A 72089-nucleotide genomic window follows, 5' to 3' on the forward strand; every position below is an offset into this window, starting at 1 on the left:
GTGCCTGGTTTTCGCCAGACAGCTCTTTGCATTCAGGCCAAACAGTTACATTTTTGTCTCCTCAGACAACAAAATCTTTTGCCTTATGATCTCAGTCTTTCACGTGCCTTTTTGTAAACTCCAGGCTTGCTGTGAGTGGCTTCCGTCTGGCCACTCTCCCAAAAAGCCCAGATTGTTTAATTGCTGTAGTGACGGTTGTCCTTCTGGCAGGGTCTTCCATCTCAGCCAAGGAACTCTATAGTTCTGTCAGAGTGGTCATTGGGTTATTGGTCACCTTTCTGACCAAGGTCCTTCTTGCCCAGTTGCTCAATTTGGTTGGACAGCCAGCTCTATGCAGGGATGCAAATACTTTCAAAATGTCTCAATGATGGAGACCACTGTGCTCTTGGAAACTTTCAACACTCTTGAAATTGTTTAATACCCTTCCCCAGATATATATGCTTAGTCACAATTCTATCTTGGAGATCTACAGACAGTTGCTTGGACTGCTCTGACATGCACTGTCCACTGTGGGACCTTATATAGACAGGTGTGTTTCTTTCTTAATCAAGTCCAAACAATTTAATTGGCCACAGGCGGACTCCAATCAAGTTGTAGCGACATCTCAAGGATGATCAAAGGAAATTGAATGCACCCAAGCTCAATTTGGACTGTAATAGCAAAGGGGTGTGAACACTTATGTAAATCAGATTTCTGTATTCATCTAGGAAGGCCTCCCTGATACTGCCTGATCTAAGACCTCTCCATCCCTGGCGACAAAGCTTTAGTAGTGTCTCCATCCCTCACTATGAAGCGCTGGTGTGACCAGCTGACTTCCTCTGCAAAAATGATCCTGGTGTTTGGCTACAGAGAAGCAATGTAAATTGCTCTTCACTACCTCTTCTGGCTGAGGCCTAGAGCTTGGATGAGTGCATTTCCCATCACAAAAGTGTTCTTTTGCAGAAGTCCACCAGCACATTCAGATAATCAAAGTCACAAGATAGTGACAGCAGTGGTTCGAAGCTAGTCATTCTCCTCCAGCAGCTGACCACCAATTTAAGGAGCTCAGGTAGCTTGTTAGTTGATCAGGCCCAGATGTGGTAGACATGGACGAACTCCCGTCTCCAAGGAGACCAGCCAAGGGGGAGGAGTCTACAATACATCAATTACAAAACACAAAAAGATAAAGAGGCACAGCAAACCATAGAAATTCATGCAAATTACAATAAGGCACAGAAAATAAATAAATTAAATAAAAGATCACTGTAAAGTCCTAAATAAGTAATACATGCACACAAAAAGGGCTGGTCTCCAATTGGGTAAAACTAGGTAGGGCAACATGTCACCAGCAGTAAAACAGAAAATAAAAAAATATAAAGACATGATAACATCAATCATAACTACAACAAATACATTCTATATACAAATTACACTGGACCGGAATGGGAAAAGAGGACCCTATTTTATTGAACCATTATTTAACTTGGCAAATCAGTTACAATGACAGCCTAGGAATAGCTTGGGGATTCAATCTATGTCACGCGCTGACCTTAGAGATCCTTTTTTATTTCTCTATTTAGTTAGGTTGGGGTGTGAGTTGGGTGGGCATTCTAGTTTTTCTATTTCTTTGTTGGCCGGGTATGGTTCCCAATCAGAGGCAGCTGTCTATCGTTGTCTCTGATTGGGGATCATACTTAGGCAGCCTTTTTTTTCACCTTTAGTTGTAGTTGTGGGATTCTGACAATGTTAGTGTGTAGTTGCGTTCTGCACTGCATGTAGCTTTTACGGTCGTTTTTGTATTTTTTTTGTATTTTATTTTTGGTGTCATTTAAAATAAAGGATAAATGTACGCCTACCATGCTGCACCTTGGTCCAATCCATCAAACGACGGACGTGACAATCTAGCAACCTTTCATTACTGGCCCAATGCTCTAACCACTAGGCAACCTATCACCCCTATAGGGCAACATTACCCAAACAAAAGGGTCCTAATTTGAAAATGGGGTCACCGGAGAAAGCGGTTGGGACGAACGAAACGGTTTCTGTTAACTTCCTACAAATTTGTCTCTTACTTTTGAACGGTTGGAAGTAAAAACCAGTGGGCACGAACTGATTGAATCCCTTTTCTGTGGAGAACATGTGGAACTCAAGCTGTCACTGTCATCAGGTTTCTACTCAGATGCAGCTAAACTATCAAGCTCAATCTATAAATGATCACTGTCGCTGTCCTCCATGTACGTCTAATATTGAAATTAAAACAATCAAATTTCAACTACAAAAAAAATATTCAATGTGATGACATTCGATCAATGTGGAAAACTGATAGGATTTGCAAACAGTCATCACTGTAAAGGAATTTTAAGAATGTTTGCCTTTTTTTTTACCCAACTTTTAACCTAAATCTAATGACAAGGTTATTTTTTTAAATTTAACGTTCAATTCCCGCTAGGCGACTCAGTCATATGTGAATCAAAATTAGATGTGGATCTTCCCATCACCTCTTGGCTGCATTTCATAATTTTTTAAAATGTATTTTCCTTCAGATTGAAATACTGTCAAAAATACTGTCAGACTGACTTGTTATAACTGTCATTGCCCCAAATAAAAATAAACACTTGCTGGGTTTTTTTACATGGTGGGGTCGCAATACTTTTCTGATATCAAAATAGAGTCGTGGGCCAAACAAATTTGGTAACACCTGACCTGGGGTGTGTTGCAAAGATGGGAACATGTATTGTATCTTCTCTGGTTGTGTAAAAACCTGTTAGTGATTCTACCACCAGGGGGTGCCAAAGTCCCATAACACAAACATAAACATCCCAGCATTGCAAATAAGAAAATTACTTCCAACCAGATTTAATCCCAAATTGGTGTATGATACACGTCAGTATTGACTTTTCTCTCATGTCTGAAATGTAAGGCGTTGGGCCAGTGCTGTGTTTAAACCAAGGACCAAACCTTTGAGCGGTGAACTAATATACCATATTATTGCAATTTACGCAAAACCTTAACAGCAAAAAAATACTTTGGAAGACTGAGTTGTGTATTGTTTGTCACAGTAAGAATATAAGTGTAAAACGACATTCCAGTAGTTCGCATTCGATGCAGTGTTTCATGTGACCAGTGGGTGTGCTTGTTTAATGCCTCGTTTAGTTTGCACGTCGACCTTGGTTTCTCAAATTACTGCCTCGCCTGGTTCACCAACTTCTTCTCAGATAGAGTTCAGTGTGTTAAATCGGAGGGCCTGTTGTCTGGACCTCTGGCAGTCTCTATGGGGGTAATAATAATAATAATAATAATAGTGCCACAGGGTTCAATTCTCGGGCTGACTCTTTTCTCTGTATACATCAATGATGTCGCTCTTGCGGCTGGTGATTCTCTGATCCACCTCTACACAGATGACACCATCCTGTATACATCTGGCCCTTCTTTGGATACTGTGTTAACTAACCTCCAGATGAGCTTCAATGCCATACAACACTCCTTCTGTGGCCTCCAACTGCTCATAAATGCAAGTAAAACTAAATGCATGGTCTTCAACCGATCGCTGCCTGCACATGCCCGCCCGCCTAGCACCACTACTCTGGAGGGTTCAAATCAAATCAAATTTTATTTGTCACATACACATGGTTAGCAGATGTTAGTGTGAGTGTAGCGAAATGCTTGTGCTTCTAGTTCCGACAATGCAGTAATAACCAACAAGTAATCTAGCTAACAATTCCAAAACTACTACCTTATAGACACAAGTGTAAGGGGATAAAGAATATGTACATAAAGATATATGAATGAGTGATGGTACAGAACGGCGTAGGCAAGATACAGTAGATGGTATTGAGTGCAGTATATACATATGAGATGAGTATGTAAACAAAGTGGCATAGTTAAAGTAGTAGATGATATAGAGTACAGTATATACGTATACATATGAGATTAATAATGTAGGGTATGTAAACATTATATTAGGTAGCATTGTTTAAAGTGGCTAGTGATATATTTTACATCATTTCCCATCAATTCCCATTATTAAAGTGGCTGGAGTTGAGTCAGTGTGTTGGCAGCAGCTACTAAATGCTTGTGATGGCTGTTTATTAACAGTCTGATGGCCTTGAGATAGAAGCTGTTTTTCAGTCTCTTGGTCTCAGCTTTGATGCACCTGTACTGACCTCGCCTTCTGGATGATAGTGGGGTGAACAGGCAGTGGCACAGCTGGTTGTTGTCCTTGATTATCTTTTTGGCCTTCCTGTGACATCGGGTGGTGTAGGTGTCCTGGAGGGCAGGTAGTTTGCCCCCGGTGATGCGTTGTGCAGAACCTCACTACCCTCTGGAGAGCCTTACAGTTGTGGGCAGAGCAGTTGCCGTACCAGATGGTCTGCGCATGCTCTGAGGACTCGGCTAGGAAGGACGTGGCTAGGGACTGTTGTTGTTTGTGTCACACTCCTTTGCTTTATATTGGCCAGGTCGCAGTTGTAAATGAGAACTTGTTCTCAACTGGCCAACCTGGTTAAATAAAGGTGAAAAACACAACAACCTTGAACTGTATAAAGAACTTGGTGTAGTACAATGACCAAACCAGGCTCTTCATAGGCAAGGGAATCTACATTTTACTGGTGTCTTGACTTAATATGATATATTATAACATTAATATTATATATTATATAACATTAATATATTATATTACAAAATATAATATCATATAACATTAATATAGGAACAGTCTCTATTTGAGTACATTAATCATCATGTATCAGTCGTGACATTTTTCCACTACATCTCAAACATCATTTATAGTGCTACGTCTTCGGGCAACTTACCTCTCCAAAACTCTGCAAATGTTAGATATTTGAAATAGGACATATAGCCTTTGGTGCTAGGGAGGCTCATGAAAGGAATGGGCCCAGTACACTTACTGCATGAGTTTCAAAGGCAATTGAATGGGCTGTTCTTCTGGCCCAGATCCTCTCAGGCATCCCTCACCCATACTCTGGGGACCCCCCCACACACACACATTGTCACATATGGGCCATTGTTGATCAAACGGGTTCACTTCCTTTCATGAACTAATGAGTGGGACTAGTGCCCCCTGCCAGCCTGCACTTAGCTTAACCCTCCACTTGCATTTTTACCTCACTCCCAGTGGCCATCCACTTAGTGATCAGCCACTTGGGGATATCTATGGTAGCTTTGCAGGGGAGCTGGGTAACAAGGGTAAATGGTGCAACGGGTAAAAGTGGTAACTGGTTTGCTTGGCCTGCTATTGGCTGGTGTGAGACCGAGCTGAAAGGAGCTCTTTCTCTTTCTTTATTTTTTCAGTGACTGAAGCGGACACACTTGCACACACACACACACACACACACACACAAACTCACAAACAACATTTTAGCCAAAGTGATGTGGCCCATCACACCAGAATCACGTGGTTGTATTTCCACCTAAAAAACAGGCAGAGAGCATTGACCAGTGTTCCCATTCCATTTATTAGATACGTTTATAAATATCACATACTCAGATACATATGATGAAAGTAGAAAAAATACAACAAACAACATTTGCTAAACATTTTTTAATTTGAGGTCTCTTTATTTCCTTGTTTTTAACTTGAATGGCTGACACAATCAAAAATATCAATCTTTTTTTCTATAGTATAATAGTTCTCAACCATGTTTAAATATCAAATCATCAAGCAGGTTATTGTATTTTGTCATCATTGAGGTTATGATAAAGCTGAGGAAAAGAAATGCAACGACATGCAGTCAGTTCGTTCTCATTGCATCTGTACACATCCAGTCAGCCAAACAAGTGTATCTGAAATATGTGCTACAGGCTATAAACAATAGTCCTTCCTCAGAAAGTGTTGAGCTATGATATGAATGAACTCTATGTAAACCTGCTGCTGACAGATAGTTGAGCTCAAAAGAGCAGTAGATACTGAACATTGGTTTAAAATAAACTGTAGAATTCATAGAGTAATGAAAAATTGTAAATTTCACGCAGAAACAATATATATGTATGTGAGTCCCTTGTCAAAGAGATCTGTCTAAAATAACATTTTAGATAAATGTTTTCTTTGTAATATGTCCTGGATACTGAGGTTTTGTTCGATATTTTAATCTGCAAACTAAGGCTAAATAAAATTATAATTATGAGACAACATAGCTGTTCATATCCCATTTTCTTTTTGAAGGTTCTCATTCTCATACAAAAAATATCACACACGTAATCAACCTAGTGCAGCACAAATACACAACTAACTTCTTCAAGCATTTAAACTTTACATACCATACAGCTACTGTTGCCAAACCTGGCTCACCTTTTTCTAAGGACAATAACAGTAACAAATCTCGCTCGCTAATTCATATATATTATGCTCTGTAAATTATGTAAAAATAGCCATTTATAAACTAGCTTATGTGAGATTGCATGATTCCACGGTACCAACCATGTCTAAAGTTGATGAATGATTGACTTATTTTACTATTCACAGTGTTTCAAATTGAACAGTACAAGCCAACACCTATTGTGTATAACACACGACTGGTACCATATCAATCATTTAACGTTTATCTTCAAGTCTGTTATTGCTCCAGTAATTCTACCAAGCATACATTAAAGCACCAATGAAATAATGAAACTCACGTCAATAAAACCTCTTTCAGGAATAAGGTAACCATTTACAGCCATTTACTACCAATCTAAGCAGTGAGACTTTGAAACCCCTTTCTAAGACAATTAGATTAGTACAGCTTTCCCTTTTTTCATTAAACAGTGTCTTTCTGAGCATTCTGAGGAACTAGTAGTTTAAATCCACCCAAAGTATTGTATTTTGTTAATCTCATTAATTTCAATTACATCAAAAACTGTTTATTTTTGTTAGAGTTTAATAAAATATGTGAAATTCTAAAAGAAGGATAGTTATGTCCTGTGGATACTGGATAATATAATATAATATTGTATAATATAATATAAATAGTATTTCTGTATCCTTTTATCAAGCGCAAATAACAGTTTTACTAGAATGTGGAAATTATCCTATTAAGCATTTTCCTTTGCATAGAAAGTATTTGAGTAGCTAAGAAAATAATACGTTTTAAAATGTTCTGCATTATATGCCACTTCAATCAGATATGAAAAATAGTCACGTTTTACTTAGTCACTTGTTACTTAGCCTCAAATAATGCATTTAGAAATGTTTAATTAATACAAAAAAAAGGTTTTACTACCAAAAGTCCTGCCCCAAAACGAATAATGCAGAATAATAGAATAGAAAATGACCTGGCACCAATAAATGATTAATGTTGTGAATACATTTACTAAATGGTGAATTAAGTTCAAAGATTAAAATAAATAAATAATGGAGCCGATTGTACTCATATCCGCATCTGACAGGCAATATTCCAAGAATGAATAATACTGACCACACAGACATGAATATTTCTCTTTTCAATAGTAAAATACATATCTACAAACAATTATAATAAATAGGTTTGATATATAGATATGTATAACAATATATATGTATTTCTATACATATATATGTACAACCAAAGGTGCACTTAAATAATGTCATCGAGGAGATGTGGGGTGCCTACCCAGTCCAGTGTTCTGGGCTCAGAAGCAGCCATGATCATGCACATGAACTGCTTACCAGTCCTCTTGTCAATGGGGTAGATGGTTGTGGGGGTGAACCTCCTGTTACGTTCCACAAACTCGCAGAGCTGCTGGTATACCTTTGGATATTCGTGGCGTAGAAAAACTCCTCGAATTCGCAGCTCCCGCTGGATGTTGATGAAGCAGATCTCCCTGGCCTTCCTGCCCTCCTCTCCCTCATTGTCGATGTCAGCCATTCCAGGGGGTGGCGTGAGGATCAACGTCTCCATATCCCTCTCTTTCTTAAGAACCTTACTCTTCTCCGGGCTGTAGGAGGCGAGCGCCACCTTGGCATATTTCCTGACAGTTGGGGCTTGATTCCTTGGTGAAGGTCCGTCAGGCATTTGTTCGCCAACGGCAATGGATACATTCAAGAGGAAACATTCGTTTGGGTCATAGTCCTTGCCTGCCTCCTGGAGCTCCTTGCAATACTCCCCCAGGTTGTCCTTGAAGCCGTCCAGCTCCCGTAGAGACAGGTAAGTCGGGGACATCTGGAGGCTCTCCAGGCCGTACTGTAGGAAGTTACCGGACAGCCCTGGGTTTGGGAATCCCAGGAAGAGCACTCCCCTTCCTCGGGAAAGGAAACCAACTTTGGCAATGCGCGAGAAGGCTTTGTGGACCTCGACAGTCTCCCGGCAGTGCTTGATGATATGGCGGCACACGCTGCCGATTCGGCCATACAGGCAACTCTCTTTGTGAATGTCCCAGTCCTCCCTGCGGCAGTTGCGGGAGCAGTAGTAAGTGTAGCAGCTGTGGCAGGATTTGAAGTAGAGGCAAGCATTGAATAGGGTCTCTGTTCGTCGGCATTTGTTGTTTGAGCACATCATGCTGTCGTCCTCGTCTGGGCTCTGGTCTGGGGAGCACTCGTCTCCACTCCTCAGGGCATCACTGCTGCAGTCCATATCTCGAAGGGCGTCAGGGTTCATTCTAATAGAGGTGGGTTGCTTGTCCAGGGGTGGTTCCTCTGACCCTGCCTTTGAACCTTTTCTGGACAGAGATGCTGCTTCTTCTTCATCGATCAGCTTCTTGAGTTGGTCCAGCAAATCCTCACTTGGCCTCCTAGTGGCAGGGGGTTTGTAGTCAGTAACAAGATCAGCTAGAAGCTCATCAAGTTGCTCCAGGCTTTGCTGTAGAGAGGCGCTGTTGTGTGTCTTTTCTTTGGTAGAGTCCACAGAGCAGGACATAGTGTCTGGCTGAGAAGCTTCTGGAACCACAGCACTTTTAGAGTGCAGCACATCCCAGCTGGCTCTTCGTGCCTCAAATTTGTTAAGGTTGCCTGGTCGAATGTCATTATCAGTGATGGTGATCTCAGGGGCGACGAACCAGAGCTTACTAGAAGTGGTCTTCCCTGACTCCGATGTTGGGCTTTTGTCAATTAGAGAGTTATCAGACAAAGACAAGGCTGCATAACGTCTCGGTGAACTGGAAAGGTTGACAACTACTGGCTGTGGTCTGTCATCTTCGGACGCAGTGCGCTTTGCTTGGGCAATAAGATTCTCATAACTCCGACCCCGCTGAACTGGAATAGGCTGCTCCATCTCCACACGGGAGTTGAGGATATTATCCCAAGACCTCGAGTAAGGTTTGGAATCGGTGCCGATTCGTGGTGGCTCAATGCACGGGTTAGCATACCATGATGTTAGCGCTGGCTCTTGCCTAACAGCTCTGGTCGGGGTGACCTGAGAGCCATACGAGGCAGGGTGATGGGTGGAATAACCAGACACCTCAGAGCCGTACCAGTCATCTGGTTGAGGCTGGACGACTCGCGCATGTCGACGTCCCTCTGTATAATATGCCCTTGCTGGAATGTGATGCTCCTGTGAAGGTGTATACATCTCATTCGCGTAATATATCCGCGGGGGAACAGACTGAATTTGATAAGTCCTTAGATCATCTCCATAGAATGTTCTTGCCGGCGGGGTTTGAATGATATATGGCCCTGGTTCACTTGCTGCATAGGCTTTCGGATATGCAGCTTGAACAGGGTATGGGTAAGATTCTACCTCTGTGTAATAGGATCGGGCTGGTACAGTATGCACCACGCGGGTCCTTGGATCCTGTACATACTGCATTTTGGGAGTGAGGTTTTGGCTTGGCATACTATAGCGATCATCCTGATAGTAAGTCCTTGGTTGGGGAGGGGCTGTGGCCACATACCTCCCAGGGTCGTCTGCATAAAATAATTTGGTTGGCACATTGGGGCTGGAATGAGCCCTTCGTTCCCTGCCATAGTAATCACCTGGGGAAGGCATTCTTTGCAGAGGCATCTCCATGGGCTGAATGTAACTATTTGGCATGCTGCGGGAATACTGGTATGCCTGCCCATACTCACCACCAAAAGAGTCAGTGGGAGTTGAGGTCCTTGAGAAGGTGAAATGGCGAGGTACTGTCAGGCTCCTGCTTCCTCCACTAGGGTACCTCTGCCAAGGTATGTCAACTCTGGGTGTAGCAGGCTTCCGTCCAGTATTTTGCAAGACAGCCACATCTGGTTTGATGTCCACCCGACACCTGACATGAGGGCTGGTGGCTGGCTTGTCCGGCCCTCCCTCTTCTACATTCTCAGCAACATAGAGGGGTGAATATCGGCTAGCATCACTCCTCTGTGGCTGGAGCTTGATGGGATGCACCTCATGCATTAGTGCCCTGGTTGCTGCGTAGGAGCACTCCCTACGTGGTGACACCTCTGGTCTCCAGTTAGGGTCCCTAGGTGCCCTCCGGGCCTCCCTACCCCTCCTCCCCATGGAAGGGGACTCCTCAAAGGACACAGGGGTAAGGTTAGTTTGGACTCTGGGGGCACTTTTTGACCTGGTCCTTTTCCTTTGCACTGGAACAACCACCTCACTAGCCATGTCTGAGACCAATGGCTGAGGGGTCAGTCTGTGGTTGAAAATGTCCGGTGCAGAAAAGCGGTATCCCTGCTGGCGGCCCAAGGCATTCCAGGCCATGTCTGGATTAGCAGCATGCCTGTCAGCCCTCCTGTAAGGGTGCTCCATTGAGAATGTGTGGTGTTTAGGGTACTCCAGTGACTTGTAGTCAAAGGTACGGCAGTGCCTCTTGTTCTCCTGATTGTTGTCCAGTGTGCTTCGGTTTGGGGAATCACATTGTTCGGGGGGTTGGGAGGACTTGGAGTGCGAAGAAACAGGGAACACTTTTATATCTTTATACACAGTCGATACCAGTATGTCAGGCGGGTCTGTGCGTGTCATCTTAAAGGGACTCTCCTAGTTTTCCCCATCAAGTTGATTGAAGGTTGACGTTCCCTGCAGAGGTAAAAAGAAAGAAACGTGTGTAAGCAAAATTCTTGTTCATGTGTGCAATGTAATATGCATCACACGTATTGAATATACAAATTCATAAAGGATGATTGTCAGAGTAGAGGGTGAAGAGCTTGACGTAAAACGTGGGACCATTATATAGTACACTCACATAGACAAAGAACTGGAATTACCACAGATTGAAAATCTCTACTGGTAAATCAAAGATATCCTCGATCAACATGCATTTGCTGTTGACACTGCATCTAGCCCTAAGGTTAAAATAAAACATTACTCAACACTTTTTGCCCATGGTGTACAGGAGAAGCACACAGAGCTATCTTAATCCTGATCCCCATAGATAGACCGATTAGAGCTCTAGCAAGCAGTCAACACTGTCTATCTAACTGGGCCTTGTTTACGCTAACACACACCCACACAAGCTTCACACTAAATAAACCAGCGTAAATAATTCTGTCAAATCCCCAAATAAGATAAAATGAGTTACGGATGAGTTACAGATGAGTTACGGATGAGTTAAGGATGAGTTACGGATGAGTTACGGATGAGTTAAGGATGAGTTAAGGATGAGTTTCGGATGAGTTACGGATGAGTTAAGGATGCGTTACGGATGAGTTAAGGATGAGTTACGGATGAGTTACAGATGAGTTAAGGATGGGTTACGGATGAGTTACGGATGAGTTAAGGATGAGTTAAGGATGCGTTACGGATGAGTTACGGATGAGTTAAGGATGGGTTACGGATGAGTTACGGATGAGTTAAGGATGTTTGTAAATAGAATGGCAGTTAAAACCCCATAGACATAAATAATAAGAGGGTTAGTAAACATTTCTTTATGCATTTTAATCTTAATGTTGTTTGAGTATTGCATAGTAGGTTTGATTCATAACAGGCCTGTAATGACTACGTAATTACTAATATCAAAGCCGTGTGGATGGAACATTAATGGTATCAATGTGTTACATCTGCAACTGTTTTTCCATTATCATAAAGTATTCATATTTTGTGTATAAATGTAGATTGTTTTATAAACTTTTATCTGATCCCCAAATTAATATAAACTGCTGTATATTCCTAAACTGAAAATACTCAATTTCAAAAGATGTAACTTCTCTCACTAAATGTTCCATTTGCACAACTTCATTAAAACACTTTTCTCAACTACTTGTTCTTATCACAGTTGACAGCAGAACAGCAAGAAATGGATTCAAGGCTCAAAATAGTTTCCCTTGAGGCTTTTCACTTCATCTCGTCTTAGCTAAATGTCAAGGGACCAAGCTGCCAACACTGCCAGAGACGGGACAACAATCTCATTTACTAACGACAACAACCATGACATCAAGAGTACACCAAAATTCAAGAACACCATCGATTTACAAACGCCTGAAATAGTACTGAGCTCACTAACATACCTAATCTATCTGACAACAGACAAAGATAATGGATTTATAATTTAATTAAATACTTGGAAGCATAGCATGTTTTAAGGATTTGACCTACAGATAACCTTTGCTCCCAGTCAATGGGGGTTTAGTTATATTAGGGGATGTGTAAATACAGGTGTTCCCACAGCTTGGTGCTAAATCCATTTCCTCAGTCTAGACAGATATGCAGTGAAAAATGTGCTGTACGTTCATATGGGCACCTGCAACGTAGCAACACCGCAACAACACCAGCTCTGTGACTCCTATGGGGCCCCAGGTAAGAGAACCAGAAACGGTTACCGCTGCTAAGGTGCATTATTCTACCTAAAGGGCACACGGTTGTTGGGGTATAATGTACACGTTGATTGAGAGACAGCATCTAGATATACCTGAAACACCTCGCTGGCACATTAAAAAGCATGACACACTATGATATACATGATACACCTATGGTTAAAAGCATACGTAGAATGTATGCACACATGACTGTAAGTCGCTTTGGATAAAAGCGTCTGCTAAATGGCATATATTATTATATTATATTATATTATTATATTATGACACACTATGATACACATGACACACCTATGGTTAAAAGCATAACACACTATGATACACATGATACACCTATGGTTAAAAGCATAACACACTATGATACACATGACACACCTATGGTTAAAAGCATAACACACTATGATACACATGATACACCTATGGTTAAAAGCATAACACACTATGATACACATGATACACCTATGGCTAAAAGCATTAATGCTTGATGTAAGGTGAAGACTTATAGAAAGACTTATAGAAGTTGATGGCTAAATGTTAAATAAGACAATACTTGTCATATACAGTACTTGTCATGTACCTCCTATTAATGCCTTCAGCCAAACCACAAGCTGCAACTGTGTTCCTGTGACACACAAGATGAAAAAGAAAACTGGATTAAATTCGCTGTCCTCTGTCTACAAAAGAGGGAGGTTAAAACCAAGCCCCCCCCCCCTATCCTTTAAGGGTTAACTGTTTTCAGCATTCATTAAAAACACGCTCAAGTGTGAGGAACAAGAGGCTCGTATTGTTTTGTGTGTCTGGTCCGACCTCAGGGATATGTAAATGAAGAGCATCAAGCATCACACCCGTTCCCCACAGGATTATGTTCATCCGTTCCGTGGTGTGTCTCACTTGGCGGCTTCTCATGATCCCTCAAGATCACGTGACCATCATGTGGCCCACAGCACTCAACCTCTGCAAAGAAAAATGTCTAAAAACAACCCTATATACATCACACCGATCCACAATCCCCACGTGATCTTTCATGAATACGGCTGCATGTATACGTGCCAACGCGGGAAGGGAGATGCATTCTCAGCTCTCGTAACAGGATTATCTCGCCCTGTTTTAAATGGCTCAGCACAACTGGAACATAAAAGTGAATGACAGAGACACGCAGTTGGCAAAGAGAGAGAAATGCACTGTAATAGTATTAGTAGTGACGTCAGTGCGTCCACTAAATTAGTTGCCACCACTGCAATTATTATTTTAAAAAATGTTTTCTTTTCTGCTAAGACTCGCTTTTAACATCAGAGTGACAAGTTACAACAAGTTACATATCTTCCTAAGATTCTACCCCCGGACCCCTCCAGGAAGGAGCTAACTAGCGTTAGTGCAATGACTGGAAGCCTATGGTAACTGCTAGCATGCTAGTAGATAACATAGACTTACAGTCATTTTGCTAGTGCAAGTTAACATTGGCTCGCAAAACTACGTCTAACTTCCTTCATACTGGATACAGAGACATAACAATCGTATCCATGAGTTCATCTGACTCTGGGGAACTAAATAAAGGGCTTCATTGCCAAAATCCCGATGTATCCCTTTAAGGTCTAGCCATTCGATTACTACCCTATCATCTACTGGGCCTCTCCATCCACCTTTCTCTTCCACGGCACACTACTCTATCATCTACTGGGCCTCTCCATCCACCTTTCTCTTCCACGGCACACTACTCTATCATCTACTGGGCCTCTCCATCCACCTTTCTCTTCCACGGCACACTACTCTATCATCTACTGGGCCTCTCCATCCACCTTTCTCTTCCACGGCACACTACTCTATCATCTACTGGGCCTCTCCATCCACCTTTCTCTTCCACGGCACACTACTCTATCATCTACTGGGCCTCTCCATCCACCTTTCTCTTCCACGGCACTATGCTTTATTGGGGTCTTCACATCTGACGTGATCGTGTGAATGTGTGTGAATGGTTGCAGGTGCCAGCTGAGCCTACCTGCCCGTACTTCTGCCTGCGCAGATGGACATGAATTATTCAGCTAAGATTCTTCCTGGCTGTGCAGTTCATTCATGAGCAAAATTCCTTACATGGCTCATACAATCGCTACGCTGATCTGGCATGTGCACCGTCCCTATTTGCCAATTATCACAACAAACCTGGTCGTTCCAAAATGCTATTTTGGGAGAGAGAACTAAGTGGTCTGCTGCTGAAAATGTTGTCAATGCCATATGGATACATTAAAATGCACCCGCATTGCCACCATGTCTGTACCAAGCTCATGCAGGCAGGTTCTTTGTACAGTATTGTCCCCATATAGCATGTGACACAAACATTTTTGAAAAACAAGCTAACAAACAAACTAAACAGCGAAGATATGAATAAGAGCCTTGTCTCTCAATCTTAAGGGGCCGCGTAAAACAACGAGCTTTGGTAAGAAATGCAGTGATGTCACTTTGGTGAACAAGCAGTGGTGTGTAAAGCGAACTCAGCAGATGTTCACGTCATTCAGCACATGGAAGGAGAAATAGGCCTATGCATTGTCACAGAGGGCTCTATTTTAACAAACCTAACGCAATGGTCAATCTAAGCGTTGGTGGTAGAGCTATAGGTTCGGGGTGGGGGGTGTCAGAAATATTTGGGCTATTTTCACAACCACAATTATCGGTGGACTTGCTGGCATTGGTGCAAAAGGGCTTAGTTTTGATAAATAAACAAGTTGGCCAATCAGAACGTGTTTCATCTGAAAATATGTGGTTGCTTCAAGTTGTGTATTTACGGTCTTTTATGTATTGCCTTGGAATCAACTCCAATTCCAATGTCAGGCCGTTATGGTTTGTTAAATAGCTTACAGAAACGAAATAACAACTTGTTTTAAATATCACACTTGCAGGCACCATCATTTCTCCATGTGGGCATTTAATATTTAAACAACACAGACGATGGAGGGTTTTAAGCACATCCAAACATTTCACAGTAGCTGGACAAGGATCCAATATAAAGAGAAAGGGAGAATGTCCAATCACTGTTGCACTGCTCCCAAATATGTTTCAAGAACATAATGGCAACCATTTTACAGATCAGATCCCATTCACACAACTCCAGAAGTTGATGTGTACACGTGCCACGGACGTCGTCACCATAAAACCAAGGTGAATCATTCTAATATGTTTGGTTGTAATACATTAAAACAAACAATCTTATATTATTTTTTGTACAGCAATAAATACATGTGAAATGTAATGATATCATAACATGGCCATTGCTGTTAAACCAGCCTTCATTATAGTAGGCCTGGGGTAAAGGCAGCAGTTTCTAAATAGGAATTATACAAGCACCAAAAGCATATTATGCCATGTGCATATGGGCAGTGTGTGTCTAGACTGGTTAAGCTGCGTTACCAATGTCAAAATTCAAAATGTTCTTAAGGACACACCTCAAATAGTTCCACCCCTCCTATCTGAGAACAAACGAGCTGCTATAAGAAAGGTAAATTACCAATCCTTGCGCAACTTTTTGAAAATAGCAGATCGCTGTCTTTAATTTGTCGAAAATGCAAACTAACGTGCGTTTGACACTTGCGCCTCGTTAACGCCAGCTGAAAATACAGACCAGAATGGACGCGCTTAGGACTAGGTTTAAATGGTCTCTTCCACAACTTGCTGAACCCAGCTGTGTGCTACTACAGTATGTGAAGACACTAGAAGCACTTAAGTCAACAAGAGGCATCACGTTCCTGTTGAAAGGCAATGGCCGTTACGATTCAAAGCCAGGGAGTCAAATCAATGGCTCCAATGAAAGCCCCTTATCCATCTGAATGTGTAACACTTAAAGACTGGTGCACTTGGAGCATTCAGTTTCCCTAAGCATTTCCCCTGCCAACCATAGTATTACGGCCTTCACCTGTTTCTGTGTTCAACCATTCATTCAAATCTAATAGACACTGATGAGCTGCTGTGTAACAGATCTGGAAAGATAAAGTGGTATGAGTGACACACATTGTAGCAACCCCCCAATTTTAAAGATACAAATATTTTCATATACTGTATCTTGGCCAAATTTAGACTTAGCAGCCTGCATTTTGAACAAGACGTCAGCTGTGATTTCATGAATATGAGAACAGAATGTAAGAAACTTAACCTCTAAAAAATGTCCAAACAAAGTCAACCCCACCACTTGCCAGTTACTTACAGAGCTGCCTCTTCCTATAGTAGACATTGCGCTGTGCGTAGGGCCACGACCCCCCCCCCCCTTTTTTTGGAGGGGGAACTGTTGAATTAGAAAAGTTGAATACACAAGGTGCCATTTTGAAATGTGGTAGTGCATCAGCAGTTTCCCACTTGTTATGTCAGTCACTCAATTAGCTATGTCAAAAAAAATAAAAAAAATAAGTTAGTATCTAAACCTTGGCCTAATTATCACCAAATTACCAATCAGGCATGCAGGGCATGTGTTCAGGGTCCCTGACCTACAGGGGGCCCCCATTGATTTTGTTAGTCACTTGCACACAGATATCATATGAACATGGCATAAGTCGAGGCAAACTGTGTTTTTTTAAAGGCAACATTTTCTCCCCTAGAAAATGTGCAACATTGTCTTTACACACCATGGCAAAATGTGTAGAATTACAGGTAATTCATTTTAACACTGCAAAAAAACGCTAGAAGTGGGCGGCACTGACTACTTACTATGACAATGGTGAGATAGCAGCGGATAGCTAATTGTGGGATCATAAAAGCCTCCATCATCACTTCCTCATCCACATGTTTCTGTCTGGTGCCACTGTGTTGCCTATTAAATCATATGCAGCCTTGCATACTGTCTAACCTCTTTCTGCCAAATGAGCTGAGTGTCAAAGTAATAGGTCAGCTCCATGAAAGACCTGGCTCTCCAGCAATTCCTGTGTAACCCGCCCATTTGTAAGATAGCACAATGGCCAGCCTTGTGAATGGCATATAGAACCCAAGCCCAATTGCAATTCTATGGAATTCTATTTTGTGGGAATCGTTTGAAAGTAGCAAAAAACAAGTGAGTGGTGCAATGGGATGTTTTGTGAGGACACTATTGGAGTCCCATCAGTGGAAGGCTGATAAGTGCCTCTCCAATGTCCTCCTATTATTGGCTCCCTCCTGTCAGATCTTTCATAGGACCATCTGGCCATGCTGATCAATCACAGCCACTCCACACCTCCCTCTAACACCACACCCTAAACCTCATCTGACCTCTAGCCTGACTCAGGGGATCACCTGGGACTTCTTCTTCACCACACACAACATTCTCAAATGCACATCAGCAGACACTTTACCTCATAGTAATTTACAGTAGTGAGTGCATACATTGTCACCTGTGGGAATTGAACCCACAACCTTGGCATTTGTAAGTACCATGTGTTACCAACTGAGCCACATCAGAGTAACAACACAACTAAACCTTTGTTTACCTAATAACACCTGGGGCTTTTTCAGTGGCGTACAACTTTCCAGAGCTGTGCAGATACTGGGAACAGGAAATCTCCCTCCAACATTACACAGACTGTAATGAGACATGTTTTTCATTCAGTCGCTTTCATCAAAACTCCTCAGTGTCTGAGCTTCTGACCATGGTAACACCGCAAGATGTAGTGTAGTGTGGAGTATTCCCTTTCCACGGATACTTCTTTGTACCTGCAGCTTCTCTAGCAGGTGTGCAGAGAATTATGCAGATCTGAATGTAGGCTAATGTATGGAGGTGAGACACTTCTTCATTCTAAATGACAGTGAAGCATGTCTGTTCTACACCATGTATTTCTCTATAGGATCTTTCTGTGACATCGTGCCCTCAAGAATAGTCCCACCTGGCCTCATGTAATGTCAATGAGCTTGGCCCTTCACAGCTACAGTATGACTGTCTTGTCAAGTTGTGAGTTGGAGAAGTACTTCTGTCTTGATGTGTAACATCTTCCAGCTGGTTGTCATTCTGCTTAGCCATCTCACATGCAATATTACAACACATGATGTTACGTTGACTGTAGTCCACATACAGAGTGGACAAACTGCTTGCTGAGGAGCAGAGAGAGCCTTTCTGAAATGGTACCACTCGATCACGAAACAGTTTTTGAAGAGCTAGGCTCATATATAGGATAGGGGAAATGTTCAATCACTAGAGCTTAATATGTCACTTAACTGCAACAGCTGTCCAGGGGCAGTCACTCTAAAGTGTATTGGTGTAGCATGATTTGTAATCGAAAAGACATCTGCTGTCTCCACCCCCCCAACATGCAAGGCTACTATCATTCTGCAGTCTTATTTTTTTTTAGATTATATATTATTAATGATCCAATATTATGCATTTTATCACAATTTTCCCCACATTTTCATTAATGTAACAGTCCAAAACAGTTAAAAACAAATAAATGTTTTATATTTTTTAACATTGCTCCCCTAATGAAAAGGCCTGAGTTAAACATAACACTGAAAATAGAAATATTTCAAATGAAATTCTATTAAAATGAAATCAGACTTTTTTTCTTCCAAATTTGAGCTTTTTTAGCCGTTTCAGTAATGAGAAGCCAAGTGGGGTGAAGGGGGTGTTTGGGAATAATAACCTAATTCTGAAGGCATATAAATTAATAAACTAACTTAGCTTCTACTACTCCACTAGACGATGCATCGTGGGTAAATAAAACTTTATTTAAAACTGATTGGTTTTTACAGGAACTTGAAAAAGTATTACGTTAATGACATACATGTCCACAGAAACTGTGTTTGATTATAATAAATATTATAGTTTAACGTAAACTTCAACTGGTGTACAATTTTTGTGATTTATGGACAAACTACAACAACATGTTTTGTGTTTCATGAGAATCACCCACATAGAGATCTCTTGATAGAGAACTTTTAGCTTGGAGTAGAGATGCTCTATTATAAGCAGTACATCAACCTCAACCCCCTTATTACCTTTGTTAGTGAATGAATGCGTCAGAACAGCAATGCAACGCATTCATCACCTCTTCGTCTTGATACTCTGAGACCTCTATTAGCAAATGCCTGTCTTGTCTTCATCACAAGAGCTACAGCTTTGTGTCACCGCTGGCTGGGTAACAACAGATGAGAATGAGTGATCAACGTTGAGTTTGAGAATGAGTGATCAACGTTGAGTTTGGGGCTAAGCATGCAGAGGACACACTGGATGGTCTTTCTACGAAAGGTTCTGTTGGGACGTCATTCGTGGCCTAGCAGTCCAGTTTACCATGCATTGCCAAAGGCCTCTCTCTCTTTCACCATATCCCTGTCTTTCTCTCTTTATCTATCCCCCCATCTCATTCCCCAGTTGCCCCATTTTCATAGCCCCTAACCGGTCTCGTTAATTCCATCGCAATCAGACTCTCTGACAGCATTCTATCTGCCCTGACGGAGGCTCGTCCCATCCCAATATTTGCCCTGTCACTCAATCCACCCCTCCACTTTCTAATCTGTCTAATCCAGCCAGAGGCCCCGGGTACTGCATGAAGTCATCTAAACAAACCCACTAAAAACTCAGAGCAAAGGCACCCAACGCCACTCCAGTCTTTCCACTAACATTGCTTTCCAGGCGGGGCGCAGACACACCAATGAAACAGCTCTTTTAGGTGGATGGCAAGTTGCAACAGAGTGGTTGAGGAAACACTGAAACTTTATAAATAGAACAGTCAGATATTGAGATTGGACCACACTTCATTGTAAAATCAATAGCACCAAAACCGGGTTCTTCGTTACAGAATATCACTATGTTGCCAGGTTTGTCATATTATGGAAATGTACGGTATATCCATTTCAATGGCCAATTTAAGGATTGGACCTTCTTTATAGTCAAGTGATAATACATTTTTTATATGTTAGGAGTGATAATCCTGATATGTAGCTGTTGATTCTGCAGCCCAACAATACAAGTGTGTTTCAGCCTTTCTATCTGTGAGAGCTGGACAGCACAAGCTGTCGTGCTGTGTACTACAGTGGAAGCTATGTGTGGGGGGGTATACAAATGGTAAATCTCTTACAAAAAAAGGGGACAACATATTAATGGGTGCAACTTTAACATAATCTCATATTCTCTCCATCTGTATAGGTTGGCAAGCTCATGATCCAATCATCTTCTTACTTTAACCACCACATTGTTTTTCTTCCAAAGCGTGTGGCGGCCTCAGCCATGCTTCTGTTCCAGGGTTTCCCATCCTCAAAGGTGCAATGCATCAGTTTTACATCTGGTAGTCCTAGTGATCGCTCATGCTGACTGCGTCAATGGATTTGTCCTCGAAAGGAGTTCAGAATTATACAGTGCATTCGGGAAGTATTCAGACCCATTGACTTTTTCCACATTTTGTTACATTATAGCCTTATTATAAAATTGATGAAATTGTTTTTTTTTCCCCTTTATCAATCTACAAGCTTTCCCCTTAATCAATCTTGTAGGTGTGCCAAGCTTGTAGCATCATACCCAACAAGACTCGAGGCTGTAATCGATGCCAAAGGTGCTTCAACAAAATACTGAGTGAAGGGTCTGAATACTTACGTAAATGCCATTTTTTTCTCACCATTTTTTACATTTACAAACATTTCTAAAAACCTGTTTTCGCTTTGTCATTATGGGCTATTGTGTGTAGATTGATGAGGGAAATGTTTTTTTTAATAAGGCTGTAATGTAACAAAAACTGGAAAAAGTCAAGGGGCCTGAATACTATCTGAATGCACTGTACATTCCAGATGTGGAATATGTGTCATTTTCTGTATGTTCAAAAGCCCTCAAATCAGTTTGTTCAGTTATTAAATGTTGCACAAAATGTTTGGAGTTCAGATATCCATAACTACACTTCAAGGGGAATTTCACCCTGGGGGAATCTGGGCTTGTTGTCATCATATCTGAGGCATTTCTAGGACAGTGAGATGTGTTTCAGATATATTTGCCCTGAAGGAAGGCAGGTCAGGGCTTCACGTGCTGAATGATACACCCTATGACGGCTTCCGGTGTATTGAAGGGGGGGACGAGATCTAAAAATACATGTAGTCCTGCTTTGTGGCATTTCGCGAAGGCTCTATGTTACACGGATCGGACTATACATTTTTTTGTGGGTGTAGATATGTTGTCCTTGTTCGATAGAGCCATTGGACTTCTTTCAGCGATGTTCCTATCGGTGGATTCATTGCTAAATATATAAGCAGACATATTTTTCCAGTCTCTGAAAGGCTACAGCTTGTGTTGGGAGGTCTTCAGTTCTCTGGCCCCCGTCCCTTCCCCAAGACGGCCTTTATATAAAAGGTGGACACTAACAATAATAATTTGAGCAAAACTGAAAGAACTGACCAGTCGCAATGGCTTCAAGTGATTCCTCTCATTAACATAAATTTGATGATGAAGCATCTATTAGCTAAGAGGAATCGAAACAAAGAGTTGAATTTAGCTTACGTTTGAAGCTCAGCTACAGCCGATGCCAGCACCAAGCGGGCAGATGAGAAATACGGTGCCAAGCTAAGTAATTTATTTTTCCCGAAAGCCACATAGCTAACTTTAGTTTATCTACTAAAACCCATATCGTCTATTTCTGGCTAACATACTGCTGTGTTACAGTGGGGGGAAATCAAATAATTCAGCCAGCTTTGTAGCTAGCTAGAGTGCTAAGTTAGCTAGCTAAACAACTACCGGTAGCCATATCTATGACTAAAAATATATATTTTGTATCTTGATTGTAAAACCTCTTCTCTTTTTAGTCATAGATATGGCTAACTACCAAACAGCAAGCTACAACATTACAATCAGCCAACTAAATCTAGGTTTACCAGCAAAACAAAAGCACATGACTGGATTTGGCTAACTAATTAGCCTGGCGCCTGCTAACAAATGCGCCACACCTCGCATTTGTAACTTTTTTAGCAAACATTTCACATCAGCAACTTGAAATAATTTACTAGCTAGCTATGTAGCACAATTGACAAGGGTTGACATTGGTTATGATTATGATTATTATTTCAATCACAAAATTATAGGCATGACGCAAGATACGATTCCAAACAGATGTAAATAACAATTATTGTATATCCAGCAAGCTAGCTAAGTTTACTAGCAAACAGTGAGGAGAAAAAATAATACAACAATTTACAGTTATAAACCTCTAAAATTGTAGCTGGTATTACTTTAAAAATCATTGCCTAAGCATGCCTGATAGACATAGCTGTAGGTAGATACTGTCTGCCTACCTACCTAAGCTCATTTGTACGGTCTGGTCACTGTGCAAAGGTTGAGGGTTATGCCCTATCTCTTTCTATTAGTCTAGATATTGTTGTACATGTAATCTCTGTGTGTGCACATGTATGCATGTTCAACTAGTCTACCCTGAGGTTGACATTATGCTGGCATGGTTAAACTGTTGTCCAAACTGTATAATAGAGTATAATTTGTTTTGTTTTTTGTCTTACAGACAATACCGTGTGGTACCTGGGCATCTTCCTGGAGTGGATTCTAGATACAGAAACATAATTCCTTTAACTGGGTGTGCCATTGTATCAGAACTGTATCCTGTGAACTGTATCCCTCTCGAGGGATTAGAGATTATGCTCAATTTTTCAAGCAGATGACTCACGAGGAGCTGAATGGCAGCTTGATCATAACACTCCTCCCACAGCTTTAAAAGTATCCCCTGAACTTACTGTATGTTTCTTTGGAATGGCAAATAAAATGTATGTGACCAGCTGCAGGGGGTCAGTTAGAATTTAGAAAATTCTCCATTATGAAAATACATTTTTTGCTCCATAAAGTAATCCAATAACATGTGTGCCGCTATCATGTCTATTTCAAGACTTCTCACTCATTGATCAAGACAGGCCTCTGTCATCATGACATGCAGCCCTTTGGGGTGGACACCCACCCGTCTCAATCAATGAAAGAAGAAATGAAATAGACAAGATGTCTGCAAAAATCTTTGGGTAAATCACATTATCTGGTGTAACAATCTGTAGCTACAGTTCTCTTCGCTTGTGTCTCTACAGCTGAGACACACTCGGACACACTGAACTAGTGTTCATATAAATGGTTTTGTATGTTACTTGTACCATTTAACATTGTTGTTGAGTTAGCATTACATAGTGTACACTCTTGTGTTTTAGAAATCCCAAAGAACGTTTGTTTATTTGTCAATCTGAATGTCTAGCATCTGTTTGGTGCTTCAGAGCCATGCTTATACTGTTTAAATATCTTCTGTGAATCGATAAAGGCTGACACATTTTAAAGATTGATAGAAAATATCCACATTTATTTTATGATGGTTCTACATCAGGGCTCTCCAACCCTGTTCCTGGAGAGCAACCATCCTGTAGGTTTGCTGATATAGATGTTTTATTGAACCTTTATTTCACTAGGCAAGTCAGTTAAGAACTCATTCTAATTCACAATGACGGCCTACCCCAGCCAAACCTGGACAACACTGTCCCAATTGTGCACCGCCCTACGAGACTTCCAATCACGGCCGGATGTGATACAGCCTGGATTCATGCTATTCAACCGATCACTGCCCGCACCTGCTCGCCCGTCCAGCATAACTACTCTGGATGGCTCTGACTTAGAATACGTGGACAACGACAAATACCTAGGTGTCTGGTTAGACTGTAAACTCTCCTTCCAGACTTACATTAAGCATCTCCAATCCAAAATGAAATCTAGAATTGGCTTCCTATATCGCAACAAAGCATCCTTCACTCATGCTGTCAAACATACCGTCGTAAAACTGACCATCCTACCAATCCTCGACTTCGGTGATGTCATCTATAAAATAGCCTCCAACACTCTACTCAACAAACTGGATGCAGTCTATCACAGTGCCATCTGTTTTGTCACCAAAGCCCCATACACTACCCACCATTGCGACCTGTACGCTCTCGTTGGTTGGCCCTTGCTTCATACTCGTCGCCAAACCCACTGGCTACAGGTTATCTACAAGTCTCTGCTAGGTAAAGCCCCGCCTTATCTCAGCTCACTGGTCACCATAGCAGTACCCACTCGTAGCACACGCTCCAGCAGGTATATCTCACTGGTCAAAGCCAATTGCTACTTTGGTCGTCTTTTCTTCCAGTTCTCTGCTGCCAATGACTGGAACGAACTGCAAAAATCTCTGAAGCTGGAGACTCTCCCTAACTAGCTTTAAGCACCATCTGTCAGAGCAGCTCACAGATCACTGCACCTGTACATAGCCCATCTGGAAACAGCCCATCTATCTACCTACCTCATCCCCATACAGTATTTTTTTTAAAATCTTGCTCCTTTGCACCCCAGTAACTCTACTTGCACATTCATCTTATGCACATCTACCATTCCAGTGTTTAATTGCTATAATGTAATTACTTCGCCACCATGGCCTATTTATTGCCTTAACTACCTTATCTTACCTCATTTGCACTCACTGTATAGACTTCTTGTTTTCTTTTGTTCTACTGTATTATCGACTATGTTTTGTTTATTCCATGTGTAACTCTGTGTTGTTGTATGTGTCGAATTGCTATGCTTTATCTTGGCCAGGTCGCAGTTGCAAATGAGAACTTGTTCTCAACTAGCCTACCTGGTTAAATAAAGGTGAAATAAAAAAATTCACACAAGGAACTATTGTGATGAGTCTTGCACTGAACTGCAGTGCCTTAGACCGCTGCGCCACTAGGCGCATATCTAAGCCTTTACACTTAGGCATGAACAAATCCACATATTTTCAGAAATGTATCATTACCTGATCATTTAAGTATTTGAACCCCCCCTCCCCCCAACATAATAATTTCAACAGAAATAGTTACATGATATGTACTATTCATCCTCATCTAAATCGAAATTATGAAATGTCCAGCCAAATTATTTTACCTGTTCATAGTCCTTCTTCACAAGAAGGTGATGTATCTGAGCATACATTTGCACCATATTCAGTAGTTGTCATGCTCTGACCATAGAGAGCCCTTGTTTCTCTATGGTGTAGTAGGTCAGGGCGTGACAGGGGGTGTTCTAGTTTATAATTTCTATGTTATGTTCTAGTTTATATTTTCTATGTTGGTGTTTTGTATGATTCCCAATTAGAGGCAGCTGGTTATCGTTGTCTCTAATTGGGGATCATATTTAAGTAGCTATTTTTCCCACCTGTGTTTGTGGGATATTGTTTTGTGTTTGTGCATGTGCACCACAGAGTCATGTTTAGTTGTTTGTTTATTGATTTATATATTTTTTTATTTGTTTCACTTTGCAATAAACATGTGGAACTCAACATCCGCTGCGCCGTGGTCCCGTTCTTACGACAACCGTGATAGAATATCCCACCCACAAAGGACCAAGCAGCGTGAAAATGAGGTAAGGAAGTTTTGGACTTGGGAGGACACGAGAGCCTTCCTTGGCAGTAGTCGCCAAGGAGCATGGAAGGACAGCGATGACACTGGGGACCACGGCCACAGAAACCCCAAGATTTTTTGGGGGGGGGGACATGGAGCTGGCGGTCGAGCAGCGGAGAGTGCCAGAGCCTGTTTGGGAGTCGGAGGAGGAATTTGAAGAAAGATTCCGGAGAGAGGTGGTAGCGATGAGAATGCTGCCGTAAAGGTGTGCTGAAGAGCGTGACGCCAGTCCAGTGCCATCTGCACCGGTTTCATGCACCGGTTGCGCCTTCCCAGTCCGGTACGTCCTGTGTCAGCTTCCCGCACTCGCCCTGAAGTGCGTGTCACCAGTCCGGTACCACCTGGACCGGCTCCACACACTAGGCCTCCAGTGCGCCTCCCCAGTCCATTACGTCCTGTGTCTGCTCCTGGCACTTGCCCTGAAGTGCGTGTAACCAGTCCGGTGCCACCTGTACCGGCTCCACGCACTAGGCCCCCAGTGTGCATTCACAGTGCAGAGCTTTCGGCGACGGTTCACAGTCCAGAGCTTCCGGCGACGGTCCAGAGCTCCCGGCGATGGTCCGGAACCTCCCGGCGACGGTCAACGGTCCGAAACCTCCCGGCGACGGTCCACGGTCCGGAACCTCCCGGCGACGGTCCACAGTCCGGAACCTCCCGGCGACGGTCCACGGTCCGGAACCTCCCGGCGACGGTCAGCGGTCCGGAACCTCCCGGCGACGGTCAACGGTCCGGAACCTCCAGCGACGGTCAATGGTCCGGAGCTTCCAGGCAAGGCGTCCAGTCCCGCTCCAAGGCCGGAGCCTTCCTCTGCACTGATGCCCAGTCCAGGCATGGCATCTCGTCCCGCTCCATGGCAGGAGCCTTCCTCAGCGCCGGTGCCATCCAGGCACAGCGACCAGCCCAGCTCCAAGGCGGGAGCCTTCCTCTGCGCCGGTGCCCAGTCCAGTCAACATCAGAAGCCTCCTCCCTAAGTTTGTTTTACTCACTGCTTTAGCACACTCTGCTAACCCTGATGTCCTTGCCGTGTCTGAATCCTGGCTCAGGAAGGCCACCAAAAATTCAGAGATTTCCATACCCAACTATAACATCTTCCGTCAAGATAGAACTGCCAAAGGGGGCGGAGTCGCAGTCTACTGCAGAGATAGCCTGCAAAGTAATGTCATACTTTCCAGGTCCATACCCAAACAGTTTGAACTACTAATTTTGAAAATTACTCTCTCCAGAAACAAGTCTCTCACTGTTGCCGCCTGCTACCGACCCCGTCAGCTCCCAGCTGTGCCCTGGACACCATTTGTGAATTGATCGCCCCCATCTAGCTTCAGAGTTTGTCCTGTTAGGTGACCTAAACTGGGATATGCTTAACACCCCGGCAGTCCTACAATCTAAGCTAGATGCCCTCAATCTCACGCAAATCATCAAGGAACCCACCAGGTACAACCCTAACTCTGTAAACAAGGGCACCCTCATAGACGTCATCCTGACCAACTGGCCCTCCAAATATACCTCCGCTGTCTTCAACCAGGATCTCAGCGATCACTGCCTCATCGCCTGTATCCGCCACGGAGCCGCAGTCAAACGACCACCCTCATCACTGTCAAACGCTCCCTAAAACACTTCTGTGAGCAGGCCTTTCTAATCGACCTGGCCCGTGTATCCTGGAAGGACATTGACCTCATCCCGTCAGTTGAGGATGCCTGGTCATTCTTTAAAAGTAACTTCCTCACCATTTTGGATAAGCATGCTCCGTTCAAAAAATGCAGAACCAAGAACAGATACAGCCCTTGGTTCACTCCAGACCTGACTGCCCTCGACCAGCACAAAAACATCCTGTGGCGGACTGCAATAGCATCGAATAGCCCCGTGATATGCAACTGTTCAGGGAAGTCAGGAACCAATACACGCAGTCAGTCAGGAAAGCTAAGGCCAGCTTCTTCAGGCAAAAGTTTGCATCCTGTAGCTCCAACTCCAAAAAGTTCTGGGACACTGTGAAGTCCATGGAGAACAAGAGCACCTCCTCCCAGCTGCCCACTGCACTGAGGCTAGGAAACACGGTCTCCACCGATAAATCCATGATTATCGAAAACTTCAATAAGCACTTCTCAACGGCTGGCCATGCCTTCCGCCTGGCTACTCCAACCTCGGCCAACAGCTCCGCCCCCCCGTAGTTCCTCACCCAAGCCTCTCCAGGTTCTCCTTTACCCAAATCCAGATAGCAGATGTTCTGAAAGAGCTGCAAAACCTGGACCCGTACAAATCAGCTGGGCTTGACAATCTGGACCCGCTATTTCTGAAACTATCTGCCGCCATTGTCGCAACCCCTATTACCAGCCTGTTCAACCTCTCTTTCATATCGTCTGAGATCCCCAAGGATTGAAAGCTGCCGCAGTCATCCCCTCTTCAAAGGAGGAGACACCCTGGACCCAAACTGCTATAGACCTATATCCATCCTGCCCTGCCTATCTAAGGTCTTCGAAAGCCAAGTCAACAAACAGGTCACTGACCATCTCGAATCCCACCGTACCTTCTCCGCTGTGCAATCTGGTTTCCGAGCCGGTCACGGGTGCACCTCAGCCACACTCAAGGTACTAAATGATATCATAACCGCCATCGATAAAAGACAGTACTGTGCAGCCGTCTTCATCGACCTCGCCAAGGCTTTCGACTCTGTCAATCACCAAATTCTTATCGGCAGACTCAACAGCCTCCGGATGACTGCCTTGCCTGGTTCACCAATTACTTTGCAGACAGAGTTCAGTGTGTCAAATCAGAGGGCATGCTGTCCGGTCCTCTGGCAGTCTCTATGGGGGTGCCACAGGGTTCAATTCTCGGGCCGACTCTTTTCTCTGTATATATCAATGATGTTGCTCTTGCTGCGGGCGATTCCCTGATCCACCTCTACGCAGACGACACCATTCTATATACTTTCGGCCCGTCATTGGACACTGTGCTATCAAACCTCCAAACGAGCTTCAATGCCATACAGCACTCCTTCCGTGGCCTCCAACTGCTCTTAAACGCGAGTAAAACCAAATGCATGCTTTTCAACCGATCGCTGCCTGCACCCGCATGCCCGACTAGCATCACCACCCTGGATGGTTCCAACCTTGAATATGTGGACATCTATAAGTACCTAGGTGTCTGGCTAGACTGCAAACTCTCCTTCCAGACTCACATCAAACATCTCCAATCAAAAATCAAATCCAGAGTCGGCTTTCTATTCCGCAACAAAGCCTCCTTCACTCACGCTGCCAAGCTTACCCTAGTAAAACTGACTATCCTACCGATCCTCGACTTCGGCGATGTCATCTACAAAATGGCTTCCAACACTCTACTCAGCAAACTGGATGCAGTCTATCACAGTGCCATCCGTTTTGTCACTAAAGCACCTTATACCACCCACCACTGCGACTTGTATGCTCTAGTCGGCTGGCCCTCACTACATATTCGTCGCCAGACCCACTGGCTCCAGGTCATTTACAAGTCCATGCTAGGTAAAGCTCCGCCTTATCTCAGTTCACTGGTCACGATGGCAACACCCATCCGTAGCACGCGCTCCAGCAGGTGTATCTCACTGATCATCCCTAAAGCCAACACCTCATTTGGCCGCCTTTCGTTCCAGTACTCTGCTGCCTGTGACTGGAACGAATTGCAAAATCGCTGAAGTTGGAGACTTTTATCTCCCTCACCAACTTCAAACATCAGCTATCCGAGCAGCTAACCGATCGCTGCAGCTGTACATAGTCTATAGGTAAATAGCTCACCCTTTTTCACCTACCTCATTCCCATACTGTTTTTATACTGTTTTTATTTATTTACTTTTCTGCTCTTTTGCACACCAATATCTCTACCTGTACATGCCCATCTGATCATTTATCACTCCAGTGTTAATCTGCAAAATTGTATTATTCGCCTACCTCCTCATGCCTTTTGCACACATTGTATATAGACTGCCCATTTTTTTCTACTGTGTTATTGACTTGCTAATTGTTTACTCCATGTGTAACTCTGTGTTGTCTGTTCACACTGCTATGCTTTATCTTGGCCAGGTCGCAGTTGCAAATGAGAACTTGTTCTCAACTAGCCTACCTGGTTAAATAAAGGTGAAATAAAATAAATAAAAATAAAAATGGCGGCCAGTCCAGCTCCAGGGCCGGAGGCCTCCTCTGGTCGGATCCGGGGTCTAGGGGGGGGGGCTACGACCCGCACCGGAGCCGCCACCAACACTAGTCACCCATCCTAACTCCGCCATTTGGTTTCAGGTTTTGCGGCAGGAGTCCGCACCTTAGGGGTGGGTACTGTCACGCCCTGACCATAGAGAGCCTTTGTTTCTCTATGGTGTAGTAGGCACAGAAAGGCTATACAAGGCACAGAAAGGCAAACATTGTCATATTTAATCTAAGTAAATATTTCCAAAGTACCACTATTTCTGTTTAAAAATGCTGCATAGCAAATCCAGAGCTCCAATCAAAACATGTTTTCTGTAAAGATGCAAAAGTAGCCCAATCTTTGCTAAAAATGTATTTAATTTATTTAACAGAAAATAAAAGTTGCACACCCTCAATCCCTCTGTCTGCCCTGTTTGTCATGGACGATGGATGCAGATTGGGTCGTCAGCGATGGTCCCTCGCAGTCCAGATCCAACGTGGTGGTAGTGTTGGTCTGTGATCCACTCCAAACTGTCAATGCCTAAAACGATGAGAAAACTAACTGGAACAAGCTAGCTATCTTATATTAACCAGCAATACAACAACCAGTAATACACTATTAACCAGTAATTAAATGTTAGCTGTCACGTAGTTTGTTATTTGTTAGCTAGCTAGGCTACCAGTTAGCTTTTACTTCCCAAACAAGTCTGGATAGCTAGCTCTCCCTACTGGCTGCTGGCCAATTTAGCTACATTTCTTGATTCTAGTTACTAAAATAAATAAAACATCTCACTTTAGCGTTAGGTGAGGTATTTTCTGAACAGCTTCTCACTTCTTTGTTTCTCCAGTCCTCAGTTTGAGCACACACCGTTTACACACTCATTTGTGGCGCCCCAATAAAAAAAAACGACAGTTGGAACTCTTGTTGCTAGGCTACCAGTTACAATGCTTTTAGCTTGAGGTTTGTGCACTCTTTATCCAGAGGGAAAACAAACATTATAGCCTGAAAGAATCTGAAAGAATTATATGAATGTCATATTGGTCAAATTACTGACGATGTCGTCAACTCAAATAACCATCAGAAATGTATTTAGCTAATCGAAATGCATATCAAGACCCTAATATGGTCCTCAGTCAAGAGAATATGTATTGTATGTTCTGAGAAAATATACGATGTAGGCCTACTGTCAGCATTTGTAGGCTTACTGTCAGTAATAAAATGTCCACATAGGCCTATCACAAGATATCTAATGAGTCAATATCCACCCATACCAATGGGAATCTAAAACTGATTTGTGCATAAAAGAAAAATATGGATTGAGCATGTGCTCATTTTCAGCATATCAAAAAGCATATCAATATCCAGATATGGACCTCAGCCAAGGGAAGCTTGTCTGGAATCAATCTAGCTTCATATCTTGAATGTGTTGAGAAAACCAAGATATGCGAGAGAACATAGGATGTCTCATATCTCAGGATATTCAATGAGTCACAGGAAATGCCCATGTGCGATATTGGGAGTAATCCCAATATCATATATGTCTAAAAGACACATCGAGATTCAGAATTTGTCAGGATATGGTGCAAATCCACAAATGTAAAATATTAATTGGAAATGGTCTGTATTCTGTAGAATATCAAAAATGTGTCATGTAAAGATATCCCCTGATATGGAAACATTTTGCCCAGTGATAAAGCTTGTAAACAGTGGGGATGTGTCATTGTTATTAGGCCACGGTAGGGTAGGGGCAAAGGACACAGAAGGCCATGTTTTTCAATTTGTAGAAACACACATTACATGGCATACTCCAGCCCTCAGGGCAGTTCAGCTGGCCTAGTGAGTCAGGCTAGCGGCTAACCATTAGCAACTGAGCTGTACTCAAATAAATGGTATGGATACTTAGCAACATGCTACACGTGGATAGTGTAGGTCAAGTGAGTGAAGCCCATTTTAATTTAGCCATGCAGTCAACCATACATTGCCAGTGCTCCATGATCCTTAGAGCTGAACATAAAGTCATGGCCAGCTACAGGGGGAAATATCAGGGCTTTCATGTACTGGGTTATGTGTGAGACAGTGATATCTAGGCCAACATGGATGAAGGAATGAATGACTGAAAAATAAGTCATCACAGCTGTACAGTGAGGCTATGTTCAAGATCACTTGGTCGTCTTGGGTTTCCAAGAGGTTAGGCCTATGTTAATTCTAAGGTGTTAAAGTACATCATGTATTACTGGTCATGAGTTGAGAAGTATTGAGAAATTTGATATGCCCGTAGAGTACATTATCTTAAACAATATATTGGAAAATTTGCCAAATTAACTATTTCATATTTGTATATTCATGAACACAGCAAAACAACAAACGTCCTCACACTGTCGACTGAGTTTATTTTCAGCAAACTTAAAATGTGTAAATATGTGTATGAACATAACAAGATTCAACAACTGAGACATAAACTGAACAAATTCCACACACATGTGACTAACATAAATGAAATAATGTGTCCCTGAACAAAGGGGGGTCAAAACCAAAAGTAACAGTCAGTATCTGGTGTGGCCACCAGCTGCATTAAGTACTGTACTGCATCTCCTCCTCATGGACTGAGCCAGATTTGCCAGTTCTTGCTGCGAGATGTTGCCACACTCTTCCACCAAGGCACCTGCAAGTTCCCAGACATTTCTGTGTGGAATGGCACTAGCCCTCACCCTCCGATCCAACAGGTCCCAGACGTGCTCAATGGGATTGAGGTCCAGGCTCTTCGCTGGCCATGGTAGAACACTGACATTCCTGTCTTGCAGGAAATCATGCACAGAACAAGCAGTATCGCTGGTGGCATTGTCATGCTGGAGGGTCATGTCAGGATGAGCCTGCAGCAAGGGTACCACATGAGAGAGGAGGATGTCTTCCCTGTAACACACAGCGTTGAGATTTCCTGCAGCAAGCTCAGTCCAATGATGCTGTGATGGACCCTCCACTTCAAAATCGATCCCACTCCAGAGTACAGGCCTCAGTGTAACTTTCATTCCTTCAACAATAAACACGAATCCGACCATCACCCCACGTGAGACAAAAACGTGACTCGTCAGTGAAGAGCACTTCTTGCCAGTCCTGTCTGGTCCAGTGACAATGGGTTTGTGCCCATAGGCGACGTTATTGGGGTTTGTGCCCATAGGCGACGTTATTGCCGGTGATGTTTGGTGAGGTCCTGCCTTACAACAGGCCTTCAAGCCCTCAGTCCAGCCTCTTTCAGCCTATTGCGGACAGTCTGAGAACTGATGGAGGGATTGTGCATTCCTGGTGTAACTTGGGCAGTTGTTGTTGCCCTCCTGTACCTGTCCAGCAGGTGTGATGTTCGGATGTACCGATCCTGTGCAGGTGCTGTTACACGTGGTCTGCCACTGCGAGTCTCCCTGTAGCGCTGTCTTAGGAGTCTTACAGAACGGGCATTGCAATTTATTGCCCTGGCCACATCTGCAGTCCTTATGCCACCTTGCAGCATGCCTAAGGCACGTTCACGCAGATGAGCAGGGACCCTGGGCATCTTTCGTTTGGTGTTTTTCAGGCAGTAGAAAGGCCTAAATGTTCATAACTGTGACCTTAATTGTCTACCATCTGTAAACTGTTAGTGTCTTAACAACCGTTCCACAGGTTCATGTTCATTAATTGTTTATGGTTCAATGAACAAGCATGGGAAACAGTGTTAAAACCCTTTACAATGAAGATCTGTGAAGTTATTTTGATTTTTACGAATTATCTTTGAAAGATAGGTTTCTTAAAAAGAGACGTTTCTTTTTTTGCCGAGTTTATATTAGAGGTCGACCGATTATGATTTTTCAGCGCCGATACCAATACCAATTATTGGAGGACCAAAAAAAACAGATACCGATTAATCGGACGATTTAAAAAAAAATTGTATTTGTAATGATGACAATTACAACAATACTGAATGAACACTTATTTTAACTTAATATAATACATCAATAAAATCAATTTAGCCTCAAATAAATAACGAAACATGTTCAATTTGGTTTAAATAATGAAAAACAAAGTGTTGGAGAAGAAAGTAAAAGTGCCATGTAAGAAAGCTAACGTTTCAGTTCCTTGTTCAGAACATGAGAACATATGAAAGCTGGTGGTTCCTTTTAACATGAGTCTTCAATATTCCCAGGTAAGAAGTTTTAGGTTGTACTTATTATAGGAATTATAGGACTATTTCTCTCTATACCATTTGTATTTCATAAACCTTTGACTATTGGATGTTCTTATAGGCACTTTAGTACTGCCAGTGTAACAGTATAGTTTCCGTCCCTGTCCTCGCTCCTCCCTGGGCTCGAACCAGGAACACAACGACAACAGCCACCCTCGAAGTCGAGTTACCCATGCAGAGCAAGGGGAACAACTACAGGCTCAGAGCGAGTGACGTTTGAAACGCTATTAGCGCGCACTAACTAGCTAGCCATTTCACTTCGGTTACACCAGCCTCCTCTCGGGAGTTGATAGGCTTGAAGTCATAAACAGCGTGATGCTTGACGCACAACGAAGAGCTGCTGGCAAAACGCACGAAAGTGCTGTTTGAATGAATGTTTACGCGCCTGCTTCTGCCTACCACCACTCAGTCAGATACTTAGATACTTGCATGCTCAGTCAGATTATATGCAACACAGGACACGCTAGATAATATCTAGTAATATCATCAACCATGTGTAGTTAACTAGTGATTATGATTGATTGATTGTTTTTATAAGTTAAGTGTAATGCTAGCTAGCAACTAACCTTGGCTTACTGCATTCGCGTAACAGGCGTGCACAAGGACTAGCAAGATGTAAAAAAAAAGCTAGATGTAAAGAGCAAGATGTAAAGTTTCTTATGATACCAATTTTTTCTTTGTAACATCAACAGAGGAAACATTATGGAGTCTTAAAAGAGGCCGAAGTAAGGCTAAAATGTCATTAATATGCCAACTTTAATTATTTCTCAATTATGCTTTTATATACAAATGTCAAACATGTGTCAACAATTCTTCCTCCAAAAGGACTTTTCTATGGATTACACTTTGGGTTTCATAGGGAATCATAAGGAATCCCTCAAAAGCAGTGTGTGTGTGTGTGTGTGTGTGTGGTGTGTGTGTGTGTGTGTGTGTGTGTGTGTGTGTGTGTGTGTGTGTGTGTGTGTGTGTGTGTGTGTGTGTGTGTGTGTGTGTCACATGCCACGTGTGAGTTCATGTAAGCATGGCTGGTCAATGTGTAGTGTACATAAAGAACAATCATTTTTCACATGCCAACCTCAAGGGACACTTTGAGTCCAGAGAAACAGACTAATAATACCATCTACCACTTAGGCATATTGTGATAAAAATATTATTTATGAATTTTAACAAACTTTACAAAAATAACTCAAGACCAGGGCTGGACTACAGCATTTGGGGCCCCCTGACACCGACCTCCCCCACCCCCCAAAAAATACTTTAATTTTTTGTTTGTTTTTTACTATTATTTTTGGAAATAAGTGCATTTCCTGCTATTACACACATTTTGCCATGAGGCTGGGAGAAAATGTTGCAGTTTAAAAGCTAATTTCCTGTAATTCTATATGCTCTCTGAGGGCCCCCCGACTTCCAGGGGGGCCCCAGCGCTGCGTGCCCATTTGGTTATCTGTCCCTGCTCAAGACAAATGATATCTACTCTTCATCCACAGTGAAAGGTGTGCACGGCACCCTACAAAAAAGCATGCTGGCTGTGGCGTGTGTGTGTGTGACTAAGTATCACTTAATTCATAAGAGTGATTAGTGATCGATATTCGGACTTCACTTACTCTAGGAAGGTCCAATGCAATGTTGGCCCTGTGCCATTTGTCACTTCACATTGATGATTGTTCACTGTTAGCCTGGTCACAGATCCGTTTGTTTTATCTTGCCAACTCCTATGGTTGTTGTCAGGCCAAACAATGACCATTGGAGATGCAAAGACAGCACAAACAGATCTGGGACCAGGCCAGTCCACTGATGTAAGCTGGCCTGGCCCTTTCTTAAATACCACAGACCATTCATTCCATATCCCTAATCATGGCATTGAGTATATTTATTCATATTGCATATTTTATACGAATATAATTTCACGGTCAACAGCAATACTGCCTGTGGATGTTTTTTAAAATGTATTTTACTAGGCAAGTCAATTAAGAACAAATTCTTATTTTCAATGACGGCCTAGGAACAGTGGGTTAACTGCCTGTTCAGGGGCAGAACGAGAGACTTGTACCTTGTCAGCTCGGGGATTTGAACTTGCAACCTTTCGGTTACTAGTCCAACACTCTAACCACTAGGCTACCCTACTGCTACACACCTTTTCTACAAACCTATCCTTAAAACGGATCTCTCAATTGTAGCCTAAACATGTAATAATTTATACTCAACAGTGATGAGCCAAGAAAAAGGCATCATACCTCCTGGAGTTGTATGCTTCATTGACTGCACCCAGTAATGCATTATGGACCTATAACACTCTGCTCTTGTTGCAAGGCATGCATTGAGTCTCAGCATCCAGCGCCACGTGACCTGAGCAGGCCATTTCATCATGCTTAGCTGGAGGTTAATCTCAGTTGGGAAACCCATGAAGCTTGTTTTTTTTTCCGAGTCACGTGGTTACTGTGTAGTAACAGTGTAGTAAAGCTACGTGCTTGGGGGATGATAAGGTTATTACCATGACAGCACATGCTTTGAATTCGTCGAGTTGTGAGGTCCCACGTTATCAATTCCAGGTGTGAAACAGGCTATTGCGGGAACCAGATGGTTTTATTGTGGAGGAAGAATGCTATATTTAAGGATATTTGACCTCTCTATAAGAACGCAAAATGCAGCAGTAAGCATTAGCCTATATTCGGTGAAAACAGATGAGTTGGTAGTCTATATGGTTGTGAATAGGACAGATGCTGACTATTAATGATGGTCTTAGAGGTTATGATGGTAGAGTTCAAACACATTTGATGCGCATTTTATGCACATCGACATTGCGTTAGGCTACCAAAGTGTAAAATTGATTTTAAAACGTAAATTAATTGTAATCGATCCAGTATGGAGTATGGACGCAGTCGCTATGTGAAGCGCGCTCAAAATAATTGCATGATGATCTGTCCTTCCCGTGATTAGTTTAAGCATGCATCCATAGTTTGCCAATGAGTAGATGAACGCTAGAAAATGGGGAATGCGGGGACAGAGGACGCTTGAGATGCAAACGATAGTTTAGGATAGACAACTATAGAATGTTACACCCCCTGAAATGTATTTTCTTATGTCGATATCTGTTGAAAGAACCGTGAAGAACCAATAACGTGACTCTTACCGCTTTAGTCCATATTCCAAGCGAATGCTTGTCCATTTTTGACAGGGATGCAATGCTGCTACACAATGACGACATCGAGCATCTTTAGAGGTAGAACTGTAATCCGCCTTATCGGTGAACCATGTACTACTCTTCCTTCTTTCCCAACTGCTAGTGGATTTCTGCGTATGCTCTGCACCATCTAGCCTACGATGGATGACTGACTACACACTACCTGCACCCGGGGCTTCCAATGCGTCTAATATGCATTTAAAAGGGGCGTGCCGATTCGCGTGTGTGTGTGTGTGTGTGTGTGCGTGTGCAAAAGAGAGAGACTACACGCTAGGCTACTGCTACACTGACGCACTACATTATTACTGCTCATCCAAGGACCTATCTATATAACATCTAGTACTGATGTTAGACCTATGTGCTATCGACGCATGACAATCAACCTTGACATTTTCTAATTCTAGGCATACATTTCGTAATGTATTATATAGCCTTCATAATAAATATGTATTATGACAGGACTGTAGGCCACATTTGTACATGGTTACATTTATAATGATTGCCTCATGATCTCGCTCATCAATTTAATTATTGAACTTGATTAATTACTTAAAGATACAAGCATACATTATATACCCTTTCTTTTAAAGTATCGCCCTACATTTTTTGGAGGACTGAGTCTAAGGGGGAGGGTCTTTGAATATAAAGCCAAGGAAGAAGAGGTGCAGTCATTGGCATGGTAAATCGAACTATATTCCTGTAAGTGTGTTTTGTTCTTGGTGTTTGTTCAACAATATCCATAGTGGAGTTTAAGATAGTTTCCATGACCATGATTGTACATCTTACCCAGGAGAGCAAGATGTAAAGGGTTATTGTGATTGAGGAGCTTACTGCTGGTCATGGAGTGTCAACTTGGAATATATCCCAATGGACTATGTTATTTCTGCAGCATGGTTACCAACAGCAGTGTAAAGTGTCGGCTAGTACAGTGGTTTGTAAGCCTTGACCTTAAAAAGAGACACGTGGTATGTTCTGATTGCATAACAATTGAACTGAACATTCCCTGTTCAAGAGTATTTGTTAAAATAAGTGAAATTTCCTGATAAAACAAAGCAAATGAAATGTCACATTTTTATGTCTAGACTCCAAAACAACATTATGCCTAATTTCAACAATGTCAACAATGTTACAAACATTCACACAAAGGGAAACAACGATGGAATCTGAGCTCACTGTTTCACAACTTAAAATAAATTGTGTCTGCCTTCTGATTCTGTTTAGATATGGGTTTTTAGAAATGGAAACTCATTACTACATCATTAATATTCATAAGTAATGTGTATCTGGAATTGTGGAGGCGGGCCTTGCTGTCTCAAGTGACTGGATATGCTTTGAGATTAACTCTCAGTACGAACCCTGGGGGGATATGTTTGAAAGTAGGGACCTTATCATGAACAAGCCCAGACTTGTAGTTAGGTCAGGTGGATCGAGAAACGTTCTCATCTTATCAACAGCAAGGACTTGGTTAACTCTAGTTATATATTACTTAGCCTCTGCCTGTCCATCTAGTCAAGGACACACACCACTGTGCCAGCAGGTTACTCTATTAGTAAGAAAAGTAATTGGGATGAGTAATCCCTCTCTGGGGTTTGTGTAGCTGTTGGGACAATAGTTAACATGCTGACTCTTATACCTGATTCAGACTAGCGCCGACCCAAACTGTACCGCGCTGGCCTGTTATTGTCCTTTCATATTGTCCTGCATGCTTCCGGGAACTATAAACCAGGCTTCTGATTGTTCCTCAGAAGTGCAGTAGTAGGATGCTGAAACATAGTAATGTCCATACTTTGAGGTTTCACCATAAATAATGTTGAAGATGCTGTCCATCAATATATTTTACTGTAGCTGTTTAACCTCTATATACAGTGCATTCGGAAAGTATTCAGACCCCTTGACTTTTTCCACCTTTTTTTACATTACAGCATCATTCTTAAATGGATACAATACTTTTTCCCCTCATCAATAAACACACAATATCCCATAATGACAAAGTGAAAACAGGTTTTTAGAAATGTTTGCAGATTTATAAAAAAAAAAACAGAAATACCTTATTTACATAAGTATTCAGACCCTTTACTATGAGAATGAGCTCAGGTGCATCCTGTTTCCATTGATCATCCTTGTGATGTTTCTACAACTTGATTGGAGTCTACCTGTGGTAAATTCAATTGATTGGACATGATTTGGAAAGGCACATACCTGTCTATATAAGGTCCCACAGTTGACAGTGCATGTCAGAGCAAAAACCAAGCCATGAGGTCGAATAAATTGTCCGTAGAGCTCCGAGACAGGATTGTGTCGGATCAGGGGAAGGGTACAGATCAGGGGAAGGGTACCAAAACATTTCTGCAGCATTGAAGGTCCCAAAGAACACAGTGGCCTCCATCATTCTTAAACGGAAGAAGATTGGAACCACCAAGACTCTTCCTAGAGATGGCTGCCCGGCCAAACTGAGCAATCGTGGGAGAAGGGCCTTGGTCAGGGAGGTGACCAAGAACCCGATGGTCACTCTGACAGAGCTCCAGAGTTCCTCTTTGGAGATGGGAGAACCATCCAGAAGGACAACCATCTCTGCAGCACTCCACCAATCAGGCCTTTATGGTAGAGTGGCCATTAAAGAAGCCACTCCTCAGTAAAAGGCACATGACAGCCCGCTTGGAGTTTACCAAAAGGTACATAAAGGACTCTGACCATGAGAAACACGATTCTCTGGTCTGATGAAACCAAGATTGAACTCTTTGGCCTGAATGCCAAGCGTCACATCTCAAGGAAACCTGGCACCATCCCTACGATGAAGCATGGTGGCAGCATCATGCTGTTGGGATGTTTTTCAGCGGCAGGGACTGGGAGACTAGTCTGGATCGAGGTATTTCCTTTAGCGTCTCCTTATTTGATTCAAGTGTGAATTATCTCAAAGTGATAGTAGATCTTTAGATGGTTGGACGCTCCAGGTTTACAACACCTAGGAGAAACACAAACAGGAGAGCACCTCCTTTAACAGGCCATTAAACAAGTGATTTGTGCCTGTTTGACTGAGGGCCTACCACAGTGGGATGGGTAATGTGTGTGTGTGTGTGTGTGTGTGTGTGTGTGTGTGTGTGTGTGTGTGTGTGTGTGTGTGTGTGTGTGTGTGTGTGTGTGTGTGTGTGTGTGTGTGTGTGTGTGTGTGTGTGTGTGTGTGTGTGTGTGTGTGTGAGTGTGTGTACTACTGTATCCCGATCACTCATTACTGTTTGAATAGAATGACCTTAGGGTTTCCAATTTTCATGCCCTCTCTTTCATTCAAAAAAGGAGGAAAAAAATTGTGCTTTTAAATGTAACACTCTAAAATGCATTTTGTTCGGTTCAAATGGAATTATTTATGACAACGTAATTTATGAAATGTGGATGACTTCATGCTGCGTTGAATCTCTCTTCAATTCAAATCACAAGAATTTCAGGGTTCTAAGTGGGTGGTAGATACTTCAATTTAAGGGCTGGCTTATCAGTTGCTATGCTGGTTTATCAGTTGCTATGCCAGTGAGTTCATGTCTACCTATTGCTAGTATTGACTTCTCAAATTCCTAGGGAGAATTTCTCCCATGTTTGCTGTGTTTTGTGGAGATTACATGGATTTGCCAAGGCCTTCAGGGCTCTCATTGTACAGTAATGTGATTATTTTCTAGGCTCTCATTTCTACAGTCATGATGCAATAGATTATAATTTTGCATGGAAAATACAAATATGCAATTGATAATGAATGTACACAACAATACATAGTTAAGTACATGTAGGCTGTTGGTTTCTTACCTTATCGTTGTTCCACAATATGCGATAAATGCATCATATCAAACTTATCCCAATGTTTTCTTAAACCCATAAACCGTATTTGACCTAATATTGCAGTCCCCTGCATGTCACCATGCAGATATAATCCTATTGGGGTATCATACTCCAAACCTACAACCTAATTTTGACCAAAATGAACCCGGAGAGATTACTGCTTCCAAGGTTTCCTTTTTCCAAGCTATACAGAGGGTGCTCTAGACAAAACAAACAGCAGAGACCTGTGGACACCATCCAACCTGGAATTGAGTGAGTAGTGTTTGGTCTGATGCTATTTTGAAAGCCAAGAATATATATTTTTAAAAAGGACATTACAATGATATATTTGACTTTATGGGGACTGAATGCTGAGTTAAGGCTGCCATTCTTGCAAGTACAGACAAGATACAACTTCACTTAGCACTAAGGTGTGAAGTAAAAGGTGTCGAGGCCTTTTGGAACAACAAGTGGCAGGAGCCCCCACCTGATGTTCAAAGACCATTCACTGGCATTTTCTACAAGTAGTCTGCACTGTTGGTGCGAGTGACTGAGCTTCCAATGGCTAGCCCCAAGGCTATATTTAATTTTGTTCTTGTGCATTTTGCTATTTGCCTCATGACTCCTGCATACTTTGTTGACTACAAATTTTCTTTACCCAACCGTGGAACAGACATCGTTTGTTCCCACACTCGGGACTCTGACTCTCTATTTGTTACATAGACTTTTGGCCTCCCATCCTATTCTAACCAGCTCTCGCCAGCTTTGTATTCATGTTACCTGATGAAATTGCTGTACAATATGATCTTGTTGCCATCTGATGCACATTCAGATGTCATAAATCGGCACTGCGGATCTCTCCCTGTCCTCTGCCGTGCCTTGATTGTATTACTGTTGATGATATCTGGAATGTGCATGTACACCCTGGCCCATCTACTGTTGATGATATCTGTAAATGTGCATGTACACCCTGGCCCATCTACTGTTGATGATATCTGTAAATGTGCATGTACACCCTGGCCCACCTACTGTTGATGATATCTGGAAATGTGCATGTACACCCTGGCCCATCTACTGTTGATGATATCTGTAAATGTGCATGTACACCCTGGCCCATCTACTGTTGATGATATCTGTAAATGTGCATGTACACCCTGGCCCACCTACTGTTGATGATATCTGGAAATGTGCATGTACACCCTGGCCCATCTACTGTTGATGATATCTGTAAATGTGCATGTACACCCTGGCCCACCTACTTTTGATGATATCTGTAAATGTGCATGTACACCCTGGCCCACCTACTGTTGCTAGCCCCAATTCTGACTTGTGCTCTGATATCTGCTTCACTGATTTCTGCTCTCATAAAAGCCTGGGTTTTCAGCACGTTAACAGTAGAAGCTTATTCGTTAACAGTAGAAGCTTATTACCTAAAATGGATCAATTGAAAGTGTGGTTTCACAGCTTCAATCCAGATGTGTTGGTCATTACTGAGATGTGGTTAAGGAAGAGTTGTTTGAATACTGATGTTCACCTTTCTGGTTATAACCTTTTTCAGATTATTACAAATCCAACATGGTATGACTCCAAACACCCAGAAAAGGCAACTCTTATCCTCACAAATTATCATGATGGGTATCAGTCTGGTGTTTTCTGTAATGACCTTAGTGATCACTGTTTTACAACCTGTGTTTGTAATGGCTGATCAGTGAAACAACCTGTCCTGATTTGTCATAGACGCTTGCTAAAAAACTTTAATGAGCAAGCCTTCCTTCATGAACTGGCCTCTGTAACTTGGTATAGAATCAGTTTGATCCGCTCTGTCGAAGACGCTTGGACCTTCTTTTTTTATATCTTCAGTGGTATTGATAACAAACACACACCCATAAAGAAAATTAGAATTAGAAACAGGTTCAGCCCCTGGTTGACCGTGATCTTGCAGAGTTACTCCCCCTCAAGAATTGCATTTGGCGAAAGGCTCCGCACACACATACTCAGGCTGACTGGCTCTCGTTCAGGCAATTGAGAAAAAAGTGCATTCAGGCTATCCAGAAGGCCAAAGTTAGTTACTTTAAGGAGCAGTTCTCTCTCTGTAGGTCTAATCCCAAGAAGTTCTGGAAAACGGTTAAAGACCTGGATAATAAACCCTCCTCACAGCTGCCTATGTCCCTTAATGTTGATGATGTGGTTGTTACTGACAAGAAGCACATCGCTGAGCTCTTTAATCACCATTTCATTAAGTCAGGATTCCTATTTGACTCAGTCATGCCTCCTTGCCTGTCCAACATTTCCTCATCTCCCACCCCTTCTAATGCGACTATCCCCGATGCTTCTCCCTCTTTTTCCACTGTCCCACTACAACGTTTCTCCCTGCAGGCAGTCACTGAGTCCGAGGTGCTAAAGGAGCTCCTTAAACTTGGCCCCCAAAAAACATCTGGGTCAGATGGTTTAAACCCTTTCTTCTTTAAGGTTGCTGCCCCTATCATCACCAAGCCTATCTCCAACCTTTTTAACCTGTCTCTCCTTTCTGGGGAGATTCCCATTGCTTGAAAGGCAGCCACGCTTCGTCCTTCATTTAAAGGGGGAGATCAAGCTGATCTTAACGTTATAGGCCTATTTCTATTTTGCGATGTTTATCAAAAGTGTTGGAAAAACTTGTCAATAATCAACTGACTGGCTTTCTTGATGTCTATAGTATTCTTTCAAGTATGCAATCTGGTTTCTGCTCAGGTTTTGGATGTGTCACTGTAGCCTTAACTGTCCTCAATGATGTCACCATTGTCCTTGATTCTAAGCAATGTTGTGCTGCTATTTTTATTGACTTGGCCAAAGCTTTTGATACGGTAGACAATTCCATTCTTGTGGACCGGCTAAGGAGTATTGGTGTCTCTGAGGGGTCTTTGGTCTGGTTTGCTAACTACCTCTCTCAAAGAGTGCAGTGTATTAAGACAGAAAATCTGCTGTCTCTGCTGCTGCCTATCACCAAGGGAGTTCCCCAAGGCTCAATCCTAGGCCCCATGCTCTTCTCAATTTACATCAACAAAATAGCTCAGGCAGTAGGAAGCTCTCTCATCCATTTATATGCAGATGATACAGTCTTATACTCAGCTGGCCCCTCCCGGGATTTTGTGTTAAATGCTCTACAACAACGCTTTCTTAGTGTCCAACAAGCTTTCTCTACCCTTAACCTTGTTCTGAACACCTCCAAAACAAAGCTCATGTGGTTTGATAAGAAGAATGCCCCTCTTCCCACAGGTGTTATTACAACCTCTGAGGGTTTAGAGCTTGAGGTAGTCACCTCATACAAGTACTTGGGAGTATGGCTAGACAGTGCACTGTCCTTCTCTCAGCACATATCAAAGCTGCAAGCTAAAGATACATTTAGACTTGGTTTCCTCTATCGTAATCTCTCCTCTTTCACCCCAGCTGCCAAACTAACCCTGACTCAGATGACTATCCTACCCATGCTAGATTACGGAGACATAATTTATAGATCAGTACTTAAGGGTGCTTTCGAGCGGCTAGATGTCCTTTACCATTCGGCCATAAGATTTGCCACCAATGCTCCTTATAGGACACATCACTGCACTCTATACTCCTCTGTAAACTGGTCATACCTGTATACCCGTCGCAAGACCCACTTGTTGATGTTTATTTTTTAAACCCTCTTAGACCTCACTCCCCCCTATCTGAGACATCTACTGCAGCCCTCATCCTCCACATACAACACCTGTTCTGCCAGTCACATTATGTTAAAGGTTCCCAAAGCACACACATCCCTGGGTAGCTCCTCTTTTCAGTTCGCTGCAGCTCGCAACTTGAATTAGCTGCAACAAACACTCAAACTGGGCAGTTTAATCTCAATCTCTTCATTCAAAGACTCAATCATGGGCACTCTTACTGACAGTTGTGGCTGCTTTGTGTGATGTATTGTTGTCTCTACCTTCTTGCCCTTTGTGCTGTTGTCTGTGCTCAATAATGTTTGCACCATGTTTTGTGCTGCTACCATGTTGTGTTGCTACCATTCTGTTGTTATGTTGTGTTGCTACCATGCTGTGCTGTCATGTGTTGCTGCCTTGCTATGTTGTTCTCTTAGGTCTCTATTTATGTAGTGTTGTGTTGTCTCTTGTCGTGATGTGTGTTTTGTCCTATATTTATATTGTTTTGTTTTTTTAAATCCCAGGCCCCTGTCCCCACTTGTAGGCCTTTTGCCTTTTGGTAGGCCGTCATTGTAAGTAAGAATTAGTTCTTAACTGACTTGCCTAGTTAAATAAAGGTTAAATAAATAAAATACGCTTCATGTTAGCATTAGTGATAGATAGCATCCCTGTAGATAGATACTTAACATGTTTGCACTCCACTAGCTTAGCCTTAGCGCCTGCTAACTACATGCAGATGGATTCTTAATGGGCTATACACCAGTAACATTAGCGCAAGCCAGCTGTGCAGTCACCGAGCTATCAGTGTGTAGAATGGAGGCGGCTGCAGGACAGGATCAATGCCCCTCTTCCATTCGGCCTGCCTTAGTGAAGAGGCCTCTCAGGAACTATCAGTCAATCTAGCGCTGGCAGGACCAAAGAGCATAATCTGCCTCAAATAGGATTATGCAGGGATTTGCAGAGTATAGTTTAATCAATGATTATCATAGGGGACAAACATGCATGCTTCCCAGACAGATAGTATTATTTGGGGGGAGGGGTTGTTGGTATATGGGTGGTGAAAATCCCAATAATATTGATTTACATGAACTAGTTTCGATCAATATGAAGAGTAATATGCTTGCATGTACAGTACAGTATGGTATGTATGATGGATATCCACCCCGTTTTTTTACACGCAACAATTGACAGCAATAATATTCTATACAGTGTATTACTCATGCTAGGCCACTGGTCTACCATTCCTAAACAAAACGTGCTTTTTGCAATAGGAGGAGAACACTTTAGTAGATATTGACTAAAGACCAGAGCTTTTGGCCCATTGTAGCTAGACTAAGATAAGCTATACGTGCCATGGGATGTAAGGGTGCTGAGCCTGAAAAATCTTAATTAAAAAAATATATTAATTAAACAATATTCTATGAGAGGGACAACAACAAAAAATCTCACAGAAGTTGTGCCCTGGGGCTTTACTAGACCTGTATTAGTGGTCTGATACAGCCACCCCCCAGAAATTGCAGAAAATTGCAGCACCCCCACCCCCAAACTACTTCCTCCGACCATGTACACGTGGTAAGTAACAGGTCACATTTCTGCTTGTGCTCCTCAAAGTTAATTGATATCTACTGTGTATCATTTAACACTACTGAAGCAATTCTGTAAAGGTCTGATATACCCCCTTCAATTAAATCATTTCCGGACAGAAAGAGCTACAAACATAGTCTAGACATACTATCTGGCATCAAAATCACCAATGCTTGCAATGACCTTGGAATGAATGCACACATTGGCCACGTTAATTCCCACAAGCGCTCATATGGATATACGATTCCCCCAGACCCACAGCAACACGCATAATGTAGGAAGCTACAGCAGGATCTGGTGAAACAAAGTATTGATTGGACTCTGCAGGGGAAATGTGCAACTTGACAACACCCACATGCCTTCATATCACAAGACGGGCAGCTAGTATATTTGGCAGGTTTGAGAAATACAACCAAAATGGAGGGGAAAACCAATGCTAGCCTAGCTAGCGTGGCATAGCCTAGCGCGTTGCTAATAACTTAGCACATTAGCCTATTAGCATTCATCACATTCTGCTCTATGGGAGAGGGTTTCCCCCAATCATGAGCGCTCTGCAGTGCTGATGCTCAGCTAACGCTCAGCCCTGTCCATGAATTATTAATGCGCCCTGCTCCTTGTCTATGACTGCTGTGCCCATCAGCCTCCTATACACCCCTGGGTCGACGAAGAGAAGGAGACAGAAATACAGGCGAGAAAGAGCCTGCTAAGCAGATCAACTTCTGAATGGAATCCATCGGTACGACACACACACACACACACACACACACACACACACACACACACACACACACACACACACACACACACACACACACACACACACACACACACACACACACACACACACACACACACACACACACATACACACACACTCTCACACACACACTCTCTCACACACACACACATACTCAATAGGTCATTAATCTCGGCAGGTTCCTCCACTGGCTCAAGATCTATCACAGTCAGGTCTTTTGTATTGACCTGGAATACAGCCATCTCCTGCTGGGTAACAATGTACAGAGTGAATACAGCATCTCCTGCTGGGTAACATAATGTACATAGTGAATACAGCATCCCCTGCTGGGTAACATACTGTACATGTTGAAGACAGCATCTCCTGCTGGGTAACATACTTTATATGGTGAGTACAGCATCTCCTGCTGGGTAACATACTTTATATGGTGAGTACAGCATCTCCTGCTGGGTAACATACTTTATATGGTGAATGCAGCATCTCCTGCTGGGTAACATACATGGTGAATACAGCATCTCCTTTAACATACTGCTCATGGTGAATGCAGCATCTCCTGCTGGGTAACATATCTCCTGCTTATACTTTGGTGAATACAGCATCTCCTGCTGGGTAACATACTTTATATGGTGAATACAGCATCTCCTGCTGGGTAACATACTTTATATGGTGAATACAGCATCTCCTGCTGGGTAACATCCTGCTCATGGTGAATGCAGCATCTCCTGCTGGGTAACATACTGCTCATGGTGAATACAGCATCTCCTGCTGGGTAACATACTTTATATGGTGAATGCAGCATCTCCTGCTGGTTAACATACTTTATATGGTGAATACAGCATCTCCTGCTGGGTAACATACTTTATATGGTGAGTACAGCATCTCCTGCTGGGTAACATACTGCTCATCGTGAATGCAGCATCTCCTGCTGGGTAACATACTTTATATGGTGAATGCAGCATCTCCTGCTGGGTAACATACTTTATATGGTGAATGCAGCATCTCCTGCTGGGTAACATACTTTATATGGTGAATACAGCATCTCCTGCTGGGTAACATACTGCTCATGGTGAATACAGCATCTCCTGCTGGGTAACATACTGCTCATGGTGAATGCAGCATCTCCTGCTGGGTAACATACCGCTCATGGTGAATGCAGCATCTCCTGCTGGGTAACATACTTTATATGGTGAATACAGCATCTCCTGCTGGGTAACATACTTTATATGGTGAATACAGCATCTCCTGCTGGGTAACATACTTTATATGGTGAATACAGCATCTCCTGCTGGGTAACATCCTGCTCATGGTGAATGCAGCATCTCCTGCTGGGTAACATACTGCTCATGGTGAATACAGCATCTCCTGCTGGGTAACATACTTTATATGGTGAATGCAGCATCTCCTGCTGGTTAACATACTTTATATGGTGAATACAGCATCTCCTGCTGGGTAACATACTTTATATGGTGAATACAGCATCTCCTGCTGGGTAACATACTTGCTCATGGTGAATGCAGCATCTCCTGCTGGGTAACATACTTTATATGGTGAATACAGCATCTCCTGCTGGGTAACATACTGCTCATGGTGAATACAGCATCTCCTGCTGGGTAACATACTTTATATGGTGAATGCAGCATCTCCTGCTGGGTAACATATTTTATATGGTGAGTACAGCATCTCCTGCTGGGTAACATACTTTATATGGTGAATACAGCATCTCCTGCTGGGTAACATACTTGATATGGTAAATGCAGCATCTCCTGCTGGGTAACATACTTTATCTGGTGAATGCAGCATCTCCTGCTGGGTAACAATGCAGCATCTCCTGCTGGGTAACATACTTTATATGGTGAGTACAGCATCTCCTGCTGGGTAACATACTTTATATGGTGAATGCAGCATCTCCTGCTGGGTAACATACTTGATATGGTGAATGCAGCATCTCCTGCTGGGTAACATACTTTATATGGTGAATGCAGCATCTCCTGCTGGGTAACATACTTTATATGGTGAGTACAGCATCTCCTGCTGGGTAACATACTTTATATGGTGAATGCAGCATCTCCTGCTGGGTAACATACTGCTCATGGTGAATGCAGCATCTCCTGCTGGGTAACAATGCAGCATCTCCTGCTGGGTAACATACTTTATATTGTGAGTACAGCATCTCCTGCTGGGTAACATACTTTATATGTTGCTAGCCAATGATGATCATGTCAGAGGATGTCTGTTGTAACTTTACTTACAGAAATTAAGTTTATTTGACCACTGTCTCTAAATACACTGCATTTCAGTATGAATTCCGTACCCAACTAAGGTCCTGCATTCTCCATTCAATGCTTTACATGTACCAGTGTTACCCCAGACAGCACCGATAGAACACCTCAATTGTAAACTACACTATTTCAATGGTGGAAGTGACCTTACTCACCAGGGGGTCTCAATGTTGTGGTGTTTAGAATATTTAAGTCTATCTAAAGCCCCTTACACCCCTAAAATAACTGATGATTGTTTTTGGCATTCAGGACATCATGTGGTAGACAGCCCAAACCAGATGCTCATTATTAATAGATTAACCCCGCCATAGAGTTTGGCGATGGATTATTGTCATTTCCACACTCTGAGGGTTTGTTTAAAGGGGGAGTACTTCCAGCCGCCTCACAAATCTGTAAAATGTTGTGGTTTTGATTGTTTAGTTACAGTCTACGGCAATAGCGGTGGAGGCTACTGAAGGAAGAACGGCTTATAATAATGCCTGGAATGGTGCAAATGGAATAGAAACCATGTTTGATACCATTCCAATTATTTCACTCCAGCCATTACCACGAGCCTGCCCTCCCCAATTAAGGTGCCACCAACCTCCTGTAGTCAATAGCATTTCTGTAAACCCTTGATGTAGCCTGCCATTATTAGTTGTTGTGAACGCTCTATGAACCTCTTTCTCTCTTGCCAAGTTTGGGTCAGTTCCGCGATGCTTGGGAGCCTGGCGCCCTCGAGCTCCAGGGGGCAAGCCAGTTGGGCGTAAACTCCTGACGAACCGGCAGAGGCATGGGACCCTGGCAAGCCGGCTAAGGCATAGGATCCCGATAATCCAGCTGAGGCGTGAATGGCTGTTGATCCCGCTGGGCAAGCCGGCTGGGCGTAAACTCCCGACGAACCGGCAGAGGCATGGGAGCCTAGCAAGCCAGCTGAGGCATATGATCCCAACAATCCGGATGAGACTTGAATGGCTGCGATCCCACTGCGGCGTGGGGGCCCGATGAACTGGCCCGACAAGCCGGCTGGGTTCGGAGCCAACCGGGGCAAGAACCTTTTGATCCATATAGGGTGGTGTGACATCCCGACGAGCTGGCTTAGGTACCCTCGGTTCAATCGGTGTCGGCCCCCGGACCAGACGTCACCACCAACCGGAACGCCAGCACTCCCCGATGCTTCGTATGGTGGCTTCAGCATTCTATTAGAACCGACGCCGGAGATGAGAAGCAGGTACAGGGTGTCAACATTTAATCAGGAACAAACCGTTAACGAGTCAGGCACACAGGTAAACAGGGACATACGACAATCATTACTGAAGCCGGGAACAGAGCGGGGAACCAGACACATATAGGGATGGTAATGACAGAGGTGATAAAGACCAGGTGAGTCCAATAATCGCTGATGCACGTGACGGGCGGAAGGCCGGTGTGCATAATGATGGTGGGCGGAGTGAGCAATGCTGGGGAGCCTGGCGCCCTCGAGCTCCAGGGAGGAAGAGCGGGAGCAGGCATGACAATGCCCATGTGTTACATTGAAAGGAAATTAAACCAACCAATCAATCAGTCAATCAAGTTGTCTTCGTACAGCTCATGAAACCTGCTGGGATCTGACCTTGTTGGGTGACAAGGTCAAAGTAATTCACCTGAAGGGACATTTGTGTAAAAACCAAGTTAAGCAACATGTGGGTGAATGTCTCGGCAACACATTTCATAAATTCGTTCATTTTTGGGGCCCACTTGAGAGAAGTTGCAAAAATGTAATCAAATGGATCAGTTAATTGGAAGATGATTTGTTGCAATGGGGTCCATCAAGGCCAATCTTGTCTGAGCAGAGCTGGGAGACTGGGTCACGCTGGTGGGTTAGTCATAGTCAGTTATGTAGACAAACACAGCGTCTGCTCAAAGGGCACATCCCTGGGATCAGATGACGCTTTGATCAGCTAATAGCATCTCTGCTCTGATGAAATGCACACACACACACACACCAGGGTTTCTGTTAGGAAAATGTGGCTCTGGACATTTGACCGGCAGCATTTTAATTTACCAGCATCCTTACCAAATTCCTATGCACAAAGATGATAGAATAACTGTCCACATGAACTTCTCCTCAACCAACAAGATGAGTAACACACAGAAAAATCCCTAGCCTATGTCAATCTACTATCCCCCGTAGTAGAAACGTTTGCCTATTCTATTGGTCAGCTTGTCATTCTGTTCGAGAAAGGGATAAGCTAGCCTATTCCAAACAGACTCTTGGGACATTTGTGGAACGATAGATCCCAAATTCATACAACCAGTCGGCCACATAAAAATAAACGTTAAAAACCAAGGAGGCTCATGCAACAGAGCAGAATGTTTAAAATGTGCAGCAATGTGCACAACACAGTAGGCTTCATTCCATAATGCAATTAGCCAGAAAACACTGTTGTCAAAAGCGCACTGCACATGCGAGCGATTTCATGAAACAGAGATAAAAATGTAGAAAGCCTGGAGATCTAAAGATGCAACAACATGGGTTGCTAATATGACTAGGATTGTGCCTTTGTCTACTGGACAATGAAAGAAAGTAGATTTGAATAGCTATAGAACATGTCTTTATAAAATAATTGCCTGCACGTTTGGTTGGATTTTGGCTACTTTGAAGCAAGGTAAGACATGCCTCATTATATGTAGTAAAGCTTTCAGGTTTCAAAGATATTAAGTATTATATTTTTAAAATGCATACTGCCTCCAGATCACCTGCTCCCGAGTGGCGCAGCGGTCTAAGGCACTGCATCTCAGTGCTAGATGTGTCACTACAGACCCTGGTTTGATTCCATGCTGTATCACAACCGGCCGTGATTGGGAGTCCCGTAGGGCGGCACACAATTGGCCCAGCATCGTCTGGGTTAGGGTTTGGCCAGGGTAGGACGTCATTGTAAATAAGAATTTGTTCTTAAAACTGACTTGCCTGGTTAAATAAAAATACATTTAAAAATATAAAAAGCAGCTCATTGCAAAGTGGTGTGTGACTCACTAAAGCCTGCCTAGATGCTCATGCACTTGAATGGCAAATGGGAAGTGCGCTTCAATAACCAGTTGAGAAAGCAGCCCTTTAGTATGGGCTCTGGGTAGAAAGTGATCCTATAGGCAGAGATCTAGGATCAGCTTACCCTACTCCCATCCTTACTTTAACAATCAATGACCGTTTGCACCAGTTGGGCAGAAAACATTTAGTCTTAATTGCTAGGCGTAGCTATGTCCGATTTTAGGATCAGAATTTACACCTGTTGCACCAACCAAAAATAAGACTAGTCGTAGCTAAGTCCGATGTAAGCAATATGCGTAGGTACCCGTTATCCCTTTCATGAGATTTGAGGCTTCATAATGATGGTTGCTAGGCAGCGCCCATTACTAGGCTGTTACCATCCTCGTGGCCATTCTAAACATAGGCTATGGATCATTTGATTGAGACCACACTAAATAGCCTATAGGCACATTTGATATTGTGTGCCCAGCGGAGAATCAGAGATGAGACGGGCATCGGGAACACATCAATATATAGCCGAATAAGCAACAAATTCTAAAACACTGAGAAATATTGACATTTCATCAATAACAAATTACATGACCCTCCCCTGGACTACATTTAAAAAATAACTAAACCCTAAGCATGATCCTTAACCCATTTCCCTCCAGGTAATCGTTCTGTAAATTGTGAACATCCCTTACTGAAACTCCCAAAGTCATCCAACCGGTTTAAATACTTTTAAGCAATAGCTGTGTGTGGTCAACCATAATTTCAGCACCGTTATGATTGGGACAGCGTTATTACATTGCTGTAATGAATACTTGGGGAGAAAAAAGCTTAGATTCACGTGCAGAGCGCGGCAGGTGTTTATTTCGCCTTCACGGAAGGCAGGAATCGTGGTCACAGGCAGGCAATGGTCATACACAGGTAGGAAAACAGGCAGGTGAGTCAAAACTGAAGGCTATAACTGGTTCTCACAAACGAGCTAGGAAAAGGCTTAGTAAAGTCAAAACTAACAAAATCTCACAAAGGCACAAACAGAATGAACTGAACTAAATAAGGAGCTAATGAGACCAGGTGAGTAACTAACACAGGTGAAATCAATGAACAAAAATGACAGACAGGGCTACGTTCAAGAACACAAAGAAACAGAACACAAGGTTGACTAAGAAAATACATACAGAACCTTACAGTTGCTTTGAGACAGTGTGGTGTAGTGGTGCCTGGGTATACACTTCCCAAACGACCCACCCGGCGAAGGAAAGGCACCCTGTGTGAAAAATGATATGACAAACAGTAACATACACTCTGAATGACCTAAAATGATATGACAAACAGTAACATACACTCTGAATGACCTAAAATGATATGACAAACAGTAACATACACTCTGAATGACCTAAAATGATATGACAAACAGTAACATACACTCTGAATGACCTAAAATGATATGACAAACAGTAACATACACTCTGAATGACCTAAAATGATATGACAAACAGTAACATACACTCTGAATGACCTAAAATGATATGACAAACAGTAACATACACTCTGAATGACCTAAAATGATATGACAAACAGTAACATACACTCTGAATGACCTAAAATGATATGACAAACAGTAACATACACTCTGAATGACCTAAAATGATATGACAAACAGTAACATACACTCTGAATGACCTAAAATGATATGACAAACAGTAACATACACTCTGAATGACCTAAAATGATATGACAAACAGTAACATACACTCTGAATGACCTAAAATGATATGACAAACAGTAACATACACTCTGAATGACCTAAAATGATATGACAAACAGTAACATACACTCTGAATGACCTAAAATGATATGACAAACAGTAACATACACTCTGAATGACCTAAAATGATATGACAAACAGTAACATACACTCTGAATGACCTAAAATGATATGACAAACAGTAACATACACTCTGAATGACCTAAAATGATATGACAAACAGTAACATACACTCTGAATGACCTAAAATGATATGACAAACAGTAACATACTCTGAATGACCTAAAATGATATGACAAACAGTAACATACACTCTGAATGACCTAAAATGATATGACAAACAGTAACATACACTCTGAATGACCTAAAATGATATGACAAACAGTAACATACACTCTGAATGACCTAAAATGATATGACAAACAGTAACATACACTCTGAATGACCTAAAATGATATGACAAACAGTAACATACACTCTGAATGACCTAAAATGATATGACAAACAGTAACATACACTCTGAATGACCTAAAATGATATGACAAACAGTAACATACACTCTGAATGACCTAAAATGATATGACAAACAGTAACATACACTCTGAATGACCTAAAATGATATGACAAACAGTAACATACACTGAATGACCTAAAATGATATGACAAACAGTGACTCTGAATAAAATGATATGACAAACAGTAACATACACTCTGAATGACCTAAAATGATATGACAAACAGTAACATACACTCTGAATGACCTAAAATGATATGACAAACAGTAACATACACTCTGAATGACCTAAAATGATATGACAAACAGTAACATACACTCTGAATGACCTAAAATGATATGACAAACAGTAACATACACTCTGAATGACCTAAAATGATATGACAAACAGTAACATACACTCTGAATGACCTAAAATGATATGACAAACAGTAACATACACTCTGAATGACCTAAAATGATATGACAAACAGTAACATACACTCTGAATGACCTAAAATGATATGACAAACAGTAACATACACTCTGAATGACCTAAAATGATATGACAAACAGTAACATACACTCTGAATGACCTAAAATGATATGACAAACAGTAACATACACTCTGAATGACCTAAAATGATATGACAAACAGTAACATACACTCTGAATGACCTAAAATGATATGACAAACAGTAACATACACTCTGAATGACCTAAAATGATATGACAAACAGTAACATACACTCTGAATGACCTAAAATGATATGACTGAAACAGTAACATACACTCTGAATGACCTAAAATGATATGACAAACAGTAACATACACTCTGAATGACCTAAAATGATATGACAAACAGTAACATACACTCTGAATGACCTAAAATGATATGACAAACAGTAACATACACTCTGAATGACCTAAAATGATATGACAAACAGTAACATACACTCTGAATGACCTAAAATGATATGACAAACAGTAACATACACTCTGAATGACCTAAAATGATATGACAAACAGTAACATACACTCTGAATGACCTAAAATGATATGACAAACAGTAACATACACTCTGAATGACCTAAAATGATATGACAAACAGTAACATACACTCTGAATGACCTAAAATGATATGACAAACAGTAACATACACTCTGAATGACCTAAAATGATATGACAAACAGTAACATACACTCTGAATGACCTAAAATGATATGACAAACAGTAACATACACTCTGAATGACCTAAAATGATATGAAACAGTAACATACACTCTGAATGACCTAAAATGATATGACAAACAGTAACATACACTCTGAATGACCTAAAATGATATGACAAACAGTAACATACACTCTGAATGACCTAAAATGATATGACAAACAGTAACATACACTCTGAATGACCTAAAATGATATGACAAACAGTAACATACACTCTGAATGACCTAAAATGATATGACACAAACAGTAACATACACTCTGAATGACCTAAAATGATATGACAAACAGTAACATACACTCTGAATGACCTAAAATGATATGACAAACAGTAACATACACTCTGAATGACCTAAAATGATATGACAAACAGTAACATACACTCTGAATGACCTGAAAATGATATGACAAACAGTAACATACACTCTGAATGACCTAAAATGATATGACAAACAGTAACATACACTCTGAATGACCTAAAATGATATGACAAACAGTAACATACACTCTGAATGACCTAAAATGATATGACAAACAGTAACATACACTCTGAATGACCTAAAATGATATGACAAACAGTAACATACACTCTGAATGACCTAAAATGATATGACAAACAGTAACATACACTCTGAATGACCTAAAATGATATGACAAACAGTAACATACACTCTGAATGACCTAAAATGATATGACAAACAGTAACATACACTCTGAATGACCTAAAATGATATGACAAACAGTAACATACACTCTGAATGACCTAAAATGATATGACAAACAGTAACATACACTCTGAATGACCTAAAATGATATGACAAACAGTAACATACACTCTGAATGACCTAAAATGATATGACAAACAGTAACTGAATGACCTAAAATGAATGACCTAAAATGATATGACAAACAGTAACATACACTCTGAATGACCTAAAATGATATGACAAACAGTAACATACACTCTGAATGACCTAAAATGATATGACAAACAGTAACATACACTCTGAATGACCTAAAATGATATGACAAACAGTAACATACACTCTGAATGACCTAAAATGATATGACAAACAGTAACATACACTCTGAATGACCTAAAATGATATGACAAACAGTAACATACACTCTGAATGACCTAAAATGATATGACAAACAGTAACATACACTGACCTGAATGACCTAAAATGATATGACAAACAGTAACATACACTCTGAATGACCTAAAATGATATGACAAAATGATATGACCTAAAATGAACAGTAACATACACTCTGAATGACCTAAAATGATATGACAAACAGTAACATACACTCTGAATGACCTAAAATGATATGACTAAAACAGTAACATACACTCTGAATGACCTAAAATGATATGACAAACAGTAACATACACTCTGAATGACCTAAAATGATATGACAAACAGTAACATACACTCTGAATGACCTAAAATGATATGACAAACAGTAACATACACTCTGAATGACCTAAAATGATATGACAAACAGTAACATACACTCTGAATGACCTAAAATGATATGACAAACAGTAACATACACTCTGAATGACCTAAAATGATATGACAAACAGTAACATACACTCTGAATGACCTAAAATGATATGACAAACAGTAACATACACTCTGAATGACCTAAAATGATATGACGAACAGTAACATACACTCTGAATGACCTAAAATGATATGACAAACAGTAACATACACTCTGAATGACCTAAAATGATATGACGAACAGTAACATACACTCTGAATGACCTAAAATGATATGACAAACAGTAACATACACTCTGAATGACCTAAAATGATATGACAAACAGTAACATACACTCTGAATGACCTAAAATGATATGACAAACAGTAACATACACTCTGAATGACCTAAAATGATATGACAAACAGTAACATACACTCTGAATGACCTAAAATGATATGACAAACAGTAACATACACTCTGAATGACCTAAAATGATATGACAAACAGTAACATACACTCTGAATGACCTAAAATGATATGACAAACAGTAACATACACTCTGAATGACCTAAAATGATATGACAAACAGTAACATACACTCTGAATGACCTAAAAAATGATATGACAAACAGTAACATACACTCTGAATGACCTAAAATGATATGACAAACAGTAACATACACTCTGAATGACCTAAAATGATATGACAAACAGTAACATACACTCTGAATGACCTAAAATGATATGACAAACAGTAACATACACTCTGAATGACCTAAAAATGACAAACAGTAACATACACTCTGAATGACCTAAAATGACAAACAGTAACATACACTCTGAATGACCTAAAATGATATGACAAACAGTAACATACACTCTGAATGACCTAAAATGATATGACAAACAGTAACATACACTCTGAATGACCTAAAATGATATGACAAACAGTAACATACACTCTGAATGACCTAAAATGATATGACAAACAGTAACATACACTCTGAATGACCTAAAATGATATGACAAACAGTAACATACACTCTGAATGACCTAAAATGATATGACAAACAGTAACATACACTCTGAATGACCTAAAATGATATGACAAACAGTAACATACACTCTGAATGACCTAAAATGATATGACAAACAGTAACATACACTCTGAATGACCTAAAATGATATGACAAACAGTAACATACACTCTGAATGACCTAAAATGATATGACAAACAGTAACATACACTCTGAATGACCTAAAATGATATGACAAACAGTAACATACACTCTGAATGACCTAAAATGATATGACAAACAGTAACATACACTCTGAATGACCTAAAATGATATGACAAACAGTAACATACACTCTGAATGACCTAAAATGATATGACAAACAGTAACATACACTCTGAATGACCTAAAATGATATGACAAACAGTAACATACACTCTGAATGACCTAAAATGATATGACAAACAGTAAAAATATACACTCTGAATGACCTAAAATGATATGACAAACAGTAACATACACTCTGAATGACCTAAAATGATATGACAAACAGTAACATACACTCTGAATGACCTAAAATGATATGACAAACAGTAACATACACTCTGAATGACCTAAAATGATATGACAAACAGTAACATACACTCTGAATGACCTAAAATGATATGACAAACAGTAACATACACTCTGAATGACCTAAAATGATATGACAAACAGTAACATACACTCTGAATGACCTAAAATGATATGACGAACAGTAACATACACTCTGAATGACCTAAAATGATATGACAAACACTCTGAATGACCTAAAATGATATGACAAACAGTAACATACACTCTGAATGACCTAAAATGATATGACAAACAGTAACATACACTCTGAATGACCTAAAATGATATGACAAACAGTAACATACACTCTGAATGACCTAAAATGATATGACAAACAGTAACATACACTCTGAATGACCTAAAATGATATGACAAACAGTAACATACACTCTGAATGACCTAAAATGATATGACAAACAGTAACATACACTCTGAATGACCTAAAATGATATGACAAACAGTAACATACACTCTGAATGACCTAAAATGATATGACAAACAGTAACATACACTCTGAATGACCTAAAATGATATGACAAACAGTAACATACACTCTGAATGACCTAAAATGATATGACAAACAGTAACATACACTCTGAATGACCTAAAATGATATGACAAACAGTAACATACACTCTGAATGACCTAAAATGATATGACAAACAGTAACATACACTCTGAATGACCTAAAATGATATGACAAACAGTAACATACACTCTGAATGACCTAAAATGATATGACTGAAACAGTAACATACATACACTCTGAATGACCTAAAATGATATGACAAACAGTAACATACACTCTGAATGACCTAAAATGATATGACAAACAGTAACATACACTCTGAATGACCTAAAATGATATGACAAACAGTAACATACACTCTGAATGACCTAAAATGATATGACAAACAGTAACATACACTCTGAATGACCTAAAATGATATGACAAACAGTAACATACACTCTGAATGACCTAAAATGATATGACAAACAGTAACATACACTCTGAATGACCTAAAATGATAACAGTAACATACACTCTGAATGACCTAAAATGATATGACAAACAGTAACATACACTCTGAATGACCTAAAATGATATGACAAACAGTAACATACACTCTGAATGACCTAAAATGATATGACAAACAGTAACATACACTCTGAATGACCTAAAATGATATGACAAACAGTAACATACACTCTGAATGACCTAAAATGATATGACAAACAGTAACATACACTCTGAATGACCTAAAATGATATGACAAACAGTAACATACACTCTGAATGACCTAAAATGATATGACAAACAGTAACATACACTCTGAATGACCTAAAATGATATGACAAACAGTAACATACACTCTGAATGACCTAAAATGATATGACAAACAGTAACATACACTCTGAATGACCTAAAATGATATGACAAACAGTAACATACACTCTGAATGACCTAAAATGATATGACAAACAGTAACATACACTCTGAATGACCTAAAATGATATGACAAACAGTAACATACACTCTGAATGACCTAAAATGATATGACAAACAGTAACATACACTCTGAATGACCTAAAATGATATGACAAACAGTAACATACACTCTGAATGACCTAAAATGATATGACAAACAGTAACATACACTCTGAATGACCTAAAATGATATGACAAACAGTAACATACACTCTGAATGACCTAAAATGATATGACAAACAGTAACATACACTCTGAATGACCTAAAATGATATGACAAACAGTAACATACACTCTGAATGACCTAAAATGATATGACAAACAGTAACATACACTCTGAATGACCTAAAATGATATGACAAACAGTAACATACACTCTGAATGACCTAAAATGATATGACAAACAGTAACATACACTCTGAATGACCTAAAATGATATGACAAACAGTAACATACACTCTGAATGACCTAAAATGATATGACAAACAGTAACATACACTCTGAATGACCTAAAATGATATGACAAACAGTAACATACACTCTGAATGACCTAAAAAATGATATGACCTAAATGATATGACGAACAGTAACATACACTCTGAATGACCTAAAAAATGATATGACTAAAATGAAACAGTAACATACACTCTGAATGACCTAAAATGATATGACAAACAGTAACATACACTCTGAATGACCTAAAATGATATGACGAACAGTAACATACACTCTGAATGACCTAAAATGATATGACAAACAGTAACATACACTCTGAATGACCTAAAATGATATGACAAACAGTAACATACACTCTGAATGACCTAAAATGATATGACGAACAGTAACATACACTCTGAATGACCTAAAATGATATGACAAACAGTAACATACACTCTGAATGACCTAAAATGATATGACAAACAGTAACATACACTCTGAATGACCTAAAATGATATGACAAACAGTAACATACACTCTGAATGACCTAAAATGATATGACAAACAGTAACATACACTCTGAATGACCTAAAATGATATGACAAACAGTAACATACACTCTGAATGACCTAAAATGATATGACAAACAGTAACATACACTCTGAATGACCTAAAATGATATGACAAACAGTAACATACACTCTGAATGACCTAAAATGATATGACAAACAGTAACATACACTCTGAATGACCTAAAATGATATGACAAACAGTAACATACACTCTGAATGACCTAAAATGACCTAAAATGATATGATGAACAGTAACATACACTCTGAATGACCTAAAATGATATGACAAACAGTAACATACACTCTGAATGACCTAAAATGATATGACAAACAGTAACATACACTCTGAATGACCTAAAATGATATGACAAACAGTAAACATACACTCTGAATGACCTAAAAATGATATGACGAACAGTAACATACACTCTGAATGACCTAAAATGATATGACAAACAGTAACATACACTCTGAATGACCTAAAATGATATGACAAACAGTAACATACACTCTGAATGACCTAAAAAATGATATGAATGACTAAAAACAGTAACATACACTCTGAATGACCTAAAATGATATGACAAACAGTAACATACACTCTGAATGACCTAAAATGATATGACAAACAGTAACATACACTCTGAATGACCTAAAATGATATGACGAACAGTAACATACACTCTGAATGACCTGACAAAAAATGATATGACAAACAGTAACATACACTCTGAATGACCTAAAATGATATGACAAACAGTAACATACACTCTGAATGACCTAAAATGATATGACGAACAGTAACATACACTCTGAATGACCTAAAATGATATGACGAACAGTAACATACACTCTGAATGACCTAAAATGATATGACAAACAGTAACATACACTCTGAATGACCTAAAATGATATGACAAACAGTAACATACACTCTGAATGACCTAAAATGATATGACAAACAGTAACATACACTCTGAATGACCTAAAATGATATGACAAACAGTAACATACACTCTGAATGACCTAAAATGATATGACAAACAGTAACATACACTCTGAATGACCTAAAATGATATGACAAACAGTAACATACACTCTGAATGACCTAAAATGATATGACAAACAGTAACATACACTCTGAATGACCTAAAATGATATGACAAACAGTAACATACACTCTGAATGACCTAAAATGACATGACAAACAGTAACATACACTCTGAATGACCTAAAATGATATGACAAACAGTAACATACACTCTGAATGACCTAAAATGATATGACAAACAGTAACATACACTCTGAATGACCTAAAATGATGAATCCCATATTGGTGTTTGACAGTCAGGCCAACCCCAGTTGTACTGTGCAAGTAGGCTAATAGTAGTCCTACTGTAAACAAGGCTGTTAAAGGAGTAAAAAATTCACAGGTTTCAGATTTTGTGCTCTCAAAGTCACACTTTATTAAAAATAGAAAAACATCAACATTGGCTGTTCTAAGTCCACAACAACAGTTTAAACCAAATCAGGAGACCACTGTTGTTAGTTTAGAGGTGATTCATTCCTTTACTTAGATTTGTGTGTATTAGGTATTTCTTGTGAAATTGTTAGATATTTTCTTTACCTTTAATAGACTAGGCAAGTCAGTTAAGAACAAATTCTTATTTTCAATGACGGCCTAGGAACAGTGGGTTAACTGCCTTGTTCAGGGGCAGAACAACAGATGTTTACCTTGTCAGCTTGGGGATTCAATCTTGCTATCTCTAGGTTACAAGTCCAATGCTCTTAACACTAGGCTACCTGCCGCCCATATTGCTGCACTGTTGGAACTAAAAGCACAAGAATTTCTCTACACCCGCAATAATATCTGTTAAACGCGTGTATGTGACAAATACAATTTGATTTGATATGATTTCTGTAGCACATGACATACTTTGTAGCTAGTTAACATTTAATTGAGACGGTTTTTAGGAAAGCCTTTTTATCTACCAAAAGATGGTTAGGCCAATCATTAGCATGTTTTTGTCACTTCAAGATGTTTCCTGTTCCTGTTCCTCGTTTGAAACCTGGACCTTAACTTTCCATCTCTGTCCATGAAATCAAATCAAATTTGATTTGTTACCGTGAAATGCTTACTTTACAAGCCCTTAACCAGCAATGCAGTTGAATAAATAGTGTTAAAATAATAAGTAAAATAAAATCAAATCAATCAAAAAGTAACACAATACATTTACATTACAATAACGAGGCTATAAACAGAGGGTACTGGTAACAAATCAATGTGAGGGGGTACAGGTCAGTTGAGGTGAAGTGACTATGTATAGATAATAAACAGCAAGTAGCAGCAGAGTGAAAACAAAGGCGGAGGGGGGCAATGTAAATAGTCCAGGTGGCCATTTCATTAGTTGTCCAGAAATCTTATGGCTTGGGGGGTAAAAGCTGTTCATGAGACTTTTGGTCCTAGACTTGGCGCTCCGGTACCGCTTGCCGTGCGGTAGCAGAGAGAACAGTCTTTAACTTGGGTGACTGGAGTCTGACAATTTTTAGGGCCTTCCTCTGACACCGCCTAGTATATATATGTCCTGGATGTAAGGAAGCTTGGCCTCAGTGATGTACTGGGCCGCACGTGTAGTGCCTTACGTTCAGATGCCGAGCAGCTGCCATACCAGGCGGTGATGCAACCGGTCAAGATGCTCACGATGGTGCAGCTGCAGAACTTTTTGAGGATCTGGGGACCCATGCCAAATCATTTCAGTCTCCTGAGGGGGTAAAGGTGTTGTAGTGCCCTCTTCAGAACTGTCTTGGTGTGTTTGGACCATGTTAGTTTGTTGGTGATGTGGACACCATGGAACTTGAAACTCTCGACCCGCTCCACTTCAGTCCTGTTGATGTTAATGATGTCCTTTTCAGCTTGCATGGGTGCGCGTTTTAGAATGGTGTTTTCCAGCAAATTGCATTTTAGAACATTCACACATAGGCCAAACGCTGTGTGCACATTGCTGCACATGAAGAAATAGTAGTTTATTAACCTTTTAAGATAAACATTCTGATCTGTTCCTCCACTATACAACTTTGATAAGCATCGTGGGGATTAAGAAGTGAGTATACGCAATGAGCACAAAAATTAAAGTGGGTATACAGCATATACCTGCTATACCCTCCACTAAATTACTGCTCATCATGATAAATCATTCAATGTCAGATTTTTAGTTTTCACAGAATCAACGTTTTGATATTTGATAACAATTAGACTGGGAAATATTTGCCAAATTGAGGTGCGTGTTCCTGATGATAATATTTAGTGTAGTTTGGTCCATCAGTGGATTAGGGGATCTTTGGCTGGATTGGGGGATCTTTGGCTGCATTAGGGGAGATTAGTCACAGAGTTTGTCCAGAAACATCACAAGAAAGGAATTTGGGACATTCTGCTAGCATGTTAGCCATCTAGCTATGCCTACGCTAGCCTAGTAAAACAGGTGGATTATTTGCCTTTGACTCCCAAGAAACAAAGACATCTCCTGTTTTATCTGACACTAAATCTTGATGGTTGTACAGTCGTCTCAAATAAAACTGTGAAGGACCTCGGCGTTACTCTGGACCCTGATCTCGACGACGAACATATAAAAAATATTTCAAAAGCAGTCTTTGTAACATTGCAAAAATCAGGAACTTTTTGTCAAAATGTATTGCAGAAAAACGAATCCATGTTTTTGTCATTTCAAGATTGAACTACTGCAATGCTTTACTCTCCGGCTACCCGGATAAGGCCCGAAATAAACTTCAGGTAGTGCTAAATACGGCTGCTAGAATCTTGACTAGGACCCCAATAATGTATCATATTACCCCAGTGCTAGCCTCTCTAGACTGGCTTCCTGTTAAAGATAGGACTTATTTCAAGGTTTTACTGCTAACCTACAAAGCATTACATGGGCTTGCTCCTACCTATCTCTCCGATTTGGTCCTGCCGTATATACCTACAAGTACGCTACGGTCACAAGACGCAGGCCTCCTAATTGTCCCTAGAATTTCTAAGCAAACAGCTAGAGGCAGGGTTTTCTCCTATAGGGATCATTTTTTGTGGAATGGTCTGCCTCTCCATGTGAGAGACCCAGACTCGATCTCTTCAGTAGGTCCTATGACTGAGTGTAGTCTGGCCCAGGGTTGCTAAGGAGAACGGCAAGGCACTGGAGTGACAAACTACCCTGGCTGTCTCTGCCTGGCCGGTTCCCCACTCTCCACTGGGATTCTCTGACCCTATTACAGGGGCTGAGTCACTGGTTTGCTTGCGCTCTTACATCCTTCCTGTCCTTGGGCTTGTGCGGTCAGGAGCTCTTCATGGGCTATACTCGGCCTTGTCTCAGGGTAGTAAATTAGTGGCCTGTTTATTTCCATTTAGTGGTGTAAGGCTGTGCTTTGGCAAAGTGGGTGGGGTTATATCCTGCCTGGTTCTCCTTATCCGGGGGTAACTTTAAACGGGGCCACAGTGTCTCCGCCCCCCCGGTCTCCTGTATCTATCTATGCTGCAATAGTCTATGTGCCGGGGGGTTAGGGTCAGTCTGTCATATCTAGTGTAATTCTCCTGTTATCTGGTGTCCTGTGTGATCTTAGATACGCTCCCTCTAATTCTCACATCTCTCTCTCTCTCCCACCTCCCGGAGGACCTGAGCCCTAGGATCATGCCTCATGACTACCTGGCCTGACAACTCATGGCTGTCCCCGTCCCTAGTCCACCTGGACGGGCTGCTGACCCAGTTTCTGCTGTTCTGCCTGCAGCTATGGAACCCTGACCTGTTAGAGCCTGGTTCTTCTCTAGTTTTTTTCCCTAGTTTTTCCTTTAGGCTGGGTTTCTGTATAAGCACTTTGTGACAACTTCTGTTGTAAAACAGGCTCTATAAATACCTTTGATTGATTGATTGATTGATTGACTCATGTAGTAGCCTAGACTATAACCTGACTAAAAGCCCTTGACTTGACTGATAATCAATCAAAGTGATTTTGTTTCACTGAATCTGTATATTTGGCTATTTGATCTCTGCCTGGGCAAATACGTGGAGGTGACAGCTCATACATTAGTTCGCTAACATCTGATCAGACACATTTAGCATGCTATGTAGCATAAATCAAGTGTTTTGCTACTGAATTGCGCATAGGCAACTCGAAAAGCCCTTAGAGATTATGAAATTTTAACACGAGACTCACATTCTTTTGAGAATAGAGATTGCTATTATATTCTGTGCATATCATGAAAGAAGATAGTTGCCATCTAACACCCTTCGTATGTGCCCTACTGGGGTAGAATCTATTCCCAATCTAACACCCTTTGTATGCTCCCCACTAGGGGTAGAATCTATTCCCAATCTAACACCCTTCGTATGCTCCCTACTAGGGGTAGAATCTATTCCCAAACTAACACCCTTCGTATGCTCCCTACTAGGGGTAGAATCGAGTCCCAATCTAACACCTTTCGTATGCTCCCTACTAGGGGTAGAATCGAGTCCCAATCTAACACCCTTCATATGCTCCCTACTAGGTGTACAATCTAGTTTATCAATCTAGTTTATCTAGCGTAGTTTATAGGAGGGTGACGCCCAAGTGGTGCAACTGGTCAAATGTTTAGTTCCAGCGTAGAGCACATTTTATGAAGTAGAGTTACGAACCACTGGTGCAACCGGCCCCAGGAGGAATAACACAAAACTGACCTTAGATCACTATGTATCCAGGGACGGTATCACCCTACATTCTCAGTTTGCCAAGGAGATCTTTGGCTGGATTAGGGGATCTTTGGCTGGGCAATGGATCTTTGGCTGGACTAGGGGATCTTTGGCTGGATTAGGGGATCTTTGGCTGGACTAGGGGGTCTTTGGCTGGATTAGGGGATCTTTGGCTGGATTAGGGGATATTTGGCTCGATTAGGGGATCTTTGGCTGGACAATGGGATCTTTGGCTGGATTAGGGGATCTTTGGCTGGATTAGGGGATCTTTGGCTGGATTAGGGGATCTTTGGCTGGATTAGGGGATCTGGGTGGATTAGGGGATCTTTGGCTGGATTTGGGGATATTTGGCTGGACAAGGGGATCTTTGGTCCTTCTGTAGCACAGTTGGTAGAGCATGGCGCTTGTAACGCCAGGGTAGTGGGTTCGATTCCCGGGACCACCCATACGTAGAATGTATGCACACATGACTGTAAGTCGCTTTGGATAAAAGCGTCTGCTAAATGGCATATATTATTATTATTATTACAAGGGGATCTTTGGCTGGACAATGGGATCTTTGGCTGGACAAGAGGATCTTTGGCTGGATTAGAGGATCTTTGGCTGGATTAGGGGATCTTTGGCTGGATTAGGGGATCTTTGGCTGGATTAGGGGATCTTTGGCTGGATTAGTGGATCTTTGGCTGGGTAAGGGGATCTTTGGCTGGATTAGGGGAGATTAGTTGCAGAGTTTGTCCAGAAACATCACAAGAAAGGAATTTGGGATCTTAAAAGGAATTTCATCACCATATCTCCAATGCAACAGAGTTGGTTCGGTTAACCACTGACGTGATCAGTAACCTTGGCTAGGAACTTGCCTTGTCTAATATCTAGACTTTAGCTCAGCCGCCTAACACAGTCCCAGGGGACCTGGGATCCGGCCAGGCCCACAAACAAACATACATGGAATTGCCTATCGTACCAGGCCAAATGTATTCCCAATTCATCTTCAGCACTGGCATGCAGATTAGTCAGTGAAACGGAAAGTCAAATGGATTACCCTATGTTCTCTCTTTCAGTGGTAGTACAGTGAGTGCGCACAAGACAACACAGCTCCACACGGCTGCAGTAAAAAGCCCAGTTTGCCTAGTGACAGTGCAGCAAGCAGCTTGTGCAAAAAGACTGGGAGGATATGTGGAATGGGTGAGAGAGTATGTGAGAGAGACAGGCAGCACAGGTATTTGTTACCACCAAGTGACATCCTAGACTGGGTTGGGAAGGACTGCAGTATGTGGTGATGGCTATTCACTCTAACCACAAAGTTGGTTCATATGATTCACTCTGACCTCGAGGGTTGGTTCATATGATTCACTCTGATTACATAATTGGTTCATATGATTCCTTCTGACCACAGAGTTGGTCCATACGATTCATTGTGCTGCATTGGCACTCCCTATGCACTGTTGGTATTCAACAGGGGTCTAACCTGGCCCCCACAATATGGTGTGTGTGTGTGTGTGTGTGTGTGTGTGTGTGTGTGTGTGTGTGTGTGTGTGTGTGTGTGTGTGTGTGTGTGTGTGTGTGTGTGTGTCTGAGCGTGTGTGTGTGTGTGTGTGTGTGTGTGTGTGTGTGTGTGTGTGTGTGTGTGTGTGTGTGTGTGTGTGTGTGTGTGTGTGTGTGTGTGTGTGTGTGTGTGTGTGTGTGTGTGTGTGTGTCTGAGCGTGTGTGTGAACGTGTTTGTGGACACGCTCCGTTACGTGTGTCTGTGTGTGTTTGTGCATACATGCGTACCTGCCTGCATTACTGCGTGCACGTGTATAGAACTATGAATAAGGGGATCCCATTGATCTCCAGTCCCAACAGGAATGCTGCATTGCAGCTCCTCTCACTGCTGCAGCATCAGGTAATTACAGTAGCAAGGAGGGAACCTCTGCCATCTGCTCAGGCTCTGACAGCTCCACTAGAAAGGGGGGCGACACACATATACAACCACGACACGCTGAGTGATTGCAATGTGGAAGTACTGTAAATAACCCTTGCATTGGGGAGACCAGAGAGTTGAGTTATTGCTGCTGGAACTCACTGAGCTAGAAGGAAAATGGCTGCTCACACAAGCGTGTCTAGAGAGGGAGTTAGCTCTCTTGCTTTGTCCCCCCAAAAAGGTTCTGGCAGCAGCACAAAAGCAGGCGACAGACAAGAGGAGACCAGGCTTTTCTGCTTGCAGGCCTTTAGAGCAAGTCTCGGCGGTTTGTGGAAACTTCCCTCCTGCAGCATGCTATATGTGACATGTACATTCCAGGGAGGAAATAGAGGTGGGAAATAGAGGGAGGAAACAGAGAGAGGAAACAGAGGGAGGAAACAGAGGGAGGAAACAGAGGGAGGAAACCGAGGGAGGAAACAGAGGTGGGAAACAGAGGGAGGAAACAGAGGGAGGAAACAGAGGTGGGAAACCGAGGAGGAAACCGATGGAGGAAACAGAGGTGGGAAACAGAGGGAGGAAACAGAGGGAGGAAACAGAGGGAAGGAAACAGAGGTGGGAACAGAGGTGGGAAACAGAGGGAGGAAACAGAGGGAGGAAACAAAGGGAGGAAACAGAGGTGGGAAACAGAGGGAGGAAACAGAGGGAGGAAACAGAGTTGGGAAATAGAGGTGGGAAACCGAGAGAAGAAACAGAGGGAGGAAACAGAGGTGGGAAACCGAGGGAGGAAACCGAGGGAGGAAACCGAGGTGGGAAACCAAGGGAGGAAACAGAGGTGGAAAACAGAGGGAGGAAACAGAAGTAGGAAACAGAGGTGGGAAACAGAGGGAGAAACAGAGGGAGGAAACAGAGGTGGGAAACAGAGGGAGGAAACAGAGGGAGGAAACAGAGGTGGGAAACCGAGGGAGGAAACTGAGGGAGGAAACAGAGGGAGGAAACAGAGGGAGGAAACAGAGTGAGGAAACAGAGGGAGGAAACAGAGGTGGGAAACAGAGGGAGGAAACAGAGAGAGGAAACAGAGGGAGGAAACAGAGGTGGGAAACAGAGGGAGGAAACAGAGGGAGGAAACATAGGTGGGAAATAGAGGTGGGAAACCGAGAGAAGAAACAGAGGGAGGAAACAGAGGTGGGAAACCGAGGGAGGAAACCGAGGTGGGAAACCGAGGGAGGAAACAGAGGGAGGAAACAGAGGTGGGAAACCGAGGGAGGAAACAGAGAAAGGAAACAGAGGGAGGACTGGGCAAGGTGCTGGTGGCAAGAATAAGAAAGATTGAAACAATAGTGTGTGCATGTGTGTGTGCATGTGTGAATGTGATTGTGTAAGTGTGATTGTGTACATGTGTGCCCGCTGGTGTGTATTTGTGTGTGTCCGTGCATGCATGCTGTGCTGATGCCTGGGGCTTGGTGGTTTTAAATAGGCTGCAGCAGAACAAGGAAGACCAGCTCCACAGAGTCAGTATGTCCTCTACACAGGGTTTCCCTGGCCCTGTCTCACAGATTCAGCCCTTCACTGATTTCCCTGGCCCTGTCTCACAGATTCAGCCCTTCACTGGTTTCCCTGGCCCTGTCTCACAGATTCAGCCCTTCACTGGTTTCCCTGGCCCTGTTTCACAGATTCAGCTCTTCACTGGTTTCCCTGACCCTGTCTCACAGATTCAGCCCTTCACTGGTTTCCCTGGCCCTGTTTCACAGATTCAGCCCTTCACTGGTTTCCCTGGCCCTGTTTCACAGATTCAGCCTTTCACTGGTTTCCCTGGCCCTGTTTCACAGATTCAGCCCTTCACTGGTTTCCCTGGCCCTGTCTCACAGATTCAGCCCTTCACTGGTTTCCCTGGCCCTGTCTCACAGATTCAGCCTTTCACTGGTTTCCCTGGCCCTGTTTCACAGATTCAGCCTTTCACTGGTTTCCCAGGCACTGTTTCACAGATTCAGCCCTTCACTGGTTTCCCTGGCCCTGTCTCACAGATTCAGCCTTTCACTGGTTTCCCTGGCCCTGTTTCACAGATTCAGCCCTTCACTGGTTTCCCTGGCCCTGTTTCACAGATTCAGCCCTTCACTGGTTTCCCTGGCCCTGTTTCACAGATTCAGCCCTTCACTGGTTTCCCTGGCCCTGTCTCACAGATTCAGCCCTTCACTGGTTTCCCTGGCCCTGTTTCACAGATTCAGCCCTTCACTGGTTTCCCTGGCCCTGTCTCACAGATTCAGCTGTTCACTGGTTTCCCTGGCCCTGTCTCACAGATTCAGCCTTTCACTGGTTACCCTGGCCCTGTTTCACAGATTCAGCCCTTCACTGTCCCTGACAGAAACAGACTTACTGTGCTACATAGTCTTATGCCAACCATATCCATTCTATTACGCTCAGTTTACCCTCTCCAGATCCTAACCTTAAGATGGGAACGAAACTACACCCTCTCAGTCCTCTAGTCCCCTCAACCCGAACCAAGTGGCTTCTGATTTTGACTGTAATCCAATGATGGCCAGGACACACAAGTTCCAAGAGAGCTAAGAGAAAGCAGGCTGCTCTCTGGTTGGCACTGATAGGGCCTCTGGGATCAAAGCCAGCCAGGCAGCTGCAGTCTGCAGGCTGGAGCTCTGTCCCACGGGCGGACTGTGTGTTTGGCTACAGCTGCTCCCAGGAACCAGGATGCTCCAGATAGGAGTGAGCTGAGCTGCTCCAGGGGCTACATTAAGATGAACTACATCTCGCTCTTGGA

At 41.9% G+C, this 72089-nt stretch overlaps 1 protein-coding gene across 1 annotated transcript; it reads right to left on the bottom strand.

Annotated features, from left to right (window-relative positions):
* Positions 1 to 5434: 5434 nt before the first annotated feature.
* ajm1 (apical junction component 1 homolog) lies at positions 5435 to 37683 on the bottom strand. Its single transcript, XM_035775459.1, has 2 exons — positions 37465 to 37683; positions 5435 to 10883 (listed from the first exon to the last, which is right to left on the bottom strand). The coding sequence occupies exon 2, from the start codon at positions 10827 to 10829 to the stop codon at positions 7530 to 7532; it is 3300 nt and encodes a 1099-aa protein (XP_035631352.1). The 5' UTR covers positions 10830 to 10883; positions 37465 to 37683; the 3' UTR covers positions 5435 to 7529.
* Positions 37684 to 72089: the final 34406 nt, after the last annotated feature.

This window comes from Oncorhynchus keta, chromosome 9 (assembly GCF_023373465.1).
Source record: "Oncorhynchus keta strain PuntledgeMale-10-30-2019 chromosome 9, Oket_V2, whole genome shotgun sequence".
Classification (NCBI taxonomy): Eukaryota; Metazoa; Chordata; class Actinopteri; order Salmoniformes; family Salmonidae; genus Oncorhynchus; species Oncorhynchus keta.

Excerpts from the sequence above, each read along its gene's own strand:
- ajm1 (XM_035775459.1), bottom strand. The coding sequence starts at position 10,829 with ATGACACGCACAGACCCGCCTGACATACTGGTATCGACTGTGTATAAA.